At 42.4% G+C, this 72,089-nt stretch overlaps 1 protein-coding gene across 1 annotated transcript; it reads right to left on the minus strand.

The window, feature by feature from the left end:
• Positions 1-17,205: 17,205 nt before the first annotated feature.
• On the minus strand, positions 17,206-52,203 carry LOC122933076 (uncharacterized protein C3orf38 homolog). Its single transcript, XM_044287829.1, has 3 exons — positions 52,072-52,203; positions 19,916-19,956; positions 17,206-18,184 (listed from the first exon to the last, which is right to left on the minus strand). Exons 1-3 carry the CDS (start codon positions 52,139-52,141, stop codon positions 17,759-17,761), a joined length of 537 nt encoding a protein of 178 aa, XP_044143764.1. The 5' UTR covers positions 52,142-52,203; the 3' UTR covers positions 17,206-17,758.
• Positions 52,204-72,089: the final 19,886 nt, after the last annotated feature.

Genomic DNA, 72,089 nt, shown 5'->3' on the forward strand with positions numbered 1-72,089 from the left:
CTGCGCCCGGAGATGACAGAGGAGTAATTATTTGTCTTGTTTCTCAGGAGAGATAATTATTGTAGCCACTAGATGGTTCTCCTACCTGGGTACAGCGGGACCCCAGGCTTAGGCTCCAAAACAAATAAAGGAAAATAGTTGAGTTAGGGGGTGAAGAATAACTTGGGTCCAGACCTTGGTAAACTTTAACAGCAGCTTTACTTGCATTAACTTGATTCCAGACAATATTCAGGCTTTCTCTTGGTTCCAGCAGGCTTTGGCATAAACTGGCAGGCAAACTTGGTAACAGGCTTGCTTAATAACTCTGCTTTCTTTCTCTCTGCTGTGCTAAACTCTGCTTGGGTCTGGTTGCTGGACTTTCGGTCGGTTCTGGTATCCTTGGGTGGGGTGCCTTTGGCTGTTATCCCCCTCCTGACACTCAGTAAAGTAAATAAGCATGGAGTCCAGGGGCTCTACAAGCTACTTCCCTTTGGTGGCTCTTGCTCCAGCCAAAGAACACTTTCCTCTGGCTGCTATATCTTTCATGTCTTCCCAGCTCCAATATGGAGTCTAAACTGAAATAACTGCAACCCCTCCCTTCTGGTAGGATTCAGGAGTGATGCACAGTGTGAAGGACGTGGAAATAAATACAAATATGGTAATTTATGGTAGACCATTAGATACAGTAGCAGGGTGAAGGAATGGTAACACCACTCAGGGTGTTACAAATATTAGCTTTTATTCTGCCAGGTTCTGTTCTTTAAGTGTGTTGGAGGTGGAGCTCCACTGTGAAGTGCTCTCTGCTCCATAGTCCCTTCCCTCTTGTCTAAGTGGCAACTGTAGCATCCAGCCAATTGACCAATGCAGCTGTCACTCAGAGCAGAGAGGAAGGGCATTTCACAGTGGAGCTCCACTTCCAATATAGCTAACAGAACCTGACAAAATAAAAGTTCATATTCACACTTGTTCTGCCCAGCAGAGTTTGAGAATCATTACAGATCACATCTGCCTCAGTTTTCAAGCGGTGTCAAGTTGTATTACAATTTGTTTTTCCTATTACAAAAACTGCTGCATTGTGGGTGGTGCAAAGCATCCTGGGAAAGAGAAGTCTCCAGTCACCAGGACACATCAGCAGAGAACAACACTATGTTAGTCCTGCTCTTCCCCAGATCCTACCTTGTGCTGTCAGCAGTTTAGCATAGTCAGAACTGCTGACAGAGTCCCCTTGAAAAAAATTACTTGAGCATTACGAGGAGGTAGGTTCTACACTGGACCAAGGTGAGTTGTCTAATGTCATATATTTTGACTTTTCCAAAGCATTTGATACTGGACCACATAAAAGGCTAGTACATAAAATGAGAATGCTTGGACTGGGAGAAAAGGTCTGTATGTGGGTAAGTAACTGGCTGAGTGATAGAAAACAGGGTGGTTATTAACATTTGAGAAGGCAGCAGAGTGAATGGGGCTGAGCTGCACCCACGCCACATGACATAGTTGTGACATCACGGGCCTAAATAAAGCTATGAGAAGGCCACTGTGCTACTGTGAACGCCGTTGCCTTCTCAAACAGCTGATTGGAGGGGGTCCCGGGTGTTGGACCCCTGCCGATCAGATGCTGATGACCTATCCAACGGATAGATCATAAGTAAGAAAAAAGGTAAAGAACCCCTTTAAAGAGGACCTTTCACTAGAATAAAAAATCTAAACTAACTATACAGACATGTAGAGCGGCGCCCAGGGATCTCCCTGCACTTACTATTATCCCTTGGCACGGCTCCGTTCTCCCGGTATAGGCTCCGGTATCTTCATATGTTCAGCTCAACTGGGTGGAGCCTGCCGGCGTCTCCGGAGCCTATACTGGGAGAACGGAGCGGCGCCCAGGGATAATAGTAAGTGCAGGGAGATCCCTGGGCGCCGCTCTCCATGTCTGTATCGTTAGTTTAGATTTTTTATTCTAGTGAAAGGTCCTCTTTAACTGAAGAAACCAGTGTCAGGCAGCTGCTGCCAAGGCCAATAAGATAATGGGTTGCATCAAAAGGGGCATAGATGCTGGAGATGAGAACATAGTCCTGCCACTTTACAAATCACATGTCAGACCACACATGGAGTACTTTGTACAGTTATGGTCTCCTGTTGTAACACCCCAGAGTAGTGTTACCACTTCTGCACCTTGCTACTGTCTTTATTGATCTAACCTGAATAGCATCTAATATATTTATTCAAGGTCCTCCACAATGTGCATTCCTAATTTGTTTGCAACTATTCTATTCATGAAATATGCTTGGTTCACCAGCAAGTGGCAGCAAACACGGCAGAGCTGTACTTGGATAGAATAGAACCTTCCATTCCATTCTAACCCCCCTCTGGAGAGAAGTGGGCGAGCCCTACTTCCTGCAGGAAGGGTGGGGACCAGTCAGCTTCAGTATAGTTTACCCCCAGCTAGGGGAAGGGTGCGCAGGGGCACATTTCTGCTGTACGTGCCCACGCCTGCCAGAGCACCTTAAGCTCTAGTGGCCATGGAGGCCAAAGCTTAAAGCCTCAGGAGCCAGGAGGAAAGTTTTGTGGCATAACCTAGAGTCAGACTACAAAGTGAAGTGCAGCAAACATAAGAAGCTGAGTTATACAACCAGCCTGTCAGTACAGCAGAGTCAGAGAGAAAGAGATGTAGAAGAGTGGAGTTTGCCTGCCAGTTTTAATGCTAAAACCTGCTGGAACCAAGACAAAGCCTGAAACTGTTTGAAGAAATGTTTATTCAATAAAGCTGCCATTGAACTTCATCGCAAGGTCAGGACTCAAGTTATTATTTCCAATTCCTCAATTAGTCCCCCTATTTATTGCTTCGAAGCCAAAGCCTAGGGTCCAGCGGTATCCAGGTAGGATCACCGTGACACACATAAAGAGACAGATAGGCCGCATTATACCACTCGGCATTCCTACACCTGGGTCGCGTTATATAGAGGGCCTTGGGGGAGGCGTCCGATGCACTGTGAACAAGGCAGACATAGCAGAGCTGGAGAGAGTTCAGAGAGAGCAACTAAAGTAATAACTGGAATGGGTGGACTATAGTACCCTGAAAGATTATCAACATTAGGGTTATTCACTTTAGAAAAAAGATGACTAAGGGGAGATCTAATTACTATGTATAAATATATCAGGGGTCAGTACAGAGATCTATCCCATCATCTATTCATCCCTAGGACAGTGACTGTGACGAGGGGACATCCTCTGCATCTGGAGAAAAGAAGGTTTGTACACAAACATAGAAAAGGATTCTTTACGGTCAGAGCAGTGAGACTATGGAACTCTGCCTGAGGAAGTGGTGATGGTGAGTACAACAAAAGAGTCCAAGAGGGGCCTGGATGTATTTCTGGAGAGTAATAATTATTGTTCAATTCGCCTTGAAGCCAAATTTCTCTGTTCTTCATGGTAACGAATCTATTTTTCATGAAATGGCGGTAAAATAAATAAAAAAAGAAACATTATGTGGAAGACTGGGCACAACCTCAAGATATTCGGCCATACATTTATTTCTTAAAACATTAAAACACCGGTATCTATAGAATAATTAGAACAATTATAACCAAGTGGATAAATAGATAAAAATAAAAGGTAATTAAACAAATCCGACGGTGCAATACATAAAATCACCAATAGTCATAAATAGCAGCAAATATACAAGTTCATTGAAAGAATGCACTTTTCATCATTAGATTATTAAATATGAATGCGCAGCGGCACAATGGAATTGAAGTAGCTCTATCAAGATAGCAAAGGTAGTCGGTCACAGTTTGATGGAAAAAATGTGTCCTTTAGGAAGTCAACCTCACAAATTCAGCAATGGATAAGGTAAAAGGTAGCTGTAAGTTCATGTCACTAGTACGCAACTTTGTACTTCATTTATAGCCACACAGTGTGGCTATACAAATGCCGAACCGAACTAATCTGTAGCGGCGTCCCGCTAGTACAGCTGTATTTTACACTTTAAACTTTGGGCACACCGACCTTGATGTCAGAATTGTCTTACCCACTTGATGCGCCCCGGCTGTCCTGCAGTGGTCTGTGGAGTTTATCCTTTCAACCTTCAAGTTTGGTTGCCGCGTGGTAAGTCAGCGTGCTTGAGTCCGCCGGTTTGGCTTCGGACCCGATGCACTGATGTTATCAGCGTGGACTTTCAGCAGGCGCCCGGCAGCGGTCTCTGTTCTCACGTAGTGCACTACTCTTTAGGTCGATGGGGGGGTCTGACCAGACGCGTTTCGGGGTTGGAGTATCACAAATAACAGATTAGGATACTAGAGGACGACCACCTGAATCAGACAGAGAATTAATGTAATAAGTGGTCAAAATTAAAACTTAACATTTAATAGGTATAATTAGAAGATTGGTCCCAAGATATGACGATACATAAACATAAATCAGAAGCAACGCGGCGGGTTGCCACACGGAAAGGCTGGTACCCTATACCGAGTCAAATGCTGAAAAGAGATGCTCGGCGCCACCAAAATAATAACCGTCTGGTCCTACCACTCAGATGAAAGGCTTCTGGATCCACAATTGTCCGGCTGGTGTTGATGGATGTGCACACCGTTGTGCTGGCAATTGCGTGATGCAGGGTGGTCTGTAGTGCTGGCTGGCCCTAGTAATACCCTGGAGCCCTACACTGGCCTATGTGACCGGATGGTGGTAAACCGCCACCAGTCACCTACAGGAACCTCACCCTAGAATTTGTGCGCCCTAGAAGGCCCTCGCTTACCTGATCCCTACATGCACGTTTCGCTGAAAAAGATGAGTGACAGGCTCATCAGGGGAAAACGGTCTGCTTGGGCTAAACCTGTGCAGGGTGCACTGACAGAGATGTCAATGGTGCACTCTGCATAGAGATTAAGTAACACCACGATCCAGATATAGATCAAAGGTGGGCTGGTTAGCTGTGAGGGAAGAGGGGGGTCAAGATATAGAGCCCCTCTTCAACTAACTATCTAGACGCCTGGGCTGATGTAGCCTAAGGAGCACATGAGAATCGCTACCTTTTAAAAACCGAGCCAGCCTCAGAATGAGGCTTGGCAAGGACACGCCTCCCACATCCGGAATGAGCGGTGCACGCCCGCGCATGCGTGGAGCGATGCATCGCATAGGAGGAGGAAGGCAAAGGGGCGGACTTGACATGACAGCGATGACATCACCGCGTCCTATCACGCTGATACAGGCGTGATCACATGACGGTTGCCTGGCAAACGGGACGCATTCCCAGGCACCGTCCGGGGTTGGAGTATCCCCTTCTTCAGTGGTAATCAGACCACCCCCCCATCAGGTTCTTTTATATGGTCGAGAGGTTAAAGTTCAAACCCGGCCTGGATCATCAACCCGGGAATACTTTCGATTTATTTATATTTTATTTGCGGCATATAAGTCTCGTTCTGCCCCTTCTCATATATCGAATGTCCATAGTTGTTGCTTCTTTACTGGTTCCTCAATTTTTTAAACGTCCATTCATTTTTAATTTTTAATCAACTCTGTATTTTAGCTTTATAAACCGCAGTTTAAATCGCTGCGGTATGGATGCGCCTTCTGCTACTTATCCATATTTTCCTTATTTAAGGCAATCCTCTCTTAGACCAAAGATTAAACGGAACTAGCACAAAATCGATTACAGTAAAACATCCTGGGGGACAGAAACTGTACAATTAAAACTGAAATTACCTGGCTATATCAGATCTAAAAATCTATATAAAATTCGGGACTCATTCCCTAATACAATAATTTTATTAAATAAGTACATATATCCTACATTTTGTAAAAACACTTATATCCAAATAATACCATAAACCTATTCATGGGATAAGAATTAATTATTTATAAAGAATTATTCTTTCATAAAAAATTATAAAAAATTATTTGCTTACAAAAAGATTCTTTATAAAAAAAATTGGGGTTATGATATTGCATATTATACTTCATCCCACTACCTATATGGACCTTTCATCCGGAATACGCAAGTGCCTTGAAGGCCCACTGCCGAGGGGGAAGCCCGCCGAGCCGAGGACCCACTCAGCGGAGGTCACCCTCGGCAGGAGACCCCCATCCGACCCTACAAAAAGCCAAATAGCTCGTACTCCGCATTCAGGCCTCCCGGAATCATGGTCTCCATTTCAAAAATTCTCTGTGTCTCCATCCTGGACATCTTACTAGTGTGGTTGCCCCCTTTCCAACTCTTGGGTACCTTATCTATGGCAACAAATTTTAAGCCGGATGGATTACTGTTATGGGCAATTTTAAAATGTCGAGACAATGAGTGGGTTTCCACCCCTTTTTTTATGTTTGCGACTTGTTCTGCAACCCGTTTTTTAAGGGTTCTCTTAGTCCTACCTATATATTGTAATTTGCACGGGCACTCAATAATGTAAACAACACTTTCTGAATGGCATGTTAGTAGCTCCTTTATAGTATGTTTAAACCCATTAGTTGTTGAGGTAACTTCCTTAGTATGTTTAGTAAAGGAAGTTACTTTGCAGTTACTACATTGCCCACATCTAATAAATCCGATCAGATTGATCCATTTCTGTATGGATGGTTCTTTAGACCTATCTTCCCTAACAGTTGGTGCTATTTTATTACCAAGGTTGGGTGCCTTTGTTAAAACCAATAAAGGTTTGTGAGGGATAATTGTCCCCACCACCTTATCTTTTTGAATTATATCCCAATGCTTGCATATAATATTTTTGACTTTTTTGTGGTCACTGCTGTATGCTAGGATCAATTTTAACTGGTTTCCTTTTTAACTTTTTCTTTATACACTATTTCCTTTTCTGTGAAAAAATCTGCTCTCTCCATATTTCTCACTTTAATCAGAGCTGACTCTAAAATTTCCTCAGGGTATTCCTTATTTAAAAATTGTTGCCTCATTTTCGCTGCTTCTAACTCAAATTGTTCTGCTGTTGTGCAATTCCGCTTCAACCTATGAAATTGGCCTTGAGAGATATTTAAAAGCCAACTTGGTAGGTGACAACTATTGAATAAAATATAACTGTTGCGTGATGTTGGCTTTGTGTATGTGCAGGTCTTTATTGACCCATTTTCAACATAAATTCTCAAGTCTAAAAACTCCAAACCTTCAGTACTATAAGTCCCTGAAAATTTGAGGTTAAAACTATTATCGTTAATAGAGTTTAAAAATACGTCGAGTTGCTCGGGTCCTGATCGCCAAATAAAAAACACATCATCGATGTATCTCTGCCAGAGCACCAGGTCCGTCCCCAGCTTGGGGGCTACAGTTTTCTCCTCCCACTCAGCCATAAATAGGTTGGCATAACTGGGGGCGAACCTGGTGCCCATGGCAGTACCCCGAGTCTGAAGATAAAAAGCACCATTAAAATAAAAATAGTTATGCGTTAGGATAAAATCGATACCTTCAGTTAAAAATTCAATTTGTTGAGAGGACAATCTGTCTTCTTGTATTAATAGTTTTTTGACGGCTTCCTTTCCCTGTCCATGGTCAATGACCGTGTATAGCGATTGGACATCTAATGTGCCCATTATCCAATGCTCCTCGAAACGTGTGTTTTCTATTCTTTTTATAATTTGTGTTGTGTCCTTTACGTACGAGGGTATTCGTCAGCGTTTAAAATTCCAGTATCTTTCCCCTTTATACAAAAGTTTTCCAAATCCCCATAAAATTGGTCTGTCGGGTCTTTTGTCAATTTTTGATACGTGTTGGGGTCTGACAATTGGCGTAAACATTCTGTGTTGTATTTTTCAGCATCTTGAATCACAATTGACCCGCCTTTGTCCGCTGGGCGAATGACAATGTTTTTTTCTTTTTGTAACGATTTGAGTGCCGTGATTTCTCTATGAGATAAGTTGTTACGTTTATATTTAGTGTCAGTTTTGATCTTTTTGAGATCTTTCATCACGCATTCTCTAAAACTTGTCATTTCTTGGCTTAGTTCATTCGTGGGTATTTTTTAGATTTATTTTTAAGATTAGTGTGTATAAAATTATCAATGTGATTCGTAGGATTAATAACTTGATTAACTGGGTTCTTTAAAAAATATTTTTTCAAACATAATTTCCTAATAAACTTTTCCACCCCAATAAAAACTTCGAATTTATTCAGGGGTTTTGTAGGGGCAAATTTGAGACCCTTATTTAATAATTGGTTCTGAGTGTCTGACAGTGTGACGGAACTTACATTAATAATGGGATCATTGGTAACCGCAGTTGAAATTATCTGTGATAATGGTGTCTTTTTTCTAAAACCTCTTCTTGTCTTCCTCTTTCTAACTCGTGATGTCTCGTCCTGTGTTGGTAATTGTGGTTGTGATTGTGATTGAAGTAATCTTTCTGTGAATTGTGGTTGTATTTGTGATACTCGTCTTGTTGGTTGTGTGTCCTTTTTGTGACAGGTGTTCTGTATTCTTGTTGCACATTCTGTGTTTTGTTTCTCAAATTGTACTGGTGATCTATGTGAGTGTTTTTTTGTACAGTTTGAGTTCTCAACAGTTGGTGATCGTTGTCTTGTTCGTGTTCGGTAATGTGGTGGAGTCCCATCTAAAAAATGGTCCCTTTCTTCTAAAATCTCAAACCTATTGTGAGTGGGTATATTAAATGCGCCATTTTTCATTGGTTCCCTATCATTAGTGTGTCCCTCCTTTCCAGTGGTAATAGAGGTCTCCCCACCTAGTGTATGTTCTATTTCTATTTCCCTGTTGACAGCTTCTCTTTCGTATGTACCTTTTCTCCTATAATTTATTTTTTTTACTTTTTTATCTATTATTTCTCGTTCTAGTTTGTCTAAATTCGTACAGACTCTGGTCTGTATGTTTTTAAATTCATCATTTTTGGGGATCTTATCTATTACTACTTTCATATCAGAATATTTGTTTAGTGGTTTCCTCTAATATTTCCGTGCGTCTTTTTATTATCAGTTGTGTAATAGCTACTGATTGTTCATGTCAGACACTCAGAACCAATTATTAAATAAGGGTCTCAAATTTGCCCCTACAAAACCCCTGAATAAATTCGAAGCTTTTAATGGGTGGAAAAGTTTATTAGGAAATTATGTTTGAAAAAATATTTTTTAAAGAACCTAGTTAATCAAGTTATTAATCCTACGAATCACATTGATAATTTTATACACACTAATCTTAAAAATAAATCTAAAAAATACCCACGGAATGAACTAAGCCAAGAAATGACAAGTTTTAGAGAATGCGTGATGAAAGATATCAAAAAGATCAAAACTGACACTAAATATAAACGTAACAACTTATCTCATAGAGAAATCACGGCACTCAAATCGTTACAAAAAGAAAAAAACATTGTCATTCGCCCGGCGGACAAAGGCGGGTCAATTGTGATTCAAGATGCTGAAAAATACAACACAGAATGTTTACGCCAATTGTCAGACCCCAACACGTATCAAAAATTGACAAAAGACCCGACAGACCAATTTTATGGGGATTTGGAAAACTTTTGTATAAAGGGGAAAGATACTGGAATTTTAAACGCTGACGAATATGATTTTATTTTAAATAAATATCCAAGGTTACCAGTTTTTTATTGCATCCCCAAAATACACAAGGATAAAAATAATCCGCCAGGACGCCCTATAGTTTCAGGCATTGATTCATTAACGTCGAACCTTTCCCAATATATTGACTCTTTACTCCAAATTAAAGTAAAAAAAATACCCTCGTACGTAAAGGACACAACACAAATTATAAAAAGAATAGAAAACACACGTTTCGAGGAGCATTGGATAATGGGCACATTAGATGTCCAATCGCTATACACGGTCATTGACCATGGACAGGGAAAGGAAGCCGTCAAAAAACTATTAATACAAGAAGACAGATTGTCCTCTCAACAAATAGAATTTTTAACTGAAGGTATCGATTTTATCCTAACGCATAACTATTTTTATTTTAACGGTGCTTTTTATCTTCAGACTCGGGGTACTGCCATGGGCACCAGGTTCGCCCCCAGTTATGCCAACCTATTTATGGCTGAGTGGGAGGAGAAAACTGTAGCCCCCAAGCTGGGGACGGACCTGGTGCTCTGGCAGAGATACATCGATGATGTGTTTTTTATTTGGCGATCAGGACCCGAGCAACTCGACGTATTTTTAAACTCTATTAACGATAATAGTTTTAACCTCTAATTTTCAGGGACTAATAGTACTGAAGGTTTGGAGTTTTTAGACTTGAGAATTTATGTCGAAAATGGGTCAATAAAGACCTGCACATACACAAAGCCAACATCACGCAACAGTTATATTTTATTCAATAGTTGTCACCTACCAAGTTGGCTTTTAAATATCCCTCAAGGCCAATTTCGTAGGTTGAAGCGGAACAATTTGAGTTAGAAGCAGCGAAAATGAGGCAACAATTTTTAAATAAGGAATACCCTGAGGAAATTTTAGAGTCAGCTCTGATTAAAGTGAGAAATATAGAGAGAGCAGAATTTTTCACAGAAAAGGAAATAGTGGATAAAGAAAAAATTAAAAAGGAAAACCAGTTAAAATTGATCCTACAATACAGCAGTGACCACAAAAAAGTCAAAAATATTATATGCAAGCATTGGGATATAATTCAAAAAGATAAGGTGGTGGGGACAATTATCCCTCACAAACCTTTATTGGTTTTCACAAAGGCACCCAACCTTGGTAATAAAATAGCACCAACTGTTAGGGAAGATAGGTCTAAAGAACCATCCATACAGAAATGGATCAATCTGATCGGATTTATTAGATGTGGGCAATGTAGTAACTGCAAAGTAACTTCCTTTACTAAACATACTAAGGAAGTTACCTCAACAACTAATGGGTTTAAACATACTATAAAGGAGCTACTAACATGCCATTCAGAAAGTGTTGTTTACATTATTGAGTGCCCGTGCAAATTGCAATATATAGGTAGGACTAAGAGAACCCTTAAAAAACGGGTTGCAGAACACGTCGCAAACATAAAAAAAGGGGTGGAAACCCACTCATTGTCTCGACATTTTAAAATTGCCCATAACAGTAATCCATCCGGCTTAAAATTTGTTGCCATAGATAAGGTACCCAAGAGTTGGAGAGGGGGCAACCACACTAGTAAGATGTCCAGGATGGAGACACAGAGAATTTTTGAAATGGAGACCATGATTCCGGGAGGCCTGAATGCGGAGTACGAGCTATTTGGCTTTTTGTAGGGTCGGATGGGGGTCTCCTGCTGAGGGTGACCCCCGCTGAGTGGGTCCTCGGCTCGGCGGGCTTCCCCCTCGGCAGTGGGCCTTCAAGGCACTCGCGTATTCCGGATGGAAGGTCCCATATAGGTAGTGGGATGAAGTATAATATGCAATATCATAACCCCAAATTTTTTTTATAAAGAATTTATGGTATTATTTGGATATAAGTGTTTTTACAAAATGTAGGATATATGTACTTATTTAATAAAATTATTGTATTAGGGAATGAGTCCCGAATTTTATATAGATTTTTAGATCTGATATAGCCAGGTAATTTCAGTTTTAATTGTACAGTTTCTGTCCCCCAGGATGTTTTACTGTAATAGATTTTGTGCTAGTTCCGTTTAATCTTTGGTCTAAGAGAGGATTGCCTTAAATAAGGAAGATATGGATAAGTAGCAGAAGGCGCATCCATACCGCAGCGATTTAAACTGCGGTTTATAAAGCTAAAATACAGAGTTGATTAAAAATAAAAAATGAATGGACGTTTAAAAAATTGAGGAACCAGTAAAGAAGCAACAACTATAACATTCGATACATGAGAAGGGGCAGAACGAGACTTATATGCCGCAAATAAAATATAAATAAATCGAAAGTATTCCCGGGTTGATGATCCAGGCCGGGTTTGAACTTTAACCTCTCGACCATATAAAAGAACCTGATGGGGGGGTGGTCTGATTACCACTGAAGAAGGGGATACTCCCCATCAGACCCCCCCATCGACCTAAAGAGTAGTGCACTACGTGAGAATAGAGACCGCTGCCGGGCGCCTGCTGAAAGTCCACGCTGATAACATCAGTGCATCGGGTCCGAAGCCAAACCGGCGGACTCAAGCACGCTGACTTACCATGCGGCAACCAAACTTGAAGGTTGAAAGGATAAACTCCACAGACCACTGCAGGACAGCCTGGGTGCATCAAGTGGGTAAGACCATTCCAACATCAAGGTCGGTGTGCCCAAAGTTTAAAGTGTAAAATACAGCTGTACTAGCGGGACGCCGCTACAGATTAGTTTGGTTCGGCATTTGTATAGCCACACTGTGTGCGCTATAAATGAAGTACAAAGTTGCGTACTAGTGACATGAACTTACAGCTACCTTTTACCTTATCCATTGCTGAATTTGTGAGGTTGACTTCCTAAAGGACACATTTTTTCCATCAAACTGTGACCGACTACCTCTGCTATCTTGGTAGAGCTACTTCAATTCCATTGTGCCGCTGCGCATTCATATTTAATAATCTAATGATGAAAAGTGCATTCTTTCAATGAACTTGTATATTTGCTGCTATTTATGACTATTGGTGATTTTATGTATTGCACCGTCGGATTTGTTTAATTACCTTTTATTTTTATCTATTTATCCACTTGGTTATAATTGTTCTAATTATTCTATAGATACCGTGTTTTAATGTTTTAAGAAATAAATGTATGGCCGAATATCTTGAGGTTGTGCCCAGTCTTCCACATATTGTTACTTCATTCTCCTGAGTAGTGGGGTGTTTCTACTCGACTGTGGGCACCCCGCTTTGGTGGTTTCACAAACCTGTGCGTCTGACTACCTTTCATTGATTTAAAAAAAAACATACTCACCTCATCCATTTGCTTGCGATTGAAGAGATTACCTCACCGCGCCCGGCCATCACATCATCACGTCACCATGCGAGATTTTGAGGGGTGTCTTCAATCAAGATGGCCACGACAGCCTCTCTGTGAACAAATGGATAAGGCTCCATTCACACATCCGTGGTGTATTGCGGATCCGCAATACACCCGGCCGGCACCCCCATAGAAATGCCCTATTCTTGTCCGCAATTGTGGACAAGAATAGGACATGTTCTATTTTTTTCCAGAGCCGCCAACCGTAAGATCAGCATCCATTCCGTCTACATAGAGAATGAATGGGTCCGCACCCATTCAGCATAACTGCGGAACGGATACGGACATGTGAATGGACCTTAAGGTGAGTATGTTTTTTATTTAACTGGATTATCCCCTGAAAAAAACATTATTTAAATCTCAGATGCCGCAAATCATGAATTTGGAGAAGCAGCTGAATCATAACTTCACTCATCACTAATAATAATATTACAGGTTATAGTTACTAGAGAGGGGTCGTTGATCCAGGGAGTAAGGCCTCTTTCACACGATCATATGGCTTTTTCAGTGTTTTGCAGTCTGTTTTTCACTGATCCATTGTTCCATTTTTTTAATTCCGTTTCTGTTCCGTTTTTCCTTTCTGTTTTTCCGTATGACACATACAGTATAAAGTAATTACATAGAAAAAATTGGGCTGGGCATAAAATTTTCAATAGATGGTTCCGCAAAAATAGAATTGATACGGAAGACATACGGATGCACTTCCGTATGTGTTCTGTTTTTTGCGGACCCATTGACTTGAATGAAGCCACGGAACGTGATTTGCGGGCAATAATAGGACATGTTCTGTCTTTCAACGGAACGGAAATACGGAAACGGAATGCATCTGGAGTACATTCCGTTTTTTTGCGGAACCATTGAAATGTATGGTTCCGTATACGGACCGTATACGTAACGCAAAAAACGGCCCGTAAACGAGAAAAAAAATGGTCGTGTGAAAGAGACCGTATACGGAACCATTCAATTCAATGGGTCCACAAAAAAAATCTGAATGTACTCCGTATGCATTCCATTTCCGTATTTCCATTCTGTTCAAATATAGAACATGTCCTATTTTTCTCCGCATAACGGACAAGGATAGTACTGTTCTACTAGGGGCCAGATGTTCTGTTTCGCAAAAAACGGAATGCACACGGACCGCAAAATACTAAAAAAGCCAAACGGTTGTGTGCGAGAGGCCTTATTCTGATTGCCTGATTTTTTTTTCCCCTAAAGTGAGGAAAATTGGCTTCTACTTCACCTGGGTTTTTCTCCCTTCTTTTGGATCAACTTGCAGGCTGAACTGGATGGACGGATGTCCTTTTCAGGCTTAGGCTACATGCACACGACCGTATGTGTTTTGCGGTCCGCAAATTGCGGATCCGCAAATTGCGGATCCGCAGAAAAAAGGATGACGTTCCCTATGGCCTCCTTTTTTTTGCGGATCCGTTTTTTTTTTTGCGGATCCATTGTAATAATGCTTATTCTTGTCTGCAAACTAGAAAAAAATAGGACACATACTGATGCGGACAGCACCCTAATTCCAGGTATTACTTTAGTTGCCCTCCTCTGAACCCTCTGCAGCTCTGCTATGTCTGCCTTGTTCACAGGAGATCAGAACTGTACAAAGTACTCCATGTGTGGTTTGACCAGTGATTTGTAAAGTGGTAGGACTATGTTCTATGCCCCTTTTGATGCAACCCATTATCTTATTGGCCTTGGCAGCAGCTGCCTGACACTGGTTTTTGTAGCTTAGTTTGCTGTTCACTAAAATTCCTAGGTCCTTTTCCATGTCAGTGTTACCCAGTGTTTTACCATTTAGTATGTACTGGTGACTTGCATTATTCCTTCCCATGTGCATAACCTTACAATTGTCAGTGTTAAACCTCATCTGCCACTTCTCTGCCCAAGCCTCCAATCTATCCAGATTCATCTGTAGCAGTATACTGTCCTCTTCTGTGTTAATTACTTTACACAGTTTAGTGTCACCTGCAAAAATGTATATTTTACTGTGCAAGCCTTCTACAAGATCATTAATAAATATATTAAAGAGGATAGGGCCCGATACTGACCCCTGAGGTACTCCACTAGTAACAGTGACCCAATCTCAATATGTACCGTTAATAACCACCCTCTGTTTTCTATCATTGAGCCAGTTACTTACCCACATGCAGACATTTTCCCCCAGTCCGAGCATTCTCATTTTATATACTAACCTTTTATGCGGTAGAGTGTCAAATGCTTTGGAGAAGTCCAGATATAAGACATCCATTGATTCGCCGCTGTCAAGTCTAGAACTTACCTCCTCATAGAAACTGATTAAATTAGTTTGAAATGACCGATCCCTCATGAAGCCATGCTGATATGGCGTTATTTGCTTATTTTCATCGAGGTACTCCAAGATAGCATCTCTTAGAAAACCTTCAAACAGTTTACCCATGACGGATGTTAAACTTTCCGGCCTATAGTTTCCGGGCTCTGTTTTGAGACCCTTTTTGAATATTGACACCACATTTGCTATGCGCCAATCCTGTGGAACACTCCTTGTCAGTATAGAGTCATTAAATATCATAAATAAGGGTCTGGCTATGACATTACTTAATTCTCTTAGGATAAGGGGGTGTGTGCCATCTGGTCCTGGTGATTTGTCTATTTTAATCTTTTTAAGACGCCGCTGTACTTCTTCCTAGATCAAACAGGGCACTTTTAATGGGAATTTACTTTTATATTCTGCATTTCATCTGACAGTTTATTTTTTTCAGTGAATACAGTGGAGAAAAAGCTTTGCTTTCTCCTCATCGCTCTCTGCAACTTCAGATTTATACTTTTTACCATTTATACAATTGAAGAACTTTTTAGGGTTAGTTTTGCTCTCTTTGGCAATTAATCTCTCGGTCTCTAGTTTGGCCGCTTTTATTTGTTTTTTACATATTCTATTTTTTTCCTTATAGTTTTTAAGTGCTTCCTCACTACCCTCCTACTTTAGTGATTTAAATGCTTTCTTTTTGTCATTTATTGCTTTCTTTACAGTTCTATTTATCCACATTGGCTTCTTCTTGTTCCTTAACCTTTTATTCCCATAAGGTATGTACCTCTCACAATTAGATTTTAGGATGCTTTTAAAAATATCCCATTTTGTGACTGTATTTTTATTTTTGAGGACTTTGTCCTAGTTAGTTAGGCCTATGGCCTCTCTTAGTTGGCTAAATTTAGCTCTTTTGAAGTTTAGTATTTTTGATCCTCCCTGAAGAAACACTCTTTTGAATGATAATTGAAAAGATTATTACTTTATGGTCACTATTTCCTAGGTGTCCCCCAACCTGCACATCTGTTGTTCTGTCAGGTCTATTGGTTAATACTAAGACCAGTATGGCAGTCCCTCTAGTCGGGTCCAGAACCAGTTGGGAAAACTAATTGTCTTTGGTTATCGCCAAGCACCTGTTTCCTTTATGAGATTAACAGGTTTCAGTTTCCCTAGTCTATATCTGGGTAGTTAAAGTCCCCCATAATAACCACCTCAATATGATTTGCCTCCTCGTCTATCTCGTTTAGTAGTAGATTTTCTGTGGACTCTGGTATATTTAGTGGTTTATAATAAACTCCTATTAGTAATTTATTATTGTTTTTGCCTCTATGTATTTCTAACCACAGTGACTCCACATGTTCATGTCCCTCACTTATATCTTCTCGAACTGTGGGCTTTAGACAGGAACTTACATAAAGACAGACTCCTCCCCCTCTCCGATTTTGGCGATCCTTCACAAACAGACTGTAACCCTGTACATTAACTGTTCAGTCGAAGCTATCATCCAGCCATGTCTCAGTTATTCTCATTATGTCATAGTCCTCCTCACACATCACTAATTCCAGTTCACCAGTTTTATTAGTCAGGCTTAATATACATACATTTAAGAGGTTTATGTATAGTTTTTACCCTACACCTTTCCTTCTGAACTGTTCTAGTCCCTCCTTCCATTCCTTCCCTAGTCCTACTACCTTGCTCCTGGTCTCTATCTGCACTACCTTCCTATAATGTAATTACCCTTCCCCCAGTCCCTAGTTTAAACACTCCTCCAACCTTCTAGCCATCTTCTCTCCCCCAACACAGCTGTCCCTTCCCCATTGAGGTGCAGCCCATCCCTACGATAGAGCCTGTAGCCGAGAGAGAAGTCGGCCCAGTTCTCCAGGAACCCAAACCCCTCCTTCCTACACTAGTTCTTGAGCTAATTGTTAACTTACCTAATCTCCCGCTGCCTTTCTTGTGTGGCTCGAGGTACAGGTAGTATTTCGGAAAATACTACCTTTGAGGTCCTTGCCCTAAGCTTTTGACCTAAATCCCTAAAATCTTATTTGAGGACGCTCCACCTACCTGTAACTTTGTCATTGGTTCCGATATGGACCATGACCGCTGGATCTTCTCCAGCCCATCCCAGTAATCTGTTTAACCCGATCCGCGATGTCTTGAACTCAAGCGCCAGGAAGACAACACACCGTTCATCGATCACGTTCTTTGTGACAGGTCGCCTTTTCTGTACCCCTAATAAAGATCCTGATTTACTTAAAGTTATCTACTTTGCCGTGTGCACCCACATTCATAGTTAATCCGTTCTGTAGTTACTGTGCCATCAGTATTACAGGTGTAATTTATTTCCCTCTACATCACTGTGCAGTTCACCAAGATCTGTCAGGAGAACAGAAAACTAACAAAAAAAAGAAGCCTGTACTTTGAGCATCTATAAAGCCTCTTTCAGACGGTCAGTAGAAAACAATGTAATATAATTATTTGCATCTCTTCTGTGTTTTGGGCCCACTCCTGCTTTTGGCTTACAAATACTGATACAAAATACTGACCGTGTAAAACACCCATCCTTATAAATGACCCCATATATTCTTTCAATATAATGCATATTGTGTCATACCCCTATGTGTGTATGTTGAGTTGAACAGATTTGATTATGAACTTCTTTCTGCCTGGCAAACGAACAGCTTTGAAGGTGTGATCAAATATACCAATATAGGAATTGTCCTTGTGTACAGTCCCAGAGATTTCCACAGTCAATACTCCATATCTGTCGTGTCCTGTCTTTAGTCCTCCAAGATCAAGATTTGGGCTGAAGAGGAGATTCTCTTCTTTATATATTCCAGACAGAACCCATGTAGTCAACATAAGACCTGTACACTCTAATTTATTTTGTCCTTTTATGTTATAGGTGCACTGAAGGTGTACATTCTCCGTAAAATAACTGGATGCCAGTTCGTTAAAAGGTTGATGCTTCTGATGTAGTTGTTTGGGTAATGTAAAGTAGAACCACTGGCATAGCTTTCTTCCGATCTCATTGGCGATGGTCTGCAGACAACAATAACACTTATTTAGTCTGTATAAGGGTCTAGAATGGGGAAATGAAGTAAACCGTGTGCCCATATGACATTTATGCCTAACCTCTTCTCAAAAGTGGAGAAACTACCCATTCTGGACATTTAATTACTTTGAGGAGGGAATTCGTATTTCATTCCCATCCGCCTGGGCACTAATAGGTTTAAAAAAAAAAGTCTAAATAAATTAAACAAAATGAAAATAAAAATGAAATATTTTCATACAAACTAATTTTATTAAACAGACATCACAAATAAAATAATAAAACATTAGCCTATTTGGTATCCCTGCAACCATAGCAACCTCTGTTAGGTTTGAAAGTCAAACACTAAATTTTTTTATGCATTTTGCAATTCTAAAACATTCATATGAGTTAAATATTAATTTATATGTAAAAATGACATAAAAAAAATTCTGCCTGTTACACAAAACATATGAAACCTTATGCCGCTGTGAAAAACAAAGAACTTTTTTTTTAAAGTTATGATGGTTAGAAAGCTGGGAAATAATAGATAGAAAAAAAAGCTTCTCTCATCCTAAGATTGACCTTGTCCTGGAGTGGTTTAGGGTACGACCACATGGAGTGCTGTGCTGCACTTGGGATGCAGTCACCTGTGGAATCATCATAATGCCTGGCCCTGTCAAGCAAAGCGGAGAGGGCGTGACAGTTGCAGAGAGAGCAGAGCCTCTAGGTGTAATAGGAACACCCCCATTGCTCCTCGAGGCTCATTTGCATATATTAAAACATAATTTTTCTCAGCAATGCGGGCACATATGAGAACGGGACCAACACAAATGCCTTCAGCTGCTAAGCGCACATGTAACAGGTCAGGCAGTTTCATAGGTACAAATCTGCTGACAGATGTCCTTTAATAGGATGCAGCAGCAGCAACTTGTGCTTCTGCGTATTACTCACCTGTAGGTGGCTGCACCGTGTGGTCGTACCCTTAAAGGGGTTTTACCATCTCAGACAATGGAGGCAAATCGCTAGGATATGCCCCCATTGTCTGATAGGTGTGGGTCCCACCTCTGGGTCCCGCACCTACACCGAGCCTTGAAAGTGGAAGAGGGTGCACTGCACACTGCCCTCCATTCATTTCTATGAGGAAAATAGCTGAGCGCTCCATTGGCTGTTTCCATCGGGCCCATAGAAGTGAATGGGAGAGGTGGCCATGCTTAAGTGGTGGCTCCCATTCACTTCTACGGGGAGAGCGCTTGGTGGTGACTGGACCCATGAAAACCAGGGTCCTCCAGCCACCACTTTTCCAGCTCCGTTCTGGACCCGCACCTATCAGACAATGGGACAAATCCTAGCGATATGCCCCCATTGTCTCAGATGGGAATACCCCTTTAAGGTAACTGCACACATTGCAGTTTTCGTGCAGATAAAAACGCAACGTAATGCAGTACCAGCAAAGTGAAAGACGTGACAAATCAGAGGGACACTTTGCGCATATTTTCTTTGCGAAAACTGTCAATTGTTTCGGAAGATTTCTAGTGCAGATATCGCCCTTTGCAATTCAAAAGGTGATATCTGGAGCAAAACCGCATGAAAATCCACACAGAAAATGTTGTTTGTAAACCCGATCTTACGTGCAGGTATCCTATTATTACTGATGGCAACAAACTACTTCATCCACAGGCGTCATCTCAGGATATCTTAATGCGCTTTTTAGAAAAGATGATTTTATGGACACAACGTACCTCACTGTCATGGCTGTTCCAACACTCAACCTCCCCACCACCTGTAATACAAAATAAAAAGTAGCTAAATATCTACTGATAGTGCAGGGGGTAAAGGGAATAAAATCATTTTCGATGAAACCCATGACAGAATTTAGACATCTCTGATAACTACTGAACAGGTTGTGTGATGTAACTGAATGGCTCTCATTTTAATACAGTCGAAACCAGTGCCAAAATTATCACTAAGGATTGGATTGAACAAGTTACTGGCGAAAAACGTGTAATTTTTTTAATTAACCAGTTCAACACCAGGCCATATATCCTCCTTCGCAAGGGGTTGTCCCCCATAACTTTCTTTTTGTCCGGTTATATAAATAATTTTGGTTCCTTTTATTCGGTGATACATGGAACTTTATTTTTATGGCATTTTTATTTTAGTATTGTTTCGTTTTTATTTATCTTTAAAGGAGAAATGTAAAGAAAAGCAAGGAAAAAGTCTGTTTTTTTTAATTTTCTTAATTTTAATTTTGTTAATAGCACCATGTGTAACTAAAATATAGTTTTTTATTATTTCCCCTTTCCATAACGATCATTTTGATACATGACTGTATGCAGGGCTGTCGTTAATACTCATTGGACCCTGGGCAAGAATTTACTTGGGCCCCCTGCATCCCGCTTTCCCACACCCTACCATGCGATCACGCCCTCCACCACAACACACATACAACCTCATCAATACAATGCAGAGGAATGTGCAGTGTGTGAGTAAAGCTTAGCCAACCCACTGCTTTCCCATAGTGAAGCATTGGGACTCGGGAGGCTATTACGCAAGCTTGGCTTCATAGAGATGCTTTGAATCAATGCATTTCTATGAGGAGTGTTTAGCGTGAATGCTAGTGTTGCACGTTGTGCAACACTGGACTAGGAAGCACTTCTAGTGGCCGTCTGATGAGTGGCCGTCTGATGAGTGGCCACTAGAGGTGTTCCTTGGCAGTAATGTAAATACTTTTTTGCTGAAAAGGCAGTGCTTACATTAAAAGCTTGCAGAGACATGCTATAGACACCAGAACTACTACGTTTAGCTGTTGTGGTTCTGGTGACTATAGTGTCCCTTAATATAGAGAGAAAAAAAAAGAATCAGCACAAAAGTATCAGATAAAATGTCTGTATCATTATTCTAAAAAATAAAAAAGCACAACTTCTGACACAAATATATGGTATTTTGCAGATTACTATTTTTTTTCTTTTACAATGTGCAGATAGTACTGTACTACTAACCCCTCCATCAAGTCATACGTAACACCACAGATAACACAGTGATAACTCTCTGAGTACAGATAATGTAGTAGATGGGTGTGAGCCCCCAGAATTCAGAACACGCACAGTGTGACCTGAAGTCTGGGGCCAGGCCAAATTCTATATCCCCCCCCCCCCCCCCCATCACTACAGAACATACAGGGTAATACAGCGCCCCATACATCTTACATCCAGTGATGTCTCCTCTGATGTAGATGTTCTCTTTCCTCATCTTCTCCTTTCAGACCTTCAGACCAGATCACCATTTTTCACCCATTTCTTGTCTCTGCAGTTTGACCCAAAAAAAAAATCTTTGTTTACTACTTTTCCATCATCCTCCCATCTTCTGGACAAATCATCCTACCGCCCCCAATACTGTGCCGCTGTGCTCCCCAATACTGTACTGCAGAAACAGATAAACCCCCTGATAATACTAGTGCCACACAGATAATGCCCCCTTCAATACAGATAATGCCCCCTTCAATAATTATTGGCACACATTGCCCAAAAATAACTGCGTCCAGAAAATAGTGCCCCTGACACTAATAGTGTAAACATAACGTCCCCCAAAAATAATTGTGGTAAGCTGATATTGTGCCAAGGTGCCCCCACAGTAATAGGGCTCCCAAAAGTCCCACCAATAGTAATAATTCTCTGCTAGAGCACACATGGTAGTAATAGTGCTCCTACAGTGCCCCTAACATGTCCCCACTGTGCCCCAGAAGTAATAATGCTCCCATAATGCCCATACTAGTAATCATGTTCCCCATAGACCTCCGGCAGTAATGAAGCCCACCATAATGCCTCCCAGTAGTAATAATTCTCCTTATAAAAATATCCCCTTTTAATGCCCCAAGTTGAGCTAATGTCCCCATAGTGCCCCCATAATGTGCCAGTATAAAATACCCCTTCTTAGTGACCCCCATATATACCCCATAGTACTCCTCTCTCTCCTTTCCCATAGTACCCACCATAATGTGTCCCAGTATTAAATGCCCCTATACAGAGCACTCCATATAAAATAACCCTTCTTTGTGGCCTCAGTAGAAGCCCCCATAGTGTTACTCTCCCCCCTTCCCCCATAGTGCCCCCATATAAAATACCCCTTCTTTGTGGCCTCAGTAGATACCACCATAGTGCCCCCAATAATGTGCCAGTAAGAAGTGCCCCTAAAGTGCCACCCAATAATGTGCCAGTAAAAGTGTCACCAATAAAGTGCCAGTAAGAAGTGCCCCCATAGATGCCCCCAATAATGTGCCAGTAAGATGTGCCCCCATAGATGCCCCCGATCATGTGCCAGTAACAAGTGCCCCCATAGATGCCCCCATAGTACCACTCAATAATGTGCCAGTAAGAAGTGCCCCCATAGATGTCCCCACAGTGCCCCCCAATAATGTGCCAGTAAGAAGTGCTCCCATAGATGCCCCCAATCATGTGTCAGTAACTAGTACCATATAAAAAAAATAAACACTTATACTTACCTCCATCAGGCTGGCAGCGATGAGATGCAGGCCTCTTCCGGCTTGTGTCCCACGCTTGTACTGCTCAGGCAGCACGATGACATCACCGCACCGCCTGCACCGGCCTCTGATAGGCTGCAGGCCGAGTGCCTGCAGCCTATCAGAGGAACGGGGAAGGGAGACGCCTCTCCCCTGCCCCGCAGCATCCATCTGTATTGCTGTCCTGAGGATGGAGATACAGATGACTATGGAGATGAGCGCTTCCAAATGTAAGCACTCATCTCCCTGTGTCCTGCCGCCACTGCCCCCCACTTGTCACCAGTGCCGCGCTGCCTGAGCCTCACTTTGCCAAATTGGCGGTGCGGCGCTGCTAGCGTCCCCCGAGCCCCCCCCCCCCCCACACTATGCCACTGGCCAGCAGGGCTCAAAAGGCAGCTGCCCCAGGCCCCCCCCTTTGCCCCGCGTTAAAGACGGCCCTGGCTGTATTGATTATGTTTGTTGGGAGGTGGGGCTAGAAGCTGTAGTGTAGTTATTTTTCATTTATTTATTTATTTTTGTCTTTTTTATTTATTTATTTTTATTGCTGATTTCTCTTGTTACTGGGGATGATATATTAGCCCCAGTTATAGGCCTCATGCACGCGGCAGTTGCACGCTGTGGCCCGTATTTCGGCCCGCAAACAGCGGGTCTGCAATAAACGGGCACTGGCCACACTTGAACGTGTCTGCAATCTGGAAGGTCCGGTGTGGAACGGAGCAATGGAACCCCATGGAAGCACTACGGAGTGCTTCCATGGGGTTTCTCTCCATGCCTCTGCACTGCAAAAAAATAGAACATGTTCTATTTTTTGCAGTGCGGAACGATCACGGACCAATTCAAGTTGAATGGATCTGGATCCGTCTGCAGAATCCACTCGGATATTGCCCGTGCATCCAACGTTTTGGTCCCCGAGCCACTTAGTTATCACTTTTGCCTTATGGCACAGTGCTCCATCGTGCTGGAAAATGCATTGTTCTTCACCAAACTGTTGTTGGATTGTTGGAAGAAGTTGCTGTTGGAGGGTGTTTTGGTACCATTCTTTATTCATGGCTGTGTTTTTGGGCAAAATTGTGAATGAGCCCACTCCCTTGGATGAGAAGCAACCCCACACATGAATGGTCTCAGGATGCTTTACTGTTGGCGTGACACAGGACTGATGGTAGCGCTCACCTTTTCTTCTCCGGACAAGCCTTTTTCCTGATGCCCCAAACAATCGGAAAGTGGCTTTATCGGAGAATATGACTTTGCCCCAGTCCTCAGCAGTCCAATCACCATATTTTCTGCAATCTGTCCCTGATGTTTTTTTTTGGAGAGAAGTGGCTTCTTTGCTGCCCTTCTTGACACCAGGCCATCTTCCAAAAGTCTTAGCCCCACTGTGCGTGCAGATGCGCTCACACCTGCCTGCTGCTATTCCTAAGCAAGCTCTGCACTGGTGGAACTCCGATCCCGCAGCTGAATCCTCTTTAGGAGACAATCCTGGCGCTTGCTGGACTTTCTTCGACGCCCTGAAGCCTTCTTAACAAGAATTGAACCTCTTTCCTTGAAGTTCTTGATGATCCTATAAATTGTTGATTGAGGCGCAATCTTAGTAGCCACAATATCCTTGCCTGTGAAGCCATTTTTATGCAATGCAATGATGGCTGCACGCGTTTCTTTGCAGGTCAACATGGTTAACAATGGAAGAACAATTATTTCAAGCATCACCCTCCTTTTAACCGGTCAAGTCTGCCATTTTAACCCAATCAGTCTGACATAATGATCTCCAGCCTTGTGCTCGTCAACATTCTCACCTGAGTTAACAAGACGATTACTGAAATGATCTCAGCAGGTCCTTTAATGACAGCAATGAAATGCAGTGGAAAGGTTTTTTTGGGATTAAGTTAATTTTCATGGCAAAGAAGGGCTATGCAATTCATCTGATCACTCTTCATAACATTCTGAAGTATATGCAAATTGCTAATATAAAAACTTAAGCAGCAACTTTTCCAATTTCCAATATTTATGCAATTCTCAAAACTTTTGGCCACAACTGTACATGGAGAAATCATTAGTATCCGTGAGAAAACTGGCATAACAATCACAATGTCTGACCTCAGCTAAAAAATTTACAACAGAACTTAAAGAGGACCTTTCCTCTGTTTAGCCCTAGTCTAATTAGGGTCTTACCTTATAGGGCGGCCCCCACTGATGTCATCGCATTTAAAAAAAAAAAAAAAGACCCCCCTTGCCATTCATCGGCTGTTGTCCTCCGTTGATTTCGGCGCCTTATATTCTAATTAGCCGACTTGGTTATAGTAGGCGGAGACTGGAGCGGTTCTCTTCTCCCTGGCTGTGAGTGCATCCAATCAGAGCGCACCGCTCATAGCCAGGGAGAATGAGCTCCTCTCTGGCTATGAGCGGTGCTCTCTGATTGGATGCACTCACAGCCAGGGAGAAGAGAACCGCTCCAGTCTCCGCCTACTATAACCAAGTCGGCTAATTAGAATATAAGGTGCCGAAATCAACGGGGGACAACAGCGGACGAACGGGGGGGGGGGATGGGTCTTTGAAAAAAAAAAGCGCAATGACATCAGTGAGGGCCGCCCTGTAAGGTAAGACCCTAATTAGACTAGGGCTAAACAGATGACAGGTCCTATTTAAATGGGTTCTCCGGGAATTTAGAAAATGAAAATACTTAAATATTACTATATTGTGAATATATTCCCATATACCTTTCATTATTTATAGTGGCTCATTTTGTTTAGGGAGCATTCATTAGGAGAAACAATATGGCCGCTTTCCTATTAATACACACAAAACCTGTCCTAATCACACAGGAGGACGTGTTACTACGGAGCACTGAGGTAAAGAGCTGCCTCATCCTCCTCTCCTACTTGTCAGGGATTATGATCCTTAATACAGATTATAAGAACTTTAATTGAATCTCTGTGGGAATGGAGGAGACATGAGGCATGAAGAGACATGAAGTACAGAGAGGATGGACAGAATAGACCGTGGTAATGGAGACTGCATACAAGTGCTGCTGTACATTATCCACATCACCCCCACCTCCTCTCTGTACTTCATGCCTCCTCATGAACTCCATTTATACAGAGATTTAGCTGAAGATCATATTAAGCTGTATTCAGTATCATAGAAGAAGATGAGGCAGCGATTTGGCTCACTGCTCTGAAGTAGCATGTCCTCCTGTGTGATTAGGACAGGCTTCAGTGTGTACTAATAGCATGGCGGCCATTTTATTTCTCCTAATGATTGCTCCCTACACAAAATGAGCCATCATAACTAATGAAAGGTATTTATGAATATATTTATAATAAAGTAATATTTAAGTATTTTCATTTTCCTAATTCCCAGAGTGAACCCCTTTAACCCCTTCCCGCCGCTTCATCGGAAAATTACATCAGCAGAGTGAGTTTAAAGATGGCACCCACTCTCAAGCGCAGTGGGTGTCATAACTGCCATTGATCACATACATTTGGGTTCACATTAGTGTTATGGATTCCATTATGGCATGTTATAACGGAAAATAATGGAATGCCCAGACAGAATGCAAAACGGAAGCCTTTAAAAGGCATTCAGTTTGCTTTCCGTCCTAATAGAAGTCTATGGGCAGCAAAACAGATCCGTCCTTCCATCTTATGGATTCTGTTATTTTCCGTTATAACGGAAAGCCAATCCATAACGCTAGTGTGAATCCACCCTAATCTCTCAGATGCTGTGGTCAAATGTGACCATGGCATCTAAGAGGGTAAAGACCAAAATGGTGCGTTCCCGGCAATGTACTGGCTCCCCCTGCCAATGAGGATCGGGGGAGACAGATGTAGTGTGTGGCAGCCTCCGTCAATTACGAACAGATATACGCCTCTTTTGTGGCGTATATATGGTCACAGATTCAGTTGCACGCCATGTTGCGGCAAAATCTGCAACTTCTTCTCGCTCACGCCAGATCTAAAAACGTGGACGTGGTGCGTGTGGGGACAGACCAGCAGACCTGTCTCATTCATCGTTTTCTATACCTGGTTTAGGCACCTCTACATAACTTCAGAGGCCATAGAGTCTGGCGCCTCTACATGACTTCAGTGATCCACCACCAGCTATAGGGCTTATTAAGACCAGCGTCTAAAACACCGGTCAAAATAAATGTGCCCCATACTGTAATCCCCGTACTATTAAAATATAAAATTATTTATCCCATACGGTAAACTGAAAATAAGTCAATTTTTTTGGTCACTTCACAAGAAATTGAATAAAAAGTGATCAAAAAGTCATACACACCCAAAAGTGGTATCAATGAAACGTACAGATAATCCCGCAAAAAATTAGCCATAACACAGCTTCCTACACACAAAAAAAAAGTTATAGGAATCAGAATATGGCAATGCAAAGAAAAAAAATGTTTTTTTTCCTTAGTAAATTTTTTTCCTTTAGTATGAAAACTAGAAAAACAATACGAATGTGGTATTGTTGTAATCGTACTGACCTGGAGAATGAAAGTAACAGATCATTTTTACCACATAGGAAACAATGTAAAAATAAAGGTGGCAGAATGATTTTTTTTCATAATTTCACCCCGTTTGGAATTTTTTTCCCGCTTCCCACCTATTGTATGCAACCGTAAATGGTGCCATTAGAAAATGCATCTTGTCCTGCAAAAACAAGCCCTCATACAGCTATATGAATTGAAAAATAAAAAAAACTTATGGCATTAGGAGGGCTGGCAGTGAAAAAAATATGGAAAAATAAAAAATATCCTGGTCTTGAAAGGATTAATGCATAGAGCCCCAATTTTCAAATTAATTGCAATTTTACCATTTGCTCCATCAATTGCTGCAGGCCTAATAGCACTGGTAGAACATAGATATAAATAGATATGAGAATACCAGATAAATAAGAGAGTTAATTCTGCCACCTTTGCCTTGGCAGTCCTGGATTACAAATAAGTATAAGATACTGGTTTAATAAAGGAGTATCAATTCAGCTTTGCCCAGTGAATGTCTGATCAGTAACGCAGCTCTTCATTATTATAACATGTATATCTTTACTATGAAGCTATGACATCAGTACAGATTGTTCTCCTGTGGTATCAAGCAGAGTGTTACTGAGGTAAAAGGTTTAGTGGTGATACCAGTATCTAATATATAAAGCCGAGTGTATGCGTGTATGTATGTCCTCTAAAGGAATCTGCACCGTCACATTTACAATCACCAAATTTGGCACACAGGTACATCAAGTGTCTGGGAAGGTTTTAGACTGGGTCTCAGCTCTCTAGCACCTACCGTTCCTGAGATATTCCCAAAAAATGACCATTATTAGCCAATACAAGCCCCCAACTGCCATGCACACGGTCACATGTCCCTTATCAGCCAATAGAAGCTCGCAGGCCCTACTCCAGGTTTCCATAACAACTGATCACAGGTTTTAGCAGTTCTCAGGTCCTTAACCCCTTCATGACACAACCATTTTTCACCCAAAGGACCAGGGCATTTTTTGCAAATATGACATGTTATGTGGTAATAACTTTAAAACGGTTTCACTTATCCAGGCCATTCTGAGATTGTTTTCTCGTCATGACAGTGGAAAAATTGAGTCGAAATATTACATTTTTATTTTCTAATTAATACTTTACATTCCCCATATGTCTACTTCATGTTTGGATCATTTTGAAAATGACATTTTATTAGAAGGCTTAGAAGTTTAGAAGGAAATCTTAAAATTTTAAAGAAAATTTCCAAAACTAAATTTTTTCAGGACCAGTTCAGTTGTGAAGTCGCTTTCTGGGGCTTACATATTAGAAACCACCCATAAATGACCCCATTTTAGAAATAACACCCTTCAAGCTATTCGAAACTTATTTTACAAACTTTGTTAACCCTTTAGGTGCCCCACACGAATTAAAGGAAAATGGGAATTACATTTTTAAATGTAAAATTTTTTGCCCCCCGCAGATTTCACGCTCAGTATGCTAATACTGAGCATTGGAACAAGGAGGAAGAGACGCCAGGGCTTCTCAATGGGCGTCTCCTTCTCCCTGCTCTAGCGCTGTCCAATCGCAGCAGCAGAGCATCACAGCCAGGGAGGTTTTTTCTAGAGACGCCCATTGAGAAACCCTGGCGTCTCCTCCTCCCTGTTCCGATGCTCAGTATTAGCATACTGAGCGCGAAATCTGTGGGGGACCACAGCGGGGCGCAGGGGCGATATAAAAAAAATCAGGCTGGGTGGCAGCATCAGCAAGGGTTACCCCGCAAGTCCAATTATTTATCTCCATTAATACAGACCCATGAAAAGTCCTCTTTAATTTAGTTGGAATAATTTAGACAAGGTGGACTAAGATTTTTTTCGAAAATATTAATTCTCACTGGGCAACAGGAAAGGATAAAAAGGGTTTCATAAAAGTAAAAGTATAAAATTACACATCAAATGTAGTATTGTAAATTTTGAAGCATCTTTTCATACAAAGGCCAGGTTTTGATGGACATGTTTCACATTGATAGCTGGTTATCTTTTTGATACCATTTTTGTAACACACACGGCAACGTTTTAGTGGCTTGCTCTTTTTTTGCAGTGGGATAAATTTCACTGGGGAAGTGCTGTCCTGGCACTATCCTTGTTGCCTCACATGTAGAAGTGGTACTGGGGCCGACCTTCTCCCGGTCCCCATATATAAGGGCCTTTATTACATTTTCTTGAAATTCAAGAAAAGTTCCCTCTTGGCCTGCATTTCTGTAAAGTACAAATGCATTATATAATGCAACCTGTGTAAGGTGCACCACAAGTTTTGTAAACCATATCCTAGATTTTCGCATTGGCACTGTAGGGTTTGAGTACCTGGTCTGAGTTTGAGTACCTGGTCTGACAGGTCTACCCCACCCATACATTTATTGTATTCTTGAATGCACACTGGTTTAGGGGTTTCAATGTACGTACCTCTAACAGGTACAAGGGTCCTGATGTCACAGTGTATTGTGGTTAACATAAGTACATCTCTTTTGTCTTTATATTTAATGCACAATACATTTTCGCTACAAAGTGCTCTGCTCTCTCCCACCCTACGCATTTGCCCCTGAAGCGGTTTTGGGAGGCCTTTTTGGTTCTTTCTTATTGTGCCACATTCCACCATACTTCTGTTAGCAAGGCACTTAAAAGTTGTCAAGGTACAGGTGGTATCCTTGATCCAGCGATGGGTGAACCAAATCCCATACAATTTTTCTGCTTAATCCAAAGGTGGGGGGACATTCTGGGGGTACTATTTTGGAATCCTTCCTCTCATATATTTTAAAAAGATGTGTGTAGCCAGTTTTACTTTCACACAACTTATACATTTTGATGCCGTATCTTGCCCTCTTGTTAGGCAAGTACTGTCGAAAATACAGCCTTCCTTTGAAGTTCATTAGGGATTCGTCAACAACAAAATGTTTTTCAGGAGTATATATTTCTGCAAACATAGAATTAAAATGGGTGATTATGGGCCTTAATTTATACAATCTATCAAAATTGGGATCATCCTGGGGTGGGCATCTGGTATTATCATTGTAGTGTATAAATTTCATGATGGCTTCAAATTTCATTCTAGACATGACTGCATGGTACATTGGGGTGTAGTAGAGTACGTCTGTACTCCAGAATGTTCTTATAGATGTTTTTTTTTTACCAGGCTCATACTTAACACAATGCCCCAAAATGTACGCATCTCTGCAGAATCGACAGGGGTCCATTTCTGGGCATGGAATGTTGCAGGATTCATGGCAATGAATTGGTTTACATACAAATTGGATTGCACAACCATCAATAAAATTAAATTATCAGTAAAGAAAAGCTTGAAAAAATCAACTTCTCTAAACCCAGTTGTATTAACATGTATACCCGCATCAGCAGTAAAGTCGGGTACCTGGGCCACATAGTTATCTGGGGGTGCCCGAATAGGTGCATTCGATTGGATTAATGACTGACCATCAACCCTTTGGCGCCTTTTTGGGGGTTCATCGGATTCATTTGAAGATGTGAAAATTCATTTCACCTTCACTTGCAGACTCAGTGTCTGAACAAATCATGGCGTGCACCTGCTCTGCAGCAAACCGCCTTTGATGCGCCATATTTGAATTTTAGTAAACGACATAGCAGTCCAGTAACTGTAGAAGATGAATTTTTTTTTTAAGGTACTAACTGAAATATTTTTAATATGGTAGTGGGATTGGGCTCACTGGATCAGTGGTGGCGGTGGTTGGTGTCGATGGCAGAAAAAAGCCCATTAAGAATATGTATTACTTGGTGTAACTCTGGCAATAGGTCTGTGTGTACCCAAGAAAATAACTGAAAAACTGAAGATTTTATATAGGAGTGGGTTAGGATTCACTGGGTCAGTGACTAATGGCCATTAGTCAATGGGAAGGGGGGTGAGGGTGGAGGCCCTCCAGAAAATATGTAGTTCTTGATGTGACTCTGATAGGGGTGCTGGGCGTACCTACTAAACACTAAAACTGTGTAAGTGACTGGCGGCCGTTGGCCAATGTGGATATCAATGGGAAGGGGAGTGAGGGGGAAGGCCCCCTAGAAAATGTATAGTTCCTGATGCAACTCTGATAGGGGTGCTGAGCATACCTACTAAAATAACGGTAAAACAGTACTAACCAAGCTAGTTTTTCTGTATGGAAAAAAAATAGTTTAGAAGAAAATAAAGTAGGGGAATAGAATATGTAGTTCTTGATGTGACTCTGATAGGGGTGCTGGGCATAACTACGGAAATAACACTAAAACTGTGTCAGTGACTGGCGGCCGTTGGAAAATGTGGATGTCAATGGGAAGGGGGTGAGGGGGGAGGCCCCCTAGAAAATACAGTCATGTGAAAAAATTAGGACACCCTTTGAAAGCATGTGTTTTTTTGTAACATTTTTAATAAAAGGTTATTTCATCTCCGTTACAATACAGAGATTAAAGTAATCCAACTAAACAAAGAAAACTGAAGAAAAGTCTTTTCAAGATCTTCTGTAAATGTCATTCTACAAAAATGCCTATTCTAACTGAGGAAAAAGATAGGACACCCTCACATGTATTCCCTCTTAAATTGGCTCAGATCTCACACAGGTATATCACACCAGGTGCACATAATTAGTAGATCGTTACTCTGCATGTTGAATGAGGCTTGCCCTATTTAAACCTCAGACATTTAGTTTGGTGTGCTCCTGACTGTTGAAGTGAGAGTGAGCACCATGGTGAGAGCAAAAGAGCTGTCAGAGGACTTCAGAAAAAAGATTGTAGCAGCCTATGAGTCTGGGAAGGGATTTAAAAAGATCTCAAAATATTTTGAAATCAGCCATTCCACTGTCCGGAAGATAGTCTACAAGTGGAGGGCTTTCAAAACAACTGCCAACATGCCCAGGACTGGTCGCCCCAGCAAGTTCACCCCAAGAGCAGACCGCAAGATGCTAAAAGAGGTCTCCAAAAACCCTAAAGTGTCATCTCGAGAACTACAGCAGGCTCTGGCTACTGTTGATGTAGAAGTACATGCCTCTACAATCAGAAAGAGACTGTACAAGTTTAACTTGCATGGGAGGTGTGCAAGGAGGAAACCTTTGCTTTCCAAGAGAAACATCGAGGCCAGACTGACATTTGCCAGAGATAAAGTTGACAAAGACCAGGACTTCTGGAATAATGTTCTTTGGACAGATGAGTCCAAAATTGAATTATTTGGACACAACAGCAGAGGACATGTTTGGCGTAAACCAAACACAGCATTCCAAGAAAAGAACTTCATACCAACTGTGAAGCATGGAGGTGGAAGTGTCATGGTTTGGGGCTGCTTTGCTGCAGCAGGACCTGGTCAGCTCACCATCATAGAATCCACGATGAATTCTACTGTGTATCAGAAGGTGCTTGAAGAACATGTGAGACCATCAGTTAGAAAATTAAAGCTGAAGCGGAACTGGACCATGCAACATGACAATGACCCAAAACATACTAGTAAATCAACCAAAGATTGGCTGAAAAAGAAGAAATGGAGAGTCCTGCAATGGCCAAGTCAAAGTCCAGATTTGAATCCCATTGAGATGCTGTGGGGTGACTTGAAAAGGGCTGTACGTGCAAGAAACCCCTCAAACATCTCACAGCTGAAAAAGTTCTGCATTGAGGAGTGGGGTAAAATTTCCTCAGACCGATGTCGAAGACTGGTAGATGGCTACAAGAACCGTCTCACTGCAGTTATTTCAGCCAAAGGAGGTAACACTCGCTATTAGGGGCAAGGGTGTCCTATCTTTTTCCTCAGTTAGAATAGGCATTTTTGTAGAATGACATTTACAGAAGATCTTGAAAAGACTTTTCTTCAGTTTTCTTTGTTTAGTCGGATTACTTTAATCTCTCTGTATTGTTGAAACGGAGATGAAATAACCTTTTATTAAAAATGTTACAAAAAACCACATGCTTTCAAAGGGTGTCCTAATTTTTTCACATGACTGTATATAGTTCTTGATGTGACTCTAATAGGGCTGCTGGGCGTACCTACTAAAATAACTGTAAAACTGTCAGTGACTGGCAGCCGTTGGCCTGTGCGGATGTCGATTGGGAGGGGGGAGATATGTGGTGCTTTGTGCGACTGGCAGGTGCACTGGGTGTACTGGGGTTCATTGGGTCAGAGACTGGTGGATGCTAGCCAGTGAGGATGATGATGGAGGAAATAAAGGGCCGCTAACAAAATTATAAAACTAAACGGCACTAAATATATATATTTAAAATGGGGGGAAAAATATTTGCTCTGGAAAAAAAAAATAGGGGAGCAAGATTGGGCTTGCTGGAAAGTAATGGGAGGTGGATGGGGTGTGTATAGCGATTTTAGCGATTGGTGCAATCCTGACAGGAGCTCTGAGCGACAATAACCCTCTCTGATCTCCTCTCTGACAGAACTGAGGTGATCAGAGGGGGTGAAGTCACCTACCCAGACTCCTGCCCCCTGACTGGCCAACCTAAGACCATCTTGATTGGCCCTGGGTTGGCAAACTGTGATTGGCAGCTGTCTGTGACAGCTCTGTCACCACCTACATGCTGAAAGGTTCGCATCTAGGATGGCTGTCACAGCGCAATGACAGCAGCGATCCCTGATGCCCTCCAGCTCTGATCGGTCCATTGGAGGGACGTTCAGAGCCTCTAACAGTGTGGACCATACAGCCTATAACAGTGGGTGTCTGTCGGAGCGCCGCTGTAGTCAGTTACAGCGCACCTCCCTCAAGACATGCGCTGGCTAATAAAACCAGCACTGATTGGTCCATGAGACTTCATTGTCGGGCATATTTATATCTGCACATTAAGGTCTGACAATATTAGAACCAAAATGGAGATTCACATTCCCTTTAAGAGGCCAAACTTTCTGTTGGAATAAGCCAGAGAAGATCATGATGGTCACTGGCATACAATGTATATTGTTTTAAAAGTTATTGCCAACAGATGTGGTATCTTAAGAGAATGTAATGGGTCTCACATAAACTGTCTCAACTACCGGGGTCAAGAGAGGTTATTGCTTAAAAACACTGGTTTCTCTAAACATATCAGTCTGAGGAACAATGGGTGTTATATAGCTAAGCCAGATCTGATAAGAGACATCCATAAAACACATCTGGTGTGAAATGGGTATCTTTTCACGTATATATATATATATATATTCCTGTGTGCATTTATTTAGCGTTTAAACTTGTTAATGATTCATATATAATAAGCAATATTAAGTATTATAACCAGACATTATTAATGTATCTTTTTATATTGTATCTCATTGAGGGGATATAGCAAGTTGTTGTTTTCTTCTCTTAAGAAGGGTCTATTCAGAGGAGCTGAGGGTATTTCAAACATCATTATTCAAATAGCTGTGACAATTAGGTGTATACAAACCAGGGCAAAAGCTAGAAGTTTATGGTTCTCTTATCTGACCATAAATAAGATGGTCTGTTAACTGTCAAAATGGATCCATGGTGTCTGGGAAAGTGATCCTAAAGTGTCAGAAAGAGTACCTCCTAATTGATTTAAGTTGGGAGAGACCAAAGGTTAAGAGGTATAATAAAGCCGGATATATATGTTAATTCTAAAAGTTGCTATATGATACAACAGTGCCATCAAGTGGTAGATGGGCAAAAGGAATGCCAATTAAATGACATCATCTCCATGATTACCATACGTAACACCCACCTTATCTAATTGGAAATCCCTAATCCAAGAGGGGATGGGCATAGATAAGGATGAGGATATCTAAGGCAGTTTTTGGAGATGCAGAGAGAAAACTAAGATCACTTGAAAAATCACTTGAGGCAAAGAGGACTGGAGCCAAACATCACTTGGAACTTCTTCAGGGAGAACACTTGGGAATTGATACATCAGCATCACTTCACACACCAGGAACATACCACAGGACGGGATAGATCTGAATCTTGGAAAGCTGGGTCCCTTCTAAAAGCTCTTTATCCCAAAGCAAGGGGTAATGTATAATATATTTTACTTGCAGTAATTATAAATCGCTCCAATTGGCATATAGTTGAGACCCCATTATTAGTGGGTCTATAGTGTTAAAACAATAATTTTATGGGAAATTTTAATGAACGTGCACATCATTAGAATTTCTGTAATATTGCTATCAGAGTGAAATCTCTGATCGGATTTTATTATCCGTAGTTAGGTCAACGGGCGTATTTATAAGGTGTCTCTTACTGCCATATTCTCTGATTGAGCATAAGGGATTTTCCACAGATTCATTTCTATTGTTTTTTTTGTTGTTGTTGTTACATTATAATATTTTGATTACCAGTATATTAATCGGTAATAATTTGATAAAAGGAAAAAGTAGTATTGTATTGTACTTAAGTCAGCCTGTAAACGGTGGAACACCATCTTATGGTCAATTTTGATATTATCTTTGTATTCATTTGTATGCCATGTTTTCTGCTTGTATTTATAATAAATTATATTTTGTATAATTAATTGCACCCTGTTTCATTAGCTGCACAAATTAACTTTAGATCTCATCAATAAAAGAACTGGCGTTTACATGTCCGCCAATTAAATTTTCATTTTTTTATTTTTTTTATTTTTCATAAAAATCATATTTTTATGATTCCATATCTTATGTAAAATAAATACCCGACATATCTGGAGGCACTGCTGAGATCGATTGAGATATTTCTATAACCAATTTGTGCAATTAGTGAAAATATTCCTTAATCCTTATTGGCAAGTCAAATTGTTGTTGTTATTGATTATTGATCATAATCATGAGTGTAACAAACAGCGACCCAGGTAATGGCCAGGTTTTAGCAGATAGTCCCTCTGACCCAGACAAGATAATCTCTAAGGTTATCAATTATGTTTATTCCCGTTTGAAGATTGATAAAAATATAGATGAATGGACTAATGAGCTGCAAATGAGAGCCTTTGAAGAACGTTGTGATGTATGGAAGTTGATAGATACCTGACCTATATGGATTTGGCAAATGATAATACCAAGAGGGACCAACACCTCTTATGTGCATTGCCACCTGTTTTGTATGCATTGTTGGCAGTCAATGCTCTTTCAAAAGATAGGTATGAGTCTATAATGGGTACAAAAATATATGTAGCCAAAATGGAATCAGAACTAAAATCCGCAGAAGCGAAGATCAAAGACTTAGAGTACAACCTTAGTCTCAGCCTTGATGCATACCAAAAGGCAAAAAGTGATTTAGAGGATTTATATCTCCAGTATTCCAAAATTAAACAGACAGATGAATCAGCCCATAATATAGTCAATGCTGAAAGGGATCCATCTAACACTGTGAGATCTCCTGACCCTCCATTTCTTACTCCCCAATATCCAGACATGCCATCACATGCTTTTACAGCAGACCCCATTCAAAACACTCAGCAACCTGAAAGTGTTAGCATGATTAAACAGGAGGCATTAACCCAATTAGGTCGCGCATTCCAAACTGTAACCACCTTACTAGGTGTTGATATTATGGAAGCCCCTAGAAGTGTCTCTCCTCATACTCCCCTGGATAGACATGTTAGGGTTACGGTTAAATCACCTGTGCGATATAAGTCTCATGAAAGTTGTGAAAGTGCATGTGAGTCTGACGGTGATGTGGGGAAGCATGTGACTTATTCCTTGCCACAGAATCACAGGCGACCAACATATGCTGAGGTGGTTTCTAGGAAGAAAAATTCCCAATATTCAGAAAAGGATCAGAGCTCCTCCAGCATAATTAAGTTTTTAAATAGTACAGTATCTAAGTTTTCCAAGAAAGGTTCGTCTCAGATAGCCAATCACTTAGAACTGTATGAATCCACTATGGATTCTTTAAAATTATACTCTGATGCTGACCGGATTAGGTTCCTTCCATGGGCATTTGATGATAGATATCGTCATTATTTTACATCCTTTAAGGAGAGAGGAGTACTAGATTGGCCAAGTGTTTTGCATGAGGTTAAATTGGAATTCGGTCCATACCGAACCACTACTGCTGCAAAACGGGACATATATAGCCTTACGTGTAGACCCAATCAGAGTCCCCGTGAATTCCTCTCTGTCCTCAAAAATGCCTATGGGTTGGCATATAGATCCCCAAATTGGGAATCTGAAGAATTCAAGCAGTTATTCTATGATGCTATGCCAACCCAGATCAAACTTAACTTAGCCAGAGATCTGGATATTGATGCTCCCTTGGATAGGTTGGTGACGGCTGCCACCATGCTGTATAATATCAGTGAGTGCCATGCAACAGGTGAGAAAAGGTTTAAAAATTCCCCAGAGCAAAAGGTAGCTGAAGTTAAGGTAAACCCTAACTTGGGATTTGAAAGCCAGCCACGAAGGTTCCCTCAGTCTACAGGACCTTCTCAACAAGCCCAGCAACAACAGGTAGGACCGCCCAAACAGACCAAACCCCTAAATAATAATGGATTAGAGGGGAATAATTCAGGTAATGGGAAGTCTAACTACCGTCCCTATTACAATTACGGTCCCCAGGGATATAGGCCCTATAACAATCGAGTTTATCAGGGTTATAGACGTTGGGATAATAGGCCCAGACAACAGAGGGAAGATAGGCAGGAATCCTTGAATTCACCCAGGAGTAGGTCACCTACCAATAACCAGGGTGCCCAAAAAAGCCAAAATGTGCCCAAACCAAACAGGTTTGATCAGCTGGTAGAGCAAGTGGCCCAGCTGAGCAATATGGTAAATAAGCTGTCCCAGTTATCCCCAGAAAAACAGCCGAATCCTTTTTTAGGGGCAACTGCCGGTCCCAGCAATGTAACAGCATAAAGCAGATTGGGCCGGGTCAAAATCCAGGCCACTGTAAGGATATTAAATTGATTGTGGTAGAATCTGATATGATTCCTAATTCTTTATTTCCTTGCAGTACCCCTGACCCTGAAATTAGGGCCAGGGGGGAAATGTCTAATATGTCATTTGTCTTGCAGTCTAATGATGTCAATTCAGTTGACCGGATGTCTGTTCCAGTGTATAATCACATCATCCCAGCATCTAGCCATGAGCCAGCTGTGATTTGTGATGTCACACAGCTTGTCCCAAAGGAGGGGGCTAACGCTGCTCCTCCAGCTTGTCCTGGGAGACTCAGGAATGCAGAGGTCACGGAGCTGCAGAGAGGTCAACCTCTCAGACAGCAGATGGGTAAACATCCTAACTTTCTCTGTGATTTGTTGCAGGTGGATGGCCGATACTTTGTGGACATATATCTACAAAATGAACTTATCGGACCAATCAAAGGACTAATAGATACTGGATCACAAGCCACCATTTTATCTTACACCTATTTCAAACAAGTTTCAGATTTAACATCAAAGAAGCCACGATTAAGGTCATTTGATGGCTCTTTGATAAGTGTAGGTGGAAATGCCTTACAGGTAAAAGGAACATCCTGGTTGACATTTAAGATTGGCAAGAAGACAATTAGACATCCCACATTGATTGTGGATCTTCCATATGATCGGATGATCATAGGAATCGATCTATTAAAAAGATTGAGTCCCATAGTTGATTTCATTAATGAAGCAGTATGGACTCAGGTGAAGGCACCCATTGCCTATGAATACTCTTGCAACACACAAGCACAACGCAGTTGTCATGTGATTGAAGAGAAACCTAACTCTATTGAAGTGCATTTCAGGAACAATCAAATACCAGAGGTCACAATCCTGAAGAATGGTAAGCCCGAGGAAGATATCAATGGTGCCACTCACACCATTACCATCCAGAGGGACAAAATCAAAAAGGTAACTCTGGATGATGATCTATTAACCATTTCTCTTGAAAGGGGGAATCAAGAAGTCTTGGACCTGACCAGGCACATTCAATCGATGGTACGGATTGAAAAGGTCAATGACAGTCTATTGATTCCCGTACAGGTAAACAATATAGCCCGGGTGAAATATGCCAAGTTGGATCTGAAATCCGAAGCGAGTTACATAAGCCTAGGACTTTTAAAACAGATCACCAACCCTAAAATGATTAAAAGTTTCTCTCCACAGGACCAATGGGTTCATGATCTGGATGGAGATTTCCAGAGTCATAATGTTGTTGCAAGATGTGTTTTATCTATCTCCATAGGAAGTAAAACTACGGAGCACGTTTTCATCGTGATAAATGAATCACGGTATCAAATGTATATAGGTAATGACCTTCTGCACCGATTTGCCATACAGATTGACATGGTAAATAACACCTTATGGTCCAGATTGCCGGGAAACCCAGAGGGGTTCCAGGATGAAGAACAAGCCTTACGATGGGGACAACAGATGCCCTATGCCGTAAGTATCATGGTTGCTGAGAAAGTTGAAATTCCTGAAGGATGCAAACCATTTCTTCTCCCCATTAAAGTAAAGAAGGGACAAAAGCTGAAGAACGCAGACGCGTTGATCTGTTTATCCAACAGAATGCAGCAACTCGGCCTAAAGGTAAAACCTAATCCACTGATAAACATCCATCAGGATCAATTACACATGGTAATTCATAATATGGTTCCCCATAGCATATCCCTACAAAAGGACACCGTAATTGGTTTAGCTATGGATTCGGAATACTACACGTTTGGATTCCAAAATGATGTTATTGGAATAATTCCTGATGAATACCTGACAGAGGAACAAACAGTGGAACAACATTTTTCCTCAACCCCTGAGGGGTTATTTAACATACACTCTGTTTATCCTTTCAGCTCTGAAGAAGGTACATGCCACATCGAAGAGTCATCATTAGTTTTCAACCATGAGATCGATGAAAAAGAGTACGAATCATACCAGCAAGGAAAGGATAAGGTACGCTACACCCAGAACGATTTAACTAGTGAGCTTGAAGAAGCTTATGAGTTAAGTCAGCCTGAGATTTTCCCAGAATTTCAGGAGCGGGTGGAAGAACAAATCTCCATGGCTGACGCATGCTCCGACGAGTCGAAGCGTCAACGGCTAAAGGAGCTCTTTGCAGAGTTCCAGGAGATGTTTGCCAAGGATTCTTATGACTGTGGGGAAACAAACCTACACGTTACAAGAATCCAAACAGATCCCGATGCACCCCCTGTTTTTGTCAAACAATACCGACTTCCGCTGGCGGCTTACGAGTCACTATCGGAAATCGTCAAGAACTTGGAGGAAAGGGGTATCATCCGTCCAGTACACAGTTCATTCAATCATCCGATACTTGGAGTCCTCAAACCTAACGGTCAATTTCGTCTCTGCTCGGACCTAAGACAGTTGAACAAACGTGTTTATATGTCCGGATGGCCCGTGCCATATATTGACCAAAGTTTGGCACAAATACAAGGATCCAAAATCTTCACTGCCCTTGACTGTGCACAAGGATATTGGACGATTAAGATAGATGAAAGGGATCAGTACAAACTGGCCTTTACATTTGGCAAACGACAGTATGCATGGACCCGATTGCCCTTCGGGTACATAAATGCGGGCCATGAATTTGCAGTGTTCATGCATAAGGCAATGCCTGATGCCGCTGAACGAGGTACCTTATCCTATGTGGATGACATCCTGATCAAAAGTACAACTTTTGAAGAACATATTCAGGAGTTGAGGCATGTACTAACCCAGCTGAGGAAAGCAGGTGTAAAACTTTCTTTGCAGAAGGCTCAATGGTGTCGGACCAAGGTTAATTTCCTAGGTCATGAAGTCACTGCGGATGGAATTAACCCACAGAAAAAGAAGGTGGAAGCAGTGACCAAGACAAAATCTCCTACAAATCTCAAGGAGTTGAGATCATTCCTGGGTATGATGAACTACTCACGTAAGTTCATAGATAATTATGCCGAAATTACAAAACCTCTTTTACAGTTGCTAAAGAAAGGAGTAAAATGGGAATGGAGTGAGCGTCATGAGCAAGCTGTAACTGAGCTCAAGGCCAAACTTATCCAGGCTCCATGCCTTGCTTATCCAGAAGGGGGAAAACCTTTCTTCGTGGAAACAAGTTTCACTGATAAAAGCATAAGTGCAGTTCTTTTCCAAAAACAGGAAAACCGAAACAAGATCATCGCCTATGCCAGCAAGTCATTGTCACCGGTAGAGGTAAAATTCAATAGCTGTGAAAAAGCATTATTGTCAACTGTATGGGCTCTGCAATATTTTAGGAGTTTTATCCAAGGCGAAAGGATCATTGTGGAGACCGCACACCAGCCGCTGCAATACTTGCAGAGTGATCGTATAAGAGATGGAAACTTGTCAAACAGCAGGATAACCGCCTGGACAATGTCCTTAATGGGATGGCCATTGGAGATCAGGTACAAACAAAATAATAAAAACCCAGTTGCTCAGGGATTAGCAGAACTCCATGACTGTACCAATACGGAACGTAAAGGTGAGACAACGGAAAATGATTTCCTGGAGGAACAATCATCATCACCATATAAATCTTATGAAGAAGAGTACTGCAAATCGTTACCATGTGTGTACGTAGACGGCTGTTCCTTCCATGCTGAGGAAGGATCTGAACGTACATTGGTTGCAGGTATTGGAGTCGTATGGAATAATACATTCCTAGATGTATCTGTTGGATACAAAATTGGTTCTAAAAGCAGCCAGGTTGCAGAACTTACTGCTGTGTACAAAGCCGTACAAATGGCTATTGAATATGATATTAAGGAGTTTGTAATCATCACAGATTCTGATTATGTTCGTAACAGCTTTGTGAAGTACTTTCCCGGATGGAAAAGATCCGACATGATGAGAAGCAATAACAAGCCAGTAAAGCATGGTAAGATGTTTTGTAAAATTGATGAGATGGTTACCGTCCACAGTCTTATCGTTTATTGGAAGAAGGTAAGAGGTCATTCAAAGTACCCAGGCATGGATAAAGAGGGGAATGACCTAGCAGATTCCCTTGCCAAGCAGGCAGCCATTGACGGAGAAGTCTTTGATGTTGACGACCTCATGGGAACTGTCCAAGTAGATGCTATGACAAGGAGTCGGGCCCAAAAGGGAGCTGAAGCTAATGCGGCACAGTGGAGCCAAGATTCCCCTAGTGAGGATCTCATTGCGAGCCAAAAGGGGGATCCGATTATTGGTCTCTTTTATAAGCACGTTGAGGATCCACACAACTGTCCCATAACCACGGAAGACCGTATGGATAACGAGGAGTTACGAATTTTGATGAAAGGTAAGTCCCAATTCTCATTACAGGATGGATTACTGATAAGGACCTCGAAGAACGGTATCACACAATGGGTAGTACCTGCAGCATACCGAGGTCTGATGTTGCAACATGCACATGATGCCCCAACCGCTGGTCATCGAGGTGAGAAAATAACATACGAGTTACTACGGGACTACGCTTACTGGCCACATATGTTACAAGATGTGCGAACATATTGTCATGGATGTCTAATCTGCCCTCAATTCCAGCCACAAGGACCCACTCATCGGGCACCGCTGATGAAAAGGGGGATGTCCATGCCATGGTCAGACATCCAAATTGACTTCATTGGACCAGTAACAACCTCATCAAAAGGAAACAAGTATATGTTAACCGTAACTTGTCTGTTCACCAAATGGGTGGAATGTTTGCCGTGCAAAACATGCAGTTCAAGCGTATGTGCATCTCTGCTTATTAGCCACGTATTTTCTAGATTTGGTCTTCCCCAGCGCATTGAATCCGATCGTGGAAGTCACTTCACCAGTGAGGTGATGACAAAGATGTGGGAAATCCTGGGGGTAAAGAGGAAGCTACATATAGCTTATCGACCAGCCTCTAGTGGTGGAGTAGAACGTTACAACCAGTCCATTGTAAACATCCTGAAAAAGTTTGTCAATGAATCTGGTAAGGACTGGGATGTCAAGTTGCCTTTGGTGCTTATGGCCATCAGAGCCACCCCAAGCGCAGCAACTAAGCTTTCTCCCTTTGAGATGATCACGGGAAGGAAGATGGTGTTACCCCAGCATTTACTTTACAGAACAACGGACCATAACTTGATCAATGCTACAACATCGCATCAGTATGTGGAAAATTTACGCAAGCACCTTCAGCATGCTTTTGCGTTCGCACAGAAGAATATAGAGAAAGCCGCAATGAGTGCTAAGACATACTACGATCTGAAGACTACACAGAAGGAGTATCAAATTTCCGATCGGGTATATCTCTATAACTTCACTCGGGATCAAGTGAAGGAGAGAAAATTCCTGCCTTCCTGGAAAGGTCCCTATGTCATCACTGACAAATTATCTCCAGTGGTCTACAAGATCAAAATCCCTAAGGGGGATGAGTTTATTGAAAAATGGGTGCACATTAATCAGCTACGTGTTTGTCACCCTAGTGCGCGACTTCGAGAGATTGAAGGAGTTGGATGAAAAGAGGTGAAGAGACTTTATGGTTCCAGCTAAAGACGGAAATAAGGATTGGTATCGTATGAACTAAAAAGTGTTATCTGTTATCGTACATCTTTAACTCATACTAACCCATCCTGATGTATGTTTCCTCTGTAACAAAATGTCTCCTAACTCACCTCTGAAACCAGAACTTACTTTGTCCAAGAAAAGAACTTATGCCAATCAGAGGTATATGGTATTAGTAACTCTTTTCTTGCAGGATAAAGTTGAAAAGTGTATGTACTCATATGTGTCATACAATATTTTAGGGGCGTAAGATGTCATCAAAGATGATTGCCATTATCTACGTCGTCCTGATCTTGGGGAAGAAGTTCCACGCTGAGCCGATTGCTGTGCCAGGTCCTTCGTCCGGAATCATGCTACAAGACACCGCGGGGTTCATATTGACGAACAAGAGGATATTATCCCAGAAGATCTACAGCAGCCTGGATCCTCGCATCTTCGTCGAAAAACAACTCAACATGTCTGAGATCCTGTCGACGGAGCTCCAATCCTGGTACCAGATGCACATCGGATATTTCCAAGAACGGATTACGCAGATCCTGGAACAAGCAAGGAAGACCTTGACCAAAGAAGAGTTTTCTACAGACCAAAGCGATTCATATTTTTGCAATCGTAGCCGCCATAATCTTTGGCATAGTGGGCACTGTTATTACTACCGGTGTGACAGTTACCGATTCCATCTCTATCAAGACATTGGAACTTGAAGTTGGTTCATTGAAAAGGAACCTATTAAACATTCATGTGGAGATGGAGATCAAAACAAACCTTTATCGAACTTATATCCTGTTTTGCAGGATCTATAGGATGTTGGAATTTGTGTCCCATCCAAGTCATGCGTTAGATAAGGTTCTCCAGAAGAACTTTAACCAAGCTCTGGTTGGAACACTATAAGCCAAGTCTACGCATCGAAGAAAATATATGGAAAGCCCTTTATTACATTCCAAATGCATTCACATTTTTATGGAATATTTTGGAATGAAGGGGGATTTGTCGGGCATATTTATATCTGCACATTAAGGTCTGACAATATTAGAACCAAAATGGAGATTCACATTCCCTTTAAGAGGCCAAACTTTCTGTTGGAATAAGCCAGAGAAGATCATGATGGTCACTGGCATACAATGTATATTGTTTTAAAAGTTATTGCCAACAGATGTGGTATCTTAAGAGAATGTAATGGGTCTCACATAAACTGTCTCAACTACCGGGGTCAAGAGAGGTTATTGCTTAAAAACACTGGTTTCTCTAAACATATCAGTCTGAGGAACAATGGGTGTTATATAGCTAAGCCAGATCTGATAAGAGACATCCATAAAACACATCTGGTGTGAAATGGGTATCTTTTCACGTATATATATATATATATTCCTGTGTGCATTTATTTAGCGTTTAAACTTGTTAATGATTCATATATAATAAGCAATATTAAGTATTATAACCAGACATTATTAATGTATCTTTTTATATTGTATCTCATTGAGGGGATATAGCAAGTTGTTGTTTTCTTCTCTTAAGAAGGGTCTATTCAGAGGAGCTGAGGGTATTTCAAACATCATTATTCAAATAGCTGTGACAATTAGGTGTATACAAACCAGGGCAAAAGCTAGAAGTTTATGGTTCTCTTATCTGACCATAAATAAGATGGTCTGTTAACTGTCAAAATGGATCCATGGTGTCTGGGAAAGTGATCCTAAAGTGTCAGAAAGAGTACCTCCTAATTGATTTAAGTTGGGAGAGACCAAAGGTTAAGAGGTATAATAAAGCCAGATATATATGTTAATTCTAAAAGTTGCTATATGATACAACAGTGCCATCAAGTGGTAGATGGGCAAAAGGAATGCCAATTAAATGACATCATCTCCATGATTACCATACGTAACACCCACCTTATCTAATTGGAAATCCCTAATCCAAGAGGGGATGGGCATAGATAAGGATGAGGATATCTAAGGCAGTTTTTGGAGATGCAGAGAGAAAACTAAGATCACTTGAAAAATCACTTGAGGCAAAGAGGACTGGAGCCAAACATCACTTGGAACTTCTTCAGGGAGAACACTTGGGAATTGATACATCAGCATCACTTCACACACCAGGAACATACCACAGGACGGGATAGATCTGAATCTTGGAAAGCTGGGTCCCTTCTAAAAGCTCTTTATCCCAAAGCAAGGGGTAATGTATAATATATTTTACTTGCAGTAATTATAAATCGCTCCAATTGGCATATAGTTGAGACCCCATTATTAGTGGGTCTATAGTGTTAAAACAATAATTTTATGGGAAATTTTAATGAACGTGCACATCATTAGAATTTCTGTAATATTGCTATCAGAGTGAAATCTCTGATCGGATTTTATTATCCGTAGTTAGGTCAACGGGCGTATTTATAAAGGTGTCTCTTACTGCCATATTCTCTGATTGAGCATAAGGGATTTTCCACAGATTCATTTCTATTGTTTTTTTTGTTGTTGTTGTTACATTATAATATTTTGATTACCAGTATATTAATCGGTAATAATTTGATAAAAGGAAAAAGTAGTATTGTATTGTACTTAAGTCAGCCTGTAAACGGTGGAACACCATCTTATGGTCAATTTTGATATTATCTTTGTATTCATTTGTATGCCATGTTTTCTGCTTGTATTTATAATAAATTATATTTTGTATAATTAATTGCACCCTGTTTCATTAGCTGCACAAATTAACTTTAGATCTCATCAATAAAAGAACTGGCGTTTACATGTCCGCCAATTAAATTTTCATTTTTTTATTTTTTTTATTTTTCATAAAAATCATATTTTTATGATTCCATATCTTATGTAAAATAAATACCCGACATCATGGACCAATCACAACAATCGCCGACCTGGGTGTGCGCTCACAGGTCCCAGGTCGGCTAGCTGTGATAATCGGCTGTCCGTGACAGCTATCATCACAGCTCTGCCAACATGTAGTAAAACATGGTGACAGTTTCTAGCCATGACGTGTATACTCGTCATGGAGTGCAAAGTAACACTGCTCCATGATGGATATACTCGTTAAATAGCACTAAGGGGTTAAATATTCAGTCATATGACGTGTCAGGATTACCCAGCTCAGCAGACAGTATCACACAGGATAGGATATTATATACACAGCTCAGCAGGCAGTATCACACAGGATAGGATAAGATACACAGCTCAGCAGGCAGTATCACACAGGATAGGATTAGATACACAGCTCACCAGGCAGTATCACACAGGATAGGATTAGATACACAGCTCAGCAGACAGTATCACACAGGATAGGATATTATATACACAGCTCAGCAGGCAGTATCACACAGGATAGGATTAGATAAACAGCTCAGCAGACAGTATCACACAGGATAGGATTAGATACACAGCTCAGCAGGCAGTATCACACAGGATAGGATATTAGATACACAGCTCAGCAGGCAGTATCACACAGGATAGGATATTATATACACAGCTCAGCGGGCAGTATCACACAGGATAGGATATTATATACACAGCTCAGCAGACAGTATCACACAGGATAGGATTAGATACACAGCTCAGCAGGCAGTATCACACAGGATAGGATATTATATACACAGCTCAGCAGACAGTATCACACAGGATAGGATTAGATACACAGCTCAGCAGACAGTATCACACAGGATAGGATTAGAAAAAACAGCTCAGCAGACAGTATCACACAGGATAGGATTAGATACACAGCTCAGCAGGCAGTATCACACAGGATAGGATATTATATACACAGCTCAGCAGGCAGTATCACACAGGATAGGATATTATATACACAGCTCAGCAGACAGTAACACACAGGATAGGATTAGATACACAGCTCAGCAGACAGTATCACACAGGATAGGATTAGATACACAGCTCAGCAGGCAGTATCACACAGGATAGGATATTAGATACACAGCTCAGCAGACAGTATCACACAGGATAGGATTAGATACACAGCTCAGCAGACAGTATCACACAGGATAGGATTAGATACACAGCTCAGCAGACAGTATCACACAGGATGGGATTAGATACACAGCTCAGCAGACAGTATCACACAGGATAGGATTAGATACACAGCTCAGCAGACAGTATCACACAGAATAGGATTAGATACACAGCTCAGCAGGCAGTATCACACAGGATGGGATTAGATACACAGCTCAGCAGACAGTATCACACAGGATAGGATTAGATACACAGCTCAGCAGACAGTATCACACAGAATAGGATTAGATACACAGCTCAGCAGGCAGTATCACACAGGATGGGATTAGATACACAGCTCAGCAGACAGTATCACACAGGATAGGATTAGATACACAGCTCAGCAGACAGTATCACACAGGATAGGATTAGATACACAGCTCAGCAGACAGTATCACACAGAATAGGATTAGATACACAGCTCAGCAGGCAGTATCACACAGGATAGGATTAGATACACAGCTCAGCAGACAGTATCACACAGGATAGGATATTATATACACAGCTCAGCAGACAGTATCACACAGGATAGGATTATATACACAGCTCAGCAGGCAGTATCACACAGGATAGGATATTATATACACAGCTCAGCAGGCAGTATCACACAGGATAGGATATTATATACACAGCTCAGCAGACAGTATCACACAGGATAGGATTAGATACACAGCTCAGCAGGCAGTATCACACAGGATAGGATATTATATACACAGCTCAGCAGACAGTATCACACAGGATAGGATTAGATACACAGCTCAGCAGACAGTATCACACAGGATAGGATATTATATACACAGCTCAGCAGACAGTAACACACAGGATAGGATTAGATACACAGCTCAGCAGACAGTATCACACAGGATAGGATTAGATACACAGCTCAGCAGGCAGTATCACACAGGATAGGATATTAGATACACAGCTCAGCAGGCAGTATCACACAGGATAGGATATTAGATACACAGCTCAGCAGACAGTATCATACAGGATAGGATATTAGATACACAGCTCAGCAGAGAGTATCATACAGGATAGGATATTATAAACACAGCTCAGCAGACAGTATCACACAGGATAGGATTAGATACACAGCTCAGCAGACAGTATCACACAGGATAGGATTAGATACACAGCTCAGCAGACAGTATCACACAGGATGGGATTAGATACACAGCTCAGCAGACAGTATCAAACAGGATAGGATATTAGATACACAGCTCAGCAGACAGTATCACACAGGATAGGATTAGATACACAGCTCAGCAGACAGTATCACACAGGATGGGATTACAGGGAGTGCAGAATTATTAGGCAAGTTGTATTTTTGAGGATTAATTTTATTATTGAACAACAACCATGTTCTCAATGAACCCAAAAAACTCATTAATATCAAAGCTGAATATTTTTGGAAGTAGTTTTTAGTTTTAGCTATTTTAGGGAGATATCTGTGTGTGCAGGTGACTATTACTGTGCATAATTATTAGGCAACTTAACAAAAAACAAATATATACCCATTTCAATTATTTATTTTTACCAGTGAAACCAATATAACATCTCAACATTCACAAATATACATTTCTGACATTCAAAAACAAAACAAAAACAAATCAGTGACCAATATAGCCACCTTTCTTTGCAAGGACACTCAAAAGCCTGCCATCCATGGATTCTGTCAGTGTTTTGATCTGTTCACCATCAACATTGCGTGCAGCAGCAACCACAGCCTCCCAGACACTGTTCAGAGAGGTGTACTGTTTTCCCTCCTTGTAAATCTCACATTTGATGATGGACCACAGGTTCTCAATGGGGTTCAGATCAGGTGAACAAGGAGGCCATGTCATTAGATTTTCTTCTTTTATACCCTTTCTTGCCAGCCACGTTGTGGAGTACTTGGACGCGTGTGATGGAGCATTGTCCTGCATGAAAATCATGTTTTTCTTACCTTGCAGACTTCTTCCTGTACCACTGCTTGAAGAAGGTGTCTTCCAGAAACTGGCAGTAGGACTGGGAGTTGAGCTTGACTCCATCCTCAACCCAAAAAGGCCCCACAAGCTCATCTTTGATGATACCAGCCCAAACCAGTACTCCACCTCCACCTTGCTGGCGTCTGAGTCGGACTGGAGCTCTCTGCCCTTTACCAATCTAGCAATCTGGCCCATCAAGACTCACTCTCATTTCATCAGTCCATAAAACCTTAGAAAAATCAGTCTTGAGATATTTTTTGGCCCAGTCTTGACGTTTCAGCTTGTGTGTCTTGTTCAGTGGTGGTCGTCTTTCAGCCTTTCTTACCTTGGCCATGTCTCTGAGTACTGCACACCTTGTGCTTTTGGGCACTCCAGTGATGTTGCAGCTCTGAAATATGGCCAAACTGGTGGCAAGTTGCATCTTGGCAGCTGCACGCTTGACTTTTCTCAGTTCATGGGCAGTTATTTTGCACCTTGGTTTTTCCACACGCTTCTTGCGACCCTGTTGACTATTTTGAATGAAACGCTTGATTGTTCGATGATCACGCTTCAGAAGCTTCGCAATTTTAAGAGTGCTGCATCCCTCTGCAAGATATCTCACTATTTTTGACTTTTCTGAGCCTGTCAAGTCCTTCTTTTGACCCATTTTGCCAAAGGAAAGGAAGTTGCCTAATAATTATGCACACCTGATATAGGGTGTTGATGTCATTAGACCACACCCCTTCTCATTACAGAGATGCTCATCACCTAATATGCTTAATTGGTAGTAGGCTTTCGAGCCTATACAGCTTGGAGTAAGACAACATGCATAAAGAGGATGATGTGGTCAAAATACTCATTTGCCTAATAATTCTGCACACAGTGTAGATACACAGCTCAGCAGGCAGTATCACACAGGATAGGATATTATATACACAGCTCAGCAGACAGTATCATACAGGATAGGATATTAGATACACAGCTCAGCAGAGAGTATCACACAGGGTAGGATTAGATACACAGCTCAGCAGACAGTAACACACAGGATAGGATTAGATACACAGCTCAGCAGACAGTATCACACAGGATAGGATTAGATACACAGCTCAGCAGACAGTATCACACAGGATAGGATATTATATACACAGCTCAGCAGAGAGTATCACACAGGATAGGATTAGATACACAGCTCAGCAGACAGTAACACACAGGATAGGATATTAGATACACAGCTCAGCAGACAGTATTAAACAGGATAGGATTAGATACACAGCTCAGCAGACAGTATCACACAGCATAGGATTAGATACACAGCTCAGCAGACAGTATCACACAGGATAGGATATTAGATACACAGCTCAGCAGACAGTATCAACCAGGATAGGATATTATATACACAGCTCAGCAGACAGTAACACACAGGATAGGATTAGATACACAGCTCAGCAGACAGTATTACACAGGATAGGATTAGATACACAGCTCAGCAGACAGTATCACACAGGATAGGATTAGATACACAGCTCAGCAGACAGTATCACACAGGATAGGATTAGATACACAGCTCAGCAGACAGTATCACACAGGATAGGATTAGATACACAGCTCAGCAGACATTATCACACAGGATAGGATTAGATACACAGCTCAACAGACAGTATCACACAGGATAGGATTAGATACACAGCTCAGCAGACAGTATCACACAGGATAGGATTAGATACACAGCTCAGCAGACAGTATCACACAGGATGGGATTAGATACACAGCTCAGCAGATAGTATCACACAGGATAGGATTAGATACACAGCTCAGCAGACAGTATTACACAGGATAGGATTAGATACACAGCTCAGCAGACAGTATCACACAGGATAGGATTAGATACACAGCTCAGCAGACAGTATCACACAGGATAGGATTAGATACACAGCTCAGCAGACAGTATCACACAGGATAGGATTAGATACACAGCTCAGCAGACATTATCACACAGGATAGGATTAGATACACAGCTCAACAGACAGTATCACACAGGATAGGATTATATACACAGCTCAGCAGACAGTATCACACAGGATAGGATTAGATACACAGCTCGGCAGACATTTTCACACAGGATAGGATTAGATACACAGCTCAACAGACAGTATCACACAGGATAGGATTAGATACACAGCTCAGCAGACAGTATCACACAGGATAGGATTAGATACACAGCTCAGCAGACAGTATCACACAGGATAGGATTAGATACACAGCTCAGCAGACAGTATCACACAGGATAGGATTAGATACACAGCTCAGCAGACAGTATCACACAGGATGGGATTAGATACACAGCTCAGCAGACAGTATCACACAGGATAGGATTAGATACACAGCTCAGCAGACAGTATTACACAGTATAGGATTAGATACACAGCTGAGCAGACAGTATCACACAGGATAGGATTAGATACACAGCTGAGCAGTGTTGAGATCTTTTAACCACACACAGAAACAATAAATGAAATAGATGACATATACCTGTGCGAAGCCGGTCCTTCTGCTAGTGAGATATAAAACTAATAACATACCTGTAGGATTAGAGCACTTTGCCTCCTCTTCTTGTTTCAAAGATGGCCACATATCAGTACAATTATTCATGCTGACAGCAGCTGCTCGTCTTTTTCTAAATATTTGTGAAACTGGGAAATGCACTTCCTACTGAGAAGTCGAAACTTAAAGACAAAAAAGGGAGGGGCGCAATGCACAAAGCTATGTGATTAGACTCCATCATTCTCAAGCAGTACTGCAGACCGGGGGTCTATGACAACTAGGTGTGAACAGTGTAGGACTGGGGTACTTAGGGCCCACCAGTGTAACCGATTCTGTGGGCCCACCTTAGGGCTCCTGCACACTAACTTATTTTTTTCTATGTCTGTACTGTTCAATTCACTTCAATGGGGCCGCAAAAAAAAATAAAAAAGGTTTCTGTGTCTGTTTGTCCGCATGTCCGTTCTGCAAAGTGATAGAACATGTCCTATTATTGTCGGCATTACAGACAAGGATAGGACTGTTCTATTAGAGGTCGGCTGTTCTGTTCCGCATAATGTGGAATGCACACATCCGGTATCCATGTTTTGCGGATCTGCAATTTGCAGACTGCAAAACATCCAACGGTCGTGTTCATGAGTAATTACAGTGATAACAGAAATATTGTGCAGCTGCCTTCTCAAACAGCTGATCGGCGGGGGTCCCGGGTGTCGGACCCCCGCCGATCAGATGCTGATGATCTATCCAGAGGATAGATCATCAGTTTAAAAAAACTGCTGAACCCCTTTAAGTCAGTCAGAAACAAGACACATGCATCGCATATCAATCACTCCTTGGACAGATGTGGGACACAAGACACTTATACATGGGCCACATGCCACTGATGCATATCTCACATGCTGCACAAACACCTCTGATATATAGATCATATATAGCACACACCAATCACACATGACATATGCAATGCACACACCAAGACATTTATGCCTAACCCTATTAAGTGTAGCACACTTAAAGGGGTTAAAGGGGTTGTCTCACTTCAGCAATTTGCATTTATCATGTAGAGAAAGTTAATACAAGGCACTTACGCTGGGTTCAGACCTGAGCATTCGCGATGGAGCGCTCTGTATGCGCGATTGTACGGGCGTTTGCAATCACGCATACAGAGACAAGCGAACGCCCATTGTCGCGCGTTCCCGCTGAAGTCTATGGACGGGAACGCGCGACAAGACGCCCCAAAGAAGCTCATGTACTTCTTGGGGCGTCGGACGTTTTACAGCGCGATCGTACGCGCTGTAAAACGCTCAGGTGAGAACCATTCCCGTGGAACACGGTCCGTGTGATACCAGCCTGGAGTGCAGTAGCGCACAACGTCATTTGTTGCTATGACGCCGTGCGCTTCCTGCGGCTGCCGTCGCAGTACACTAGTACACTGTTATGATCTATACCAGTGTATCACTGTACAGCGGCGGCAGCAGGAAGCGCACGGCGTCATAGTGTTATGGACTATTGATACAAAATGGATACTTGCTTGTTGAGCTAAGATGGTGGCCAGGCATTCAGCCAACACCTATAAACTAGAATCTTACTTTGTGTTTTTATCATGTGTTTCTTTGTGGTTTCTGTTCAGCTCAAGCAAGCAGCTACAAAGAAAGAAGTAACGGTTTCACCCAGGGGGGAGGGAGAAGGAATTTCCTCTGGCCGTCAAGGTTACAGAAAAGTAGAGAGTTCATAGCCAATAGAAAATATATACTTTATCTTTCACCCCCCTCCCACTCCCTCCTCTCATGAAACCCATGTTGTTTTCAGAAATAAACCAGAGATACTGATTAACTCCATGTAGTGAGTTGTCTGTCTGATCTCTCCGTGCACGTATCTTAATTAATTTGGAGCAGTACATCAAATCAATCTGGCAGCTTTGTCAGAACCAGAACAATTTTGGCACCCAACGTGGGGCTCGAGGATTGGACCCTCTGTTCCCGTACCCCCAGAGACCAGACGAGGAGAGGCGCACTAACGGACACCGGGATCGCAACCCGTGATATGAGGTAGGAAAATTGAGTCATCTTGCCTATAAAGTGTCCCCTGGTGTAGCCTCTTGGTGTTCGTCTGAGGGAGGGGTGCGGAAGCAGTCTGGGACGTCCTCGAGGGCATGAAAGTAAGAACCCCATATGTTTTCTTAAAGTCTTGATGTACTGTGTTGTGCCTATAAGTTGTGAAGACCCTGTTGACAAGTATCATTGACTGAGACACGGAGTTCTCCTGTGTTCCTGTATCGGAGTTCAGCCCGGTGTCTGACTCAAATCTCCATAAAGGGGACGATCACAGATGGGTGGAGAGCGGTTCGCGGTAGCCCAGAGTGTGCTGACCGGAACTCAAAGGTCTTCACGTCCAGTGATTACTCTATGCAGAGGTCTTTAGGCGGCTTCAGTAGGTACGAGAGATAATGGGAAATGAGGAAAGTGTCCCGAAGGGTTACTGTTCACCTGAACAGTACGTGGCGGACAGGAGAGGCAAACGTTTCATAAAAGGATTAAGTAAGTTGGAGAAGAGTTAAAGGTGTCTGTAAAGGAGGCATCCTATGTAGTGCTACCTGGCAAGTGTTGTTAAACGAGAAGAGAGGGAAGTTAGAAGATGATTAATTGACAGACATGGTCCGTGTGTGGTTGGACTGTAGTAAAGAATTTGAACAGACCGGGGGGGAACTAAATTTTGATGAGAAAAGACAGAGATATTTCTGTAAGCCTGGTGTTGCATTGATACATGACTAGCCACCACCCTATAATGGCGCCGGGAAGAAAGCAGGTGGGTGGACCTGCAAAACATGTGGTCAACAGAATCCCTCCTCCCGTGATACGTGCCTTCCCTGTGGGGTTCCCCACCCACAAAACCACACCTTGGTAACTACTCCCCGGCACGTCCCATCACTTCCCGTGTTAGCTACAGCGCCATCTTGTCCCCAGGCAACGCCCATGAACGGACCTTTAATATCATTCGGTCCGGACCCCCCCCCGTCACTCCTATGTCACCCTTGCCCCTTCCTACTACCTTGTACCCGATGATAAACCCGGACGGTACATTCATGCTACCCCACTCACCTGCCACCCTTACTCCTATAATGGTAGGGGGGCAACCTGATGAAGCAGAACAGGGGGATGCAGACGGTGCTGCAGAATCCACAATGGGCATACAAAATGCACCGGGTAATATGCAGACTCCTTCGCGGGGTACCCCGACAGACTACGGGGATCCGCCAACTTTACCCCTGGCACCACAGTGGACTGTACCCATGACCGTGCGCCCATCACGACGTTCACAAGATCAAATACTGCAGGGTCAGATTACAGAGTTACAAAAGAACTTACAGAAAATTGAGCAGGGAAACCTTGAGACACTGAAAGAAGCCCTAGCACTTAACCGGCCACAGGGACCACCAAAATATGTGTCTTTCACCCCACAACAGTTATTCACCATAGTGAATTTACTGCCTGACCCTGAGACCCATCCCATGCCCTTTTTCAGGAAGCTGTCCCAAGTGCATCAAACCTATGGGTGCACATGGTCGGACCTGCAAAGTATAGTGGAAAACAAGACAGGTGAATACTCCTCACTGATAATGGATCAAATCCACATCCCTGAACTTAAAGGTGCTAACTTTGACCCCCAGGATCATGAGTCTGGAGAATTCTTTATAGAACAACTACAGAAATGGACAAAAGCTAAATTTGCAGATCATTCCAAGCAGATCATTTCACCACACTGCAGGACAGCTGCGGGGGATCAGTTGACCCCCACCTTTTTTCTTTTCACAGAAATGTTAGTTTCTGCTGTGTTAGTTTAAGCTCCTCTTTCTGATAAGAAACTGTCTCGCTTCTTGGTCTTTGTGGTTTTCACTCAAATTATGTGACACCCACGGCTGCCGGATGTCTGACAATAAAATTCTGCACTGATTTATATGAGCAAGGGGATTCGCTGCAAACCATTTTGCACCTCATCCCCAATACTCTCTGGGCCAGAGGACCCCAGGATATTGGATACCTCAGTGTCCCACCAGTCACTGTGACCCTGAAGGACCCCAAAGTCCTACCATACAAAGAGACTGGACCCAGTAGCCAGAGAAGCCCCTTCCTGTGTCAGAGCTATCCATGCTGCCAGCTCTCTTCTAAACGTCACATCTGACGTTGTGCTAGGTCATCCCCTCACTATTCTGGCTCTCCATGACAGTTTCTGCCATCCTCCAGCAGACTCAACCTAAACACCTCACTGCACAGCGCCACCTCCGGCTTCCGTGTAGTTTGCTTCTGCCAGATAATGTCACCATTCAGAGGTGCCGCATCCTCAATCCTGCTGCACTCCTTCCTCTTCCAAGGGGGGAGTATACTGGAGAATCTGAAGATTTTATTGATCTACAGGCACACTCGAGCTGACACCTCTGAAGCCAGAGGAAAGGCCCTAGCTGACCAAGCTGCGAAGGAAGCAGCAGTGAAAGAGGAAAGAGTCCAGTCAGACCAGATTATGATAACACAGGAAGACCTGGAACAAGAAGAAATCACATAGGGACCTCCTGAAACAAATACAGAAACAGGCCACGCCACAAGAAAAATTGGATTGGCTAAAAGAGTCAGCCCAAGAAGAGAAAGAATCTGGACTGTGGACCCAAGGAAGGAGAGCATCTCTGCCCAAAGCTCTCTATCCTCTGATAGCTTCAATAGCTCATGGGCCCACCCACCAATCTAAGACCATCATGAAAGAACTAATAGACAATGGCCCCAGGGATAACCCCTGTCCTGGTGAGGCATACTCAGTCTTGCCTCATCTGTGCGCAGTGCAACCCGGGAAGACCTGAGCCTACACCAACCAAATGTCTCCCCAAAGCCCAGTACCCGTTCCAACGGATTCAAATTGACCACATCCAGATGCCAATGTGCCAAGGGTTTCAATATGTGCTAGTAGTGATAGACTTGTTCTCTGGGTGGCCAGAAGCCTACCCCGTCCGAAACCAGACAGCAACCACTACTGCAAAAAAACTGATGCAGGAGCTTGTCTGTAGGTTCGGAGTACCTGAGGTCATTGAGAGTGATCAGGGCCCAGCATTCACTGCTAGATTAACCCAAGAAGTCTGGAAGATGGTAGGGTCACACTTAGCCTATCACACACCCTACAGACCCCAAAGCGGCGACAAAGTCAAACGACTGAATGGGGTACTGAAGTCCAAGATGCTGAAAATGACTGGGGAGACAGGGCTCAGTTGGGTACAATGCCTGCCAATAGCACTATTTTCAGTTAGACACACCCCTAGGCCTCCACACCAAATTTTGTTTAGGACACGGCCTAGGATGGGACAGTACTTCCCACAGCAATTGCAAATGCATTATGAATCTGTTGCTAAATATGTGATTGCCCATAGTAAACAATTGTCTAACATATGTGCACAAGTTTTCTCTTCCATTCCAGATCCTGACTCCCTAGAAGGAATACACACTCTCAAACCTGGAGAGTGGGTGGTGGTCAAGAAACACGTCAGAAACACCCTCGAACCACGATACAAGGGGCCTTACCAGGTGTTGCTGACTACCCCGACCTCTGTGAAACTCGAAGGGAGGCTTACCTGGATCCACGCCTCACATTGTAAAAGAGTAAAGGCTGTCCCGACGACCCTGGAACAATAAGCCATGAGGATTCACATACTGATCATGACTTTGACAGTGGGCATATCTGCAGTGTTCACGCCACTGGGTAATGAATGGGACACTGGGCTAATGTCACATGTTTTCCTAGCTGGACACACTGTTATTGTCTCCAAGTACAAACCAAAGGTATGACATTTAGTCCACACATACACTCAGGTTGCAATGATTCAAAAACAGACAGCCACGTGCAGTGTATTGGTGTAGGATGCTGAGAACGGAAAGGATCTGCCCTGTAACAACCGTACTGTACAGGATCTCCTGACAGGTATATTAGCTAACGACACCGAAAGTCAGTCAAAAGGATATGAGTTGGCGAAAGGGACACAATTAGCCAAACTAATTACCCGATTATTCAATGGCACAGCAGTAGCAGTTCCAGACGACATATACTTAGTTTGTGGACACAAAGTGTACAAATGGTTATCCGAGAATGTCACAGGACTGTGCACCATCGCCAGGCTTACTCCTGCCACCTTTATAGTACCACACTCTGAAATTGGCATAAATGCAGTACCTAAACACACCTTGTATCATAGGGCCAAAGATAACACACCCAGACCAAATGGCAAGCCACATGTAGTAGAGATGAGCATTACCAACAAAATTGTTAGTTCCATCTTCATATATCCCATGATAGCGCAGATGTGGGATCATCTGGTAGTAGCAACAGACTACCTGGATGACCAAATATGGGAAGAGATGAGACTTATGAATACCTCAAACATTGTGCAAAACCAGTTAATCATTGTCACCAACCAACACACATTAGTTCTAGATTATGTTACAGCTAAAGATGGAGGTATGTGCCAGGTTGTGGGACCCTCTTGTTGCCATTACATAGACCCGCAGGGTAATTTGCAAGTTAAGGTGGGTATAGAGAAAATGGCGGATTTAAGAGATAAATGGCTGGATGCACATAAAGCTGATAAAGATACATGGTGGTCTGATACCTTCTCTTCCCTTAACCCCAATAACTGGTTCAAAGGTATTGGGGGTTGGCTCATGGGAATTGTCCAGGTAATATTGCAGGTAGCCCTAATAATATTGGTGATATATGTAGTGATTAAGCTCGTTCTTATTTGTGTGACTCGCTTTTCAAAAAGAATGAAGAAAACTGATGAACGACCTATTATGCTCCTCTATGATGAAGAAGGACAGAAGGAAACATCGTTCAACACAGCTCCCCCTCCTCACAATGATGCCTGGCTGAGATAGGGTGAGATGAATCCCAGGGTATTACCACAAGTCCGAGCAACCGGGAGCCTACCTATAAGGGGTAGGTTGTCGCCACTGCGGGTGAAGAGGATACGAATGGTATGCCCAGGGGATTCGCTAGGCGAAGGGAAAGTCTACAATCAAGTCTCCAAGGGGGGACTGTTATGGACTATTGATACAAAATGGATACTTGCTTGTTGAGCTAAGATGGTGGCCAGGCATTCAGCCAACACCTATAAACTAGAATCTTACTTTGTGTTTTTATCATGTGTTTCTTTGTGGTTTCTGTTCAGCTCAAGCAAGCAGCTACAAAGAAAGAAGTAACGGTTTCACCCAGGGGGGAGGGAGAAGGAATTTCCTCTGGCCGTCAAGGTTACAGAAAAGTAGAGAGTTCATAGCCAATAGAAAATATATACTTTATCTTTCACCCCCCTCCCACTCCCTCCTCTCATGAAACCCATGTTGTTTTCAGAAATAAACCAGAGATACTGATTAACTCCATGTAGTGAGTTGTCTGTCTGATCTCTCCGTGCACGTATCTTAATTAATTTGGAGCAGTACATCAAATCAATCTGGCAGCTTTGTCAGAACCAGAACAATAGCAACCAATGACGCTGTGCGCTCCTGTGCCGTTTTCCACGGATGTGTGAATGCAGACCGTTTTCCACGGATGTGTGAATGCAGCCTAATCCTGATAATAAAAGCTCCACAAAAGGTATGTTTGTCCTGCTCTGCTCTGTCTCTACTTAGCACTATCCGTAGTTTAGCATAGTCTCAACTTTTGACAGAAACCTTTAAAAGAAAAATTCACTGGTGAACCCTCACAAGGACAGTAAAAACATTCACACCCAGGCTCGGACTGGCCGATCGGGGAGGCGGGGGATCCTCGGTACGCCCGCAGTCTCCTGCGCCCGGAGATAAGACAGAGGAGTAATTATTTCTCTTGTTTCTCAGGAGAGATAATTATTGTAGCCACTAGATGGTTCTCCTACCTGGGTACAGCGGGACCCCAGGCTTAGGCTCCAAAACAAATAAAGGAAAATAGTTGAGTTAGGGGGTGAAGAATAACTTGGGTCCAGACCTTGGTAAACTTTAACAGCAGCTTTACTTGCATAAACTTGATTTCAGACAATATTCAGGCTTTCTCTTGGTTCCAGCAGGCTTTGGCATAAACTGGCAGGCAAACTTGGTAACAGGCTTGCTTAATAACTCTGCTTTCTTTCTCTCTGCTGTGCTAAACTCTGCTTGGGTCTGGTTGCTGGACTTTCGGTCAGTTCTGGTATCCTTGGATTGGGGTGCCTTCGGCTGTTATCCCCCTCCTGACACTCAGTGAAGTAAATAAGCATAGAGTCTGGGGGCTCTACAAACTACTTCCCTTTGGTGGCTCTTGCTCAAGCCAAAGAACACTTTCCTCTGGCTGCTATATCTTTCATGTCTTCCCAGCTCCAATATGGAGTCTAAACTGAAATAACTGCAACCCCTCCCTTCTGGTAGGAAGCAGGAGTGGCCTACCTTTGCCTAAAGGGGGGAGAATAGAATGTTGAGTTCTGCCTAAAGATATCTCTCACTCTGCCAGATACACACCGCCATCTGCTGGTGAACCAGACATATTACATGTACAAAACAGTTTATTAGAAATGCACAGTGTGAAGGACATGGAAATAAATACAAAGTCGACATTTATGGTAGACCATTAGATACAGTAGCAGGGTGAAGGAATGGTAACACCACTCAGGGTGTTACAAATATTAGCTTTTATTCTGCCAGGTTCTGTTCTTTAAGTGTGTTGGAGGTGGAGCTCCACTGTGAAGTGCTCTCTGCTCCATAGTCCCTTCCCTCTGGTCTAAGTGACAACTGTAGCATCCAGCCAAGAGACCAATGCAGCTGTCACTCAGAGCAGAGAGGAAGGGCATTTCACAGTGGAGCTCCACTTCCAATATAGCTAACAGAACCTGACAAAATAAAAGTTCATATTCACACTTGTTCTGCCCAGCAGAGTTTGAGAATCATTACAGATCACATCTGCCTCAGTTTTGGTATTTCTGTAATGATTAGTATTGTTATAGCACCATCTAGCGGTGTCAAGTTGTATTACAATTTGTTTTTCCTATTACAAAGACTGCTGCATTGTGGGTGGTGCAAAGCATCCTGGGAAAGAGAAGTCTCCAGTCACCAGGACACATCAGCAGAGAACAACACTAATCCTGATAATTAAAGCTCCACAAAAGGTATGTTTGTCCTGCTCCCCCCAGCTCCTACCTGTTTCTGTCAGCAGTTAACATAGTCAGAACTGCTGACAGAGTCCCCTTGAAAAAAATTACTTGAGCACTACGAGGAGGTAAGTTCTACACTGGACCAAGGTGAGTTGTTTAATGTCATATATTTTGACTTTTCCAAAGCATTTGATACTGGACCACACAAAAGGCTAGTACATAAAATGAGAATGCTCGGACTGGGAGAAAATGTCTGTATGTGGGTAAGTAACTGGCTGAGTGATAGAAAACAGAGGGTGGTTATTAACGTTTGAGAAGGCAGCAGTGTGAATGGGGCTGAGCTGCGCCCACACCACATGACATAGTTGTGACATCACGGGCCTAAGTAAAGCTGTGAGAAGGCCACTGTGCTACTGTGAACGCCGTTGCCTTCTCAAACAGCTGATTGGAGGGGGTCCTGGGTGTTGGAACCCTGCCGATCAGATGCTGATGACCTATCCAACGGATAGGTCATAAGTAAGAAAAAAGGTAAAGAACCCCTTTAACTGAAGAAACCAGTGTGAGGCAGCTGCTGCCAAGGCCAATAAGATAATGGGTTGCATCAAAAGGGGCATAGATGCCCGTGATGAGAACATAGTCCTACCACTTTACAAATTACCCCAGAGTAGTGTTACCACTTCTGCACCTTGCTACTGTCTTTATTGATCTAACCTGAATATCATCTAATGTGTATTTATTCCAGGTCCTCCACAATGTGAATTCCTAATCTGTTTGCAACTATTCTGTTCATGAAATATGCTTGGTTCACCAGCAAGTGGCAGCAAACACGGCAGAGCTGTACTTGGATAGAATGGAACCTTCCATTCCATTCTAACCCCCCTCTGGAGAGAAGTGGGCGAGCCCTACTTCCTGCAGGAAGGGTGGGGAGCAGTTAGCTTCAGTATAGTTCACCCCCAGCTAGGGGAAGGGCGTGCAGGGGCACATCTCTGCTGGACGTGCCCACGCCAGCCAGAGCACCTTAAGCTCTGCTGGCCATGGAGGCCAAAGCCTAAAGCCTCAGGAGCCAGGAGGAAAGTTCCGTGGCATAACCTAGAGTCAGACTACAAAGTGAAGTGCAGCGTACAGAAGAAGCTGAGTTATACAACCAGCCTGTCAGTACAGCAGAGTCAGAGAGAAACAGATGTAGAAGAGTGGAGTTTGCCTGCCAGTTTTAATGCTAAAACCTGCTGGAACCAAGACAAAGCCTGAAACTGTTTGAAGAAATGTTTATTCAATAAAGTTGCCATTGAACTTTATCTCAAGGTCAGGACTCAAGTTATTATTTCCAATTCCTCAATTAGTCCCCCTGTTTATTGCTTCGAAGTCAAAGCCTAGGGTCCAGCGGTATCCAGGTAGGATCACCGTGACACACATAAAGATACGGATAGGCCGCATTATACCACTCGGCATTCCTACACCTGGGTCGCGTTATATAGAGGGCCTTGGGGGGCGCCCGTTGCACTGTGAACAAGGCAGACATAGCAGAGCTGAGAGGGTTCAGAGGAGAGCAACTTAAGTAATAACTGGAATGGGTGGACTAGAGTACTCTGAAAGATTATCAACATTAGGGTTATTCACTTTAGAAAAAAGATGACAGAGGGGAGATCTAATTACTATGTATAAATATATCAGGGGTCAGTACAGAGATCTATCCCATCATCTATTTATCCCCAGGACTGTGACTGTGACAAGGGGACATCCTCTGCGTCTGGAGGAAAGAAGGTTTGTACACAAAGATAGAAAAGGATTCTTTACGGTAAGAGCAGTGAGACTATGGAGCTCTCTGCCTGAGGAGGTGGTGATGGGGAGTTCACTAAAAGAGTCCAAGAGGGGCCTGGATGTATTTCTGGAGCGTAATAATTATTGTTCAATTCGCCGTGAAGCCAAATTTCCCTGTGCTTCATGGTAACGAATCAATTTTTCATGAAATGGCAGTAAAATAAATTTAAAAAAACATACTCACCTCATCCATTTGCTTGCAATTGAAGAGATTACGTCACCGCGCCCGGCCATCACATCATCACGTCACCATGCGAGATTTTGAGGGGTGTCTTCAATCAAGATGGCCACGACATCCTCTCTGTGAACAAATGGATAAGGCATCTTTCACACTTGCGTTGTCCGGATCCGGCGTGTACTCCACTTGCCGGAATTACACGCCGGATTCGGAAAAACGCAAGTGTACTGAAAGCATTTGAAGACGGATCCGTCTTCAAAATGCTTTCAGTGTTACTATGGCAGCCAGGATGCTATTAAAGTCCAGGAGCGGGGGAGCGGTATACTTACCATCCGTGCGGCTCCCGGGGCGCTCCAGAGTGACGTCAGAGCGCCCCAGGCGCATGGATGACGTGCCATGCGATCACGTCATCCGTGCGCCTGGGGCGCCCTGACGTCACTCTGGAGCGCCCCGGGAGCCGCACGGATGGTAAGTATGCTGCTCCCCCGCTCCCCGCTACACTTTACCATGGCTGCCAGGACTTTAGCGTCCCGGCAGCCATGGTAACCACTCTAAAAAAGCTAAACGTCGGATCCGGCAATGCGCCGAAACGACGTTTAGCTTAAGGCCGGGTCCGGATCAATGCCTTTCAATGGGCATTAATTCCGGATCCGGCCTTGCGGCAAGTCTTCAGGATTTTTGTCCGGAGCAAAAAGCGCAGCATGCTGCAGTATTTTCTCCGGCCAAAAAACGTTCCGTTCCGGAACTGAAGACATCCTGATGCATCCTGAACGGATTTCTCTCCATTCAGAATGCATTAGGATAAAACTGATCAGGATTCTTCCGGCATAGAGCCCCGACGACGGAACTCTATGCCGGAAGAAAAGAACGCAAGTGTGAAAGAGCCCTAAGGCTCCATTCACACGTCCGTGGTGTATTGCGGATCCGCAATACACCCGGCCGGCACCCCCATAGAAATGCCTATTCTTGTCCGCAATTGCGGACAAGAATAGGACATGTTCTATTTTTTTCCAGAGCCGCCGACCGGAAGATCAGCATCAGCATCCATTCCGTCCACATAGAGAATGAATGGGTCCGCCCCCGTTCAGCATAACTGCGGAACGGATGCGGACACATTCACGGACATGTGAATGGACCTTAAGGTGAGTATGTTTTTTATTTAACTGGACTATCTCCTGAAAAAACATTATTTAAATCTCAGATGCCGCAAATCACGAATTTGGCGAAGCAGCTGAATCGAATTTTTCATAACTTCACTCATCACTAATAATAATATTACAGGTTATAGTTACTAGAGAGGGGTCGTTGATCCAGGGAGTAAGGCCTCTTTCACACGATCATATGGCTTTTTCAGTGTTTTGCAGTCTGTTTTTCACTGATCCGTTGTTCAATTTTTTTGTTTCCGTTTCTGTTCCGATTTTCCTTTCTGTTTTTCCGTATGGCACATACAGTATAAAGTAATTACATAGAAAAAATTGGTCTGGGCATAAAATTTTCAATAGATGGTTCCGCAAAAACAGAATTGATACGGAAGACATACGGATGCACTTCCATATGTGTTCAGTTTTTTGGCGGACCCATTGACTTGAATGAAGCCACGGAACGTGATTTGCAGGCAATAATAGGACATATTCTATCTTTCAATGGAATGGAAAAACGGAAATGGAAACGGAATGCATTTGGAGTACATTCCATTTTTTTTGCGGAACTATTGAAATGAATGGTTCCGTATACGGATCGTATACGTAACGCAAAAAATGGTCGTGTGAAAGAGGCCGTATACGGAACCATTCATTTCAATGGGTCCGCAAAAAACGGAATGCACTAGGATGTCATCCGTATTTTTTGCGGATCCGTTTTTTGCGGACGGCAAAATACTGAAAAAGCCAAACGGTTGTGTGCAAGAGGCCTTATTCTGATTGCCTGATTTTATTTTTTCCCATAAAGTGAGGAAAATTGGCTTCTACTTCACCTGGGCTTTTCTCCCTTCTTCTGGATCATCTAGCAGGACAACAGGCTGAACTGGATGGACGGATGTCCTTTTAAGCCTTAGGCTACATGCGGTCCGCAAAAAAAAGGATGACGTTCCGTATGGCATTAGTTTTTTTGCGGATCCGTTTTTTTGGTGGATGCATTGTAATAATGCTTATCCTTGTCCGCAAACTAGAAAAAAATAGGACATACTGATGTGGACAGCACACGGTGTGCTGTCCACGTTGTTTGCATCCTATCCGCAAAAAATACGGAAAGAACACGGAAACAAAATACGGTCGTGTGCATGAGGCCTTATAAACTATGTCAGTATGTTACTTAGGGGAAACCCCACACAAAGACAATAGGGCATTCACAATTCCCTCACCTAATTGTAGTAGACTCCTGGGCTGCAGTACTGCTCGAGTACTATAAAGCCTAACCACATAATACAGTCACTTTGTGCTTCACGACACTCCCTTTTTTATTTTTAGTTTCAGTCAGAAGTGCATTTCCTAGTTAAACAAATAAAAAACAAACAGCTTTCCTGATAATAAAAACTCTTCAAAAGGTATGTTTGTAATGTTTATACTGCTATCATCAGCCCCCACCTAGTTCTGTCAGCAGTTTACCATGGTCAAAACTGCTGATAGATTCCATTTAAAAAGAGCTTACATTGCCATTGCTTTCCTGATCCCCCACTGGTCTCTATTATTCCTGCTCCAGCAAAGGCTTGTTCACACAACATGTGACTGCTGCAGCCAATCACTGGCCACAACGGTGGCCACAGTTTTGTCAACAACTTACCACTACAGCCAGTGATTGGCTGCAGACGTCATGTGTTGTGTTAATGCGTCATCGCTGGAGCAGGAATGACCGGTTGGGGACCAGCGAAGAAGTGGCATGGGAGCGGCACCTGATTATTTTTGTTATTTGACACTATCATAAGGTCTTTTTTTTAAAATGTCATGAGGTTGTACAACTCAGCCTAACATGGTAATTACCCGCAGCTACCATTGGGAACTTTTTATTATTATTATTGATGTATGCCTGTATACAGCTAGCCGGTCTGGTGTCTGCAGGCAGACAGAATTTTAGCATTAAAGGAAGTCTGTCAGCACTCTTGACCATGCACAACTTTTGACAGCAGTAGGCACGGGCTGGCTAGAGCAGTACAAATATACCTTTTGTGGAGCAGTCAGCAGGAGTAGTGAGAATATACATAGTATATATGTCCGAAAACGACATTTGTCCATCCAGTTCGGCCTGTTATCCTGCAGGTTGATCCAGAGGAAGAAAAAAATAAAAACTGTGAGGTAGAAGCCAATTTTCCCCACTTAAGGGGAAATAAATTCCTACCTCCTCAGGCAGAGAGTTCCATAGTCTCACTGCTCTTACTGTAAAGAATCCTCTTGTATGTTTGTGAACAAATCTTCCTTCCTCCAGACGCAGAGGATGTCCCCTCGTCACAGTCACAGTCCTGGGGATAAATAGATGATGGGAGAGATCTCTGTACTGACCCCTGATATATTTATACATAGTAATTAGATCTCTCCTTAGTACTGTAGTTCCCTAATTCCAGGTATTACTTTAGTTGCCCTCCTCTGAACCCTCTCCAGCTCTGCTATGTCTGCCTTGTTCACAGGAGACCAGAACTGTAAACAGTACTCCATGTGTGGTCTGACCAGTGATTTGTAAAGTGGTAGGACTATATTCTATGCCCCTTTTGATGCAACCCATTATCTTATTGGCCTTGGCAGCAGCTGCCTGACACTGGTTTTTGCAGCTTAGTTTGCTGTTCACTAAAATTCCTAGGTCCTTTTCCATGTCAGTGTTACCCAGTGTTTTACCATTTAGTATGTGCGGGTGACTTGCATTATTCCTTCCCATGTGCATAACCTTACAATTGTCAGTGTTAAACCTCATCTGCCACTTCTCTACCCAAGCCTCCAATCTATCCAGATTCATCTGTAGCTGTATACTGACCTCTTCTGTGTTAATTACTTTACACGGTTTAGTGTCACCTGCAAAAATGTATATCTTACTGTGCAAGCCTTCTACAAGATCATTAATAAATATATTAAAGAGGATAGGGCCCGATACTGACCCCTGAGGTACTCCACCAGTAACAGTGACCCAATCTGAGTGTGTACCGTTAATAACCACCCTCTGTTTTTTATTACTGAGCCGGTTACTTACCCACATGCAGACATTTTCTCCCAGTCCGAGCATTCTCATTTTATATACTAACCTTTTATGCGATAGAGTGTCAAATGCTTTGGAGAAGTCCAGATATACGACATCCATTGATTCGCCGCTGTCAAGTCTAAAACTTACCTCCTCATAGAAACTGATTAAATTAGTTTGAAATGACCGATCCCTCATGAAGCCATGCTGATATGGCGTTATTTGCTTATTTTCATTGAGGTACTCCAAGATAGCATCTCTTAGAAAACCTTCAAACAGTTTACCCATGACAGATGTTAAACTTACCGGCCTATAGTTTCCGGGCTCTGTTTTCGGACCCTTTTTGAATATTGGCACCACATTTGCTATGCGCCAATCCTGTGGAACACTCCTTGTCAGTATAGAGTCATTAAATATCATAAATAAGGGTCTGGCTATGACATTACTTAATTCTCTTAGGATACGGGGGTGTGTGCCATCTGGTCCTGGTGATTTGTCTATTTTAATCTTTTTAAGACGCCGCTGTACTTCTTCCTAGGTCAAACAGGGCACTTTTAATGGGTAATTTACTTTTATATTCTGCATTTCATCTGACAGTTTATTTTTTTCAGTGAATACAGTGGAGAAAATGCTTTGCTTTCTCCTCATCGCTCTCTGCAACTCCCTCCTCATCACTCTGTAAAGGGCCGACACCTTCAGATTTATACTTTTTACCATTTATATAATTGAAGAACTTTTTAGGGTTAGTTTTGCTCTCTTTGGCAATTAATCTCTCGGTCTCTAGTTTGGCCGCTTTTATTTGTTTTTTCCTTATAGTTTTTAAGTGCTTCCTCGTTACCCTCCTTATTTAGTGATTTAAATGCTTTCTTTTTGTCATTTATTGCTTTCTTTACAGTTCTATTTATCCACATTGGTTTCTTCTTGTTCCTTAACCTTTTATTCCCATAAGGTATGTACCTCTCACAATTAGATTTTAGGATGCTTTTAAAAATATCCCATTTTGTGACTGTATTTTTATTTTTGAGGACTTTGTCCCAGTTAGTTAGGCCTATGGCCTCTCTTAGTTGGCTAAATTTAGCTTTTTTGAAGTTTAGTATTTTGGTTCCTCCCTGAAGAAATACTCTTTTGAATGATAATTGAAAGGTTATTACTTTATGGTCACTATTTCTTAGGTGTCCCTCAACCTGCACATCTGTTGTACTGTCAGGTCTATTGGTTAATACTAAGTCCAGTATGGCCGTCCCTCTAGTCGGGTCCAGAACCAGTTGGGAAAGGTAATTGTCTTTGGTTATTGCCAAGAACCTGTTTCCTTTATGAGATTTACAGGTTTCAGTTTCCCAGTCTATATCTGGGTAGTTAAAGTCCCCCATAATAACCACCTCAATATGATTTGCCTCCTCATCTATCTCGTTTAGTAGTAGATTTTCTGTGGACTCTGGTGGTATATTAGGTGGTTTATAATAAACTCCTATTAGTAATTTATTATTGTTTTTGCCTCCATGTATTTCTAACCACAGTGACTCCACATGTTCATGTCTCTCACTTATACAGGTCCTTCTAAAAAAATTAGCATATTGTGATAAAGTTCATTATTTTCTGTAATGTACTGATAAACATTAGACTTTCATATATTTTAGATTCATTACACACCAACTGAAGTAGTTCAAGCCTTTTATTGTTTTAATATTGATGATTTTGGCATACAGCTCATGAAAACCCAAAATTCCTATCTAAAAAAATTAGCATATTTAATCCGACCAATAAAAGAAAAGTGTTTTTAATACAAAAAAAGTCAACCTTCAAATAATTATGTTCAGTTATGCACTCAATACTTGGTCGGGAATCATTTTGCAGAAATCACTGCTTCAATGCGGCGTGGCATGGTGGCAATCAGCCTGTGGCACTGCTGAGGTGTTATGGAGGCCCAGGATGCTTCGATAGCGGCCTTTAGCTCATCCAGAGTGTTGGGTCTTGCGTCTCTCAACTTTATCTTCCCAATATCCCACAGATTCTCTATGGGGTTCAGGTCAGGAGAGTTGGCAGGCCAATTGAGCACAGTAATACCATGGTCAGTAAACCATTTACCAGTGGTTTTGGCACTGTGAGCAGGTGCCAGGTCGTGCTGAAAAATGAAATCTTCATCTCCATAAAGCTTTTCAGCAGATGGAAGCATGAAGTGCTCCAAAATCTCCTGATAGCTAGCTGCATTGACCCTGCCCTTGATAAAACACAGTGGACCAACACCAGCAGCTGACATGGCACCCCAGACTATCACTGACTGTGGGTACTTGACACTGGACTTCAGGCATTTTGGCATTTCCCTCTCCCCAGTCTTCCTCCAGACTCTGGCACCTTGATTTCCGAATGACATGCAACAGTCCAGTGCTGCTTCTCTGTAGCCCAGGTCAGGCGCTTCTGCAGCTGTTTCTGGTTCAAAAGTGGCTTGACCTGGGGAATGCGGCACCTGTAGCCCATTTCCTGCACACGCCTGTAAACGGTGGCTCTGGATGTTTCTACTCCAGACTAAGTCCACTGCTTCCGCAGGTCCCCCAAGATCTGGAATCGGACCTTCTCCACAATCTTCCTCAGGGTCCGGTCACCTCTTCTCGTTGTGCAGCGTTTTCTGCCACACTTTTTCCTTCCCACAGACTTCACACTGAGGTGCCTTGATACAGCACTCTGGGAACAGCCTATTCGTTCAGAAATTTCTTTCTGTGTCTTACCCTCTTGCTTGAGGGTGTCAATGATGGCCTTCTGGACAGCAGTCAGGTTGGCAGTCTTACCCATGATTGCGGTTTTGAGTAATGAACCAGGCTGGGAGTTTTTAAAAGCCTCAGGAATCTTTTGCAGGTGTTTAGAGTTAATTAGTTGATTCAGATGATTAGGTTAATAGCTCGTTTAGAGAACCTTTTCATGATATGCTAATTTTTTGACATAGGAATTTGGGGTTTTCATGAGCTGTATGCCAAAATCATCAATATTAAAACAATAAAAGGCTTGAACTACTTCAGTTGGTGTGTAATGAATCTAAAATATATGAAAGTCTAATGTTTATCAGTACATTACAGAAAATAATGGACTTTATCACAATATGCTAATTTTTGGAGAAGGACCTGTATCTTCTCGGACTGTTGGCTTTAGACAGGAATTTACATAAATGCAGACTCCTCCCCCTCTCCGGTTTTGGCGATCCTTCCTAAACAGACTGTAACCCTGTACATTAACTGTCCAGTCGAAGCTATCATCCAGCCATGTCTCAGTTATTCCCACTATGTCATAGTCCTCCTCACACATCACTAATTGCAGTTCCCCAGTTTTATTAGTCAGGCTTAATATACATACATTTAGGAGGTTTATGTATATTCTTTACCCTACCCCTTTCCTTCTGAACTGTTCTAGTCCCTCCTTTCATTCCTTCCCCAGTCCTACTACCTTGCTCCTGGTCTCTATCTGCATCTTCCCATCCTATAATGTAATTACCCTTCCCCCAGTCCCTAGTTTAAACACTCCTCCAACCTTCTAGCCATCTTCTCTCCCCCAACACAGCTGCCCCTTCCCCATTGAGGTGCAGCCCATCCATACGATAGAGCCTGTAGTCGAGAGAGAAGTCGGCCCAGTTCTCCAGGAACCCAAACCCCTCCTTCCTACACCAGTTCTTGAGCTACTTGTTAACCTCCCTAATCTCCCGCTGCCTTTCACATGTGGCTCGAGGTACAGGTAGTATTTCGGAAAATACTACCTTTGAGGTCCTTGCCCTAAGCTTTTGACCTAAATACCTAAAATCTTTTTTGAGGACCCTCCTCCTACCTCTAACTTTGTCATTGGTTCCGATATGGACCATGACCGCTGGATCTTTTCCAGCCCCTCCCAGTAATCTGGCAACCCGATCCGCGATGTCTCAAACTCAAGCGCCAGGAAGACAACACACCGTTCATCGATCACGTTCTTTGTGACAGATCGCCCTTTCTGTACCGCTAATAAAGATCTTGAGCTATTTAAAGTTATCTACTTTGCCGTGTGCACCCACATTCATAGTTAATCCGTTCTGTAGTTACTGTGCCGTCAGTATTACAGGTGTAATTTATTTCCCTCTACATCACTGTGCAGTTCACCAAGATCTGTCAGGAGAACAGAAAACTAACAAAAAAAAGCCTGTACTTTGAGCATCTATAAAGCCTCTTTCAGGCGGTCAGTAGAAAACAATGTAATAGAATTATTTGCATCTCTTCTGTGTTTTGGGCCCACTCCTGCTTTTGGCTTACAAACACTCATACAAAATACTGACCGTGTGAAAGAGGCCTTATGCTCAATTTGCATCCGTTTTGGCCATTTACGTCTGAAATCAGTTTTTTTTAACAAGTGAAGAAGTCCTGCATGCTCAAAATACAGAATCCTTTTTTTATTTTTTTTTATTCCGTTCTTCTTACGGATAAGAAGAATGGAAAAATAAACAGTGATGTCAATACTGACAAACAGGGACAATAGTAGCCCCATAACAGAGTGGGGATGGCGGCCCATAGCAGTGGCAGTAACAGTGACAATAGGGGCCCCATGACAGAGTGGGGTAGGTAGCAGTTGCATACAGCACAAGATGGTGGCAGATCACAGTAGTAGCAGAACCCATCAACAGAAGAGTGATAGCGAGGCCCAGTGGTATGCATATCCTTGTAAAAATGTAACATGTACATATCAGTAGGCCGAGAAGCCCTATTATAGGGCAGTAGAGGAAGCAGGCGGAAGGTATCAGGCGGGTGGCAGCAGGATGTGGCCAAAAGTAAGGGCCTATT

Source organism: Bufo gargarizans, chromosome 3, assembly GCF_014858855.1.
Source record: "Bufo gargarizans isolate SCDJY-AF-19 chromosome 3, ASM1485885v1, whole genome shotgun sequence".
NCBI classification, from domain to species: domain Eukaryota; kingdom Metazoa; phylum Chordata; class Amphibia; order Anura; family Bufonidae; genus Bufo; species Bufo gargarizans.

What these genes read in the sequence shown, in the direction of transcription:
- LOC122933076 (XM_044287829.1), bottom strand. Translation starts at nt 52,141, where the DNA reads ATGAATAATTGTACTGATATGTGGCCATCTTTGAAACAAGAAGAGGAG. An exon ending in AAAGTGCTCTAATCCTACAG is followed by an intron (nt 19,957 to 52,071) that starts GTATGTTATTAG and finishes TTTGTATTACAG; the next exon opens with GTGGTGGGGAGGTTGAGTGT. An exon ending in GGAACAGCCATGACAGTGAG is followed by an intron (nt 18,185 to 19,915) that starts GTACGTTGTGTC and finishes TGTTGTCTGCAG; the next exon opens with ACCATCGCCAATGAGATCGG.